At 41.4% G+C, this 72,089-nt stretch overlaps 3 protein-coding genes across 3 annotated transcripts; 1 reads left to right on the forward strand and 2 right to left on the reverse strand.

Annotated features, from left to right (window-relative positions):
• Positions 1 to 5,114: 5,114 nt before the first annotated feature.
• Positions 5,115 to 15,766, reverse strand: LOC142750773 (olfactory receptor 6B1-like). The gene is made up of 2 exons (XM_075859750.1): positions 15,623 to 15,766; positions 5,115 to 6,065 (listed from the first exon to the last, which is right to left on the reverse strand). Exons 1-2 carry the CDS (start codon positions 15,764 to 15,766, stop codon positions 5,115 to 5,117), a joined length of 1,095 nt encoding a protein of 364 aa, XP_075715865.1.
• Positions 15,767 to 21,194: 5,428 nt separating this feature from the next.
• On the forward strand, positions 21,195 to 22,130 carry LOC142750774 (olfactory receptor 11L1-like). Its single transcript, XM_075859752.1, has one exon. The coding sequence runs from the start codon at positions 21,195 to 21,197 to the stop codon at positions 22,128 to 22,130; it is 936 nt and encodes a 311-aa protein (XP_075715867.1).
• A 26,237-nt stretch (positions 22,131 to 48,367) lies between these two features.
• On the reverse strand, positions 48,368 to 57,883 carry LOC142750775 (olfactory receptor 11L1-like). Its single transcript, XM_075859753.1, has 2 exons — positions 57,115 to 57,883; positions 48,368 to 48,555 (listed from the first exon to the last, which is right to left on the reverse strand). Exons 1-2 carry the CDS (start codon positions 57,881 to 57,883, stop codon positions 48,368 to 48,370), a joined length of 957 nt encoding a protein of 318 aa, XP_075715868.1.
• Between the last annotated feature and the right edge of the window lie 14,206 nt (positions 57,884 to 72,089).

Genomic DNA, 72,089 nt, shown 5'->3' on the forward strand with positions numbered 1-72,089 from the left:
GCCGATGTGCTTTAAACCCCTTAAATGTGGTAAACGCAATGTGTCGCCGCATTTATGGGGTTAATTGCTGAAATCAGCGGCGATGGTCCGCTGACCAGCAAGACTGGAGTGTCAGCTGTCGGGGACAGCTGAGCTCCCGATTCCCGGACACTGTCCATTAGGACGGTGTGCGCCGGGAACTACTCCACAACTGTACGTACTGTTGCGGGAAGCAAGCCCTCTGCAGGACGTACAGTTGCGGAGCAGCGCGTGAAGAGGGTAATGAACTCCATGACAACTGGTGTCAGAAGTGGGATCAACAGAGCGAAGCCCTATGGAGAACCACCCAGCGAATGAGTTCCGAATCTGGACCGTACTTAGTCTCCAAGAACAAACCTGAGAAGTTGACCTGAACTACCAGGGACTGTTTAAAGAGCCATTAATTGATCTACTGGTGAGTGCTGGCCAGATCACCTCCTCCCAGGTGGCTAATGTACATGCTCCGGAGACAGGGGCTCTTACCACTAAAAGCCAATGGTTGGTGTGGTACGAGGAGGAAATGTAAGCTCTGGGACCAGTTGTTACTCTGGAGTATTAGTTGGAAGCTGCTAACATGGCAAAACAGAGACAAGCTGCAATGGAGGTTGAAAGAGGGCAGAATACAACTTTACAAAATTGCACTCTGGGTGCTATGTAAGCACTATGGCTTTACAGTGAGGAATGTATGGAGCCACACTGTACCTCTGTATGTCTCCAATTTTCTCTCAAGAAATTTTTTGAATTTACACAGAATACGGAAAAAAAACTGAGTCAGCTGACATTGGGTGCTATTTTATAAAGGTATTCTCCCCTAGGAACAATGCTTCGGGAATATGATGTCATACGCTGATGCCATACAATGGCAAATGAAGTGGCTAAGGCTCCCTTGTAGGTAACTGTAGAGAATCATATCTGCATGACATCATATAGGCTCTGTCATTAGAGATATGGTCTAACACCTTAAACATATACTGTACTTTTAACCTTTCCACTAACTTAAAGAGGACCTTATATTTATTACACATGTAGCCCTTGACACTCTGACCTATCCTAAAAAATTCAAGTTTCTGTGACGCGCACTTGGCCCACAGAAGCCTCATCAGCAACGCCTGTTTTTACGCAAGTTTAGACAGGTTTTTGGTGAAACACCACCGATGAATGTAAAATAAGTGCTGTATCGATTGCACAGTGTTTTTTTCACAGATCCATCTGAAAACAGATTTGACACCGTATTATCACATAAGAAGGCTATTTAAAGCCCCATGGCACATATAGCACCCAGAATGCATTTCTTGACATGTTGCGGTAGTGACCCCAAAATGTGAGTCAGTCCCCTCCTAGTCACCTGTGAGGGTTTGTAACATTTATTTGAGTGTATCCCATAATAGTGCTTAGGAAGGGGTGTTAGGCATGCATGCAAGAACTGTTTGGATGTGGATTTTTGAAATGACCGGTTTTTCGTGAAAATCCACTTATGAATATAAAAATAAGTGCAGTATCGATTTCACGGTGAAAACAGATTTGACATAGTATAATCACATGAGAAAGATATTTAAAGCCCCTGGGCACATATGGCACCCAGAATGCAAGTTTCCTGCGAGGGCTCAGAACACTGCTGTGAGTACCTCATCAGTAAGTACCTTTATGTGCTATTTTACTGTGAGCTCTATGTCAATCGCCTGAGATCCATGAGTGAACCAGGGAGTTAATAATAGGACTGCTGGTTTCAGTGCTTCAGAACTTTCATCCTGTAACCATCAAACATCAATGTACTTTCTATACCCCCTCACTGTAAAGCCATAGTGCTTACATCTCTGGTGATGCAAAAAGATGAAGCCAGCATCACTGTGGATGCAAAAAGATCAACATGTCATCTACAAAGATGACGTTAAAACCATGCCAGGCCTTTACTTTTGCACCATCTAAAGTTGACTCAAAAAAATAAAATAAAAATACAGAGATTTACAAAGGGGTGGGAAGCTCCATCGGTTGGCCCGTACTGACCAACCTCTCCTAGGCTGGTTGGGCCTATGGGGCATTCAGAGACCTGGGTGGAAGGGATCATCTCACCTGTATGGCCTGGCATAAAAACTACCGGGGTTGACAGCAATAAATTATTCAGCACAGAGATTTGTTTGTTCAACAATTTTACGTTTGTTTGGGTGCCCTGATTTTTTAGGGTGTAGGTAGGAGTGTCAAAGGCTACGAGTATATAAAATGTTATGGCTTTTGGACGATTAGTTTCTCAGATATTGTTTTTTTATTAGATATTGTTTCTTTATTGTAAACGGGCCTAAAATACAGCCATCATGACGAGGTTTTTCTGGGCGAACCGCACAACACAGGTTCATGAGTTGTGGTAGACATACTCAGGACATGGTGATGCATGAACGTTCCAGGGCTCGGAACTTCATAATAAACAGTTACGGAAATATTTAGCTAAAACCGCTCAAATTTAGCTATAAATGAAGGAACTGCGCCATGTTTCGGGGGCAAGAGAGGTTTCCCCATTTACAGCAAATGATCAAGTCAGGTATCTTATTATTTGTCTCTGTAAGTGGAACGAATGGACGCCTAGGTCGATACCATCAGACCAGCGGTTCGTTGCTTGTGGTGAAATGCTCTGGGACAGCATTGTGGAAAATTATTATTTATACCCATTTTAGTGAAAAAGGCATCATTTTTTGGATGTACTTTTTGATTTTATGTTTGTTATTTTTTTTAAATTGGCCATTTGTTGAGTAAAATGTAACAAAATAATTATATTTTTTATTCCAAGGTTCACATATTTTTGCTTTATCGCATATAAAATGAAAGAAATAGTCATAGTCCAATGATTATTTTGATGTGCCCTTGTTAGGATCACTGCATCTAGGGCAGGACTTCACACGATTGGCAGGTTTTATTTATTTATTTTTATACTTTATTTTTTAGCCCTTTTTCTTCATATATATGGTGGGCGTGCCCAGATAGCCAACAATTTGGATTTGGATTCTCTAAAAAGGAAAATCAATTGCACCGGACCAACTGATCTTGTCATGTGCGCCATCAATATTCTCTCGGCCTGCAGAAGGAATTCTGGTCATACTGATGTAGCCGTCTTTCTTTACCTTCACTTTTGACACATTAAATACACAGTGGCTAGATCTCTTATCTTGACTTTTTCAATGACTTTTCAATGGTTTTTGTTGTGTGATATCACGCTGCTCAAGTTATCAGAGTCAAGTTAAAGATGGCTACATCCTTACATATGATCATAAAAGCTAAAATACTAATCCTGTTGAAATGCAGATCACAGGAAGCCCCCTATGCACAGATGTGGTTTAACAAAATGGACCCACTGTTTAGAATAAGGGAGCTGGCCAGCTTAGAGGAAATAAACTATTCCAAATCTGAGAAGACTTGGGGTCACTGGCGATCATTTAGAGCTAGTTACCCACAGCAAACATAAGTACCCACCGGCATTCCCTCATATAGGCTCAACCACTGACTTTAAAGTTCATGTAATATATCTTTCTTGCCAATTGACAATAGTCATTATTCTCTTAAATAGTATGTTGTATATTAGCTTTTTCTTTTAGTTACATAGTTTGAGTTTTATTTCTCGTTTAACAAGTCTACATATGACTGTGTAACTTTAATCACGAGGGCCTGGGTACTCTTTTCCTAAATACTGACCTGGCTTAGTTGTGACTTTTTTCTTTGTACAGAAACCTGTGCACATCTGAGTATGAGTCGTGTTGACCTTTTGATCTTCAGTGGTGTCGGCTTAATTTTTTGCATCATCTGAGGTGCTAGATCCTGCTTTGTGGATCTCTACAGGTGTAAGGCACTTTACGCACACTGTGTGGTTAAAAATAAAAACACTGATGCATTACTGATGTGATACACTCACAGCAGTGTTCAGAGCCCTCACAGGGAATTTGGGGGGCATACTCACATTTTGGAGTGATCACCGCAAAATGTCAAAATTGCACTCTGGGTGCTATGTAAGCACTATGGCTTTACAGTGAGGGGGTAGTGAAAGTACATTGATGTTGATGGTTATATATTGATGTTGATGGTTGAGGGTAATACAATAATTGGCCAATAGAGAAAAATGCTTTATTTGGTATTAATTATTTCTAAGGATAATTAGGAGAAAATGTTAAAGATATTTATATATAAATACAATATGAAGATACACTATATGGAGAAAAGTATTGGGACACCTATACATTACACCTGCACGAGCTTTTATGACATCCCATTCTAAATCCATATACATTAATATGGAGTTGGTCTCCACTTTGCAGCTAAAACAGCTTCCACTCTTCTGGGGGCTTTAAATAAGATTTTGGTGTCTGTGGGAATTATTGCCTATTCAACCAGAAGAGCATGTGTGAGGTCAGATACTGATGTTGGGGGAGGGGGTCTAGCTCGTAATCCCTGTTCTAGTTCATAACAAAGGTGTTAGATGGGGTTGAGGCCAGAGCTCTGTGCGAGCCAGTCATCTACTTCCACACCAAACTCCCCCAACCATGTCTTTATGGGTACCTATAGTGGTTTAGGCAGTAGCAACAGTTAGGCACAGAAGGGACCTTGACAGCAGACACCAGACGTGGTGTAACACAGCAGGCGGAGCCGGTGGCACAACACATCTCCAACAGGTTTAAGGCACAGGAAAAAATAGCATGGGATTCAGGGCACGGGAAACAACGGGAACAGGATAACACTAAGGGACCATTTGCAAGACTAACATAGGAAAACACAACAACGCTCAGGCAATGTGCAAAGGGGCAGGACCCTTCGTATAGTCCAGGGTGATCATGAGCTAATTAATGATAATTCCCATGTGCACGTGCTGGCCCTTTATGGCCGGGCGCCAGCATGCGCGCGCACCCTACGAGACACAGCAGAGTGGAGCGGAAGTAAGCGCTGGCATCTCGTGAGGAGGAGATGCGGGCCAGCACTCACCAGACCATGGCTACGGCCGTCGAGGGGTGAGTAATCCCGATGGTCCACAGCCATGGACGTTACATACCCCCAGTTCCAAAATAGTTTAATAAAGAGAAATTACTATTTGACAGACCAGGTAGAAAGAATAATAAATCAAGTCATTTAAGGGAAGTGGATGAGAAACACCTCATTAGCTTTCTAAGAGCCTGCTTAATATCTCTATTACTCAGACTGTAGATCAAAGGGTTAAGAAGTGGAGTTATAACCGTGTAGAACAGGGAGAGGATTTTCTTTATATTGCCGGTATTTGGAAATAAATAGATACAAACAAGTGACCCATAAAACATGGACACCACAGCCAGGTGAGAGCTGCAGGTGGAGAAGGTCTTCTGCCTCCCGGTCACAGATGGGATCTTCAGTATTGTGACTATAATATAAACATATGAGACAATAATCACAGTAAATGGACAAAGTGCAAATGGTACGACCAGTATCATGTCTGCTATTTTCATTAAAAAAGTATCTGAGCAGGAAAGTTCAAGTAAAGGTTCTAAATCACAGAAGAAATGGTCAATGATGTTCGGTCCACAGAACTGAAAACAATTCATTATGACTGAGAAACTCAATATAACAGTAAACATCATCACCCAACACATGAGAACGGCCCTTCCACAAAATGTGCGGTCCATGACGGAGGTGTAATGTAGAGGGTTACAGATGGCCTGATACCTGTCATAGGACATGACGATCAAAAAAAGACATTCAAATGCCTCTGAGCCTGAAAAAAAATAAAATTGTGTCAAACATCCGATAAAAGGCATAGAACTTCCTTCATACAACACAATATGGAGCATGTTGGGTACTATGGTGGTGGAGAGTAAAAGATCTGAGATGGAGAGTTGTGTGAGGAAGAAGTACATGGGAGAGTGGAGCGACCGGCTGTAAGACACCACTAGAATGATGAGGAGGTTTCCACATACAGTAGCAAAGTAGATGATCAGAAGCAGAAGAAAGAAACAAATATTACAAATTTTTAAATTCTGAAATCCCAAGAGAACAATTTCAGTCACCGTGCTGGAATTACCGTGCTGCATATTCAGAAAGATGAACTTCTCAAAGGAAATGGAATAAAACGAAATATAATAGCAAAGTAACTAATTTAACCCACAAGTTATCATTTCTTGTACATCGTTCACTAGAGGGCAACAACTGTGATTAGTCCATGTGGATGAGTTTTAGTCACGCTGGATTTATATAGTATTTCCCTGTGAGATTTCTATTTAGTGAAAAGAAAAATAAGAGGAGCGAGATCTTGAATAATACATTTCTGAAATATTTTATACACTATAATTCTGCTGTCAAACAGTTCATAAAAGTCACATAAACATCCTATACATTAGATTTCTGACTTTAATAAGCAAATTTAGGAAGAATAAAAAATTTATAAAAAGTTGGATAATGGGGCAAGTAAGCCAGATAAGTAATGGGTCAGCTGTCTCTTGGGCACAGCGCCAAAACATATAAGATTAGGTTGGGTCAATTTTATGTAATGAGTCATGATTTCTACAATCTAAAAATCAATTTATAGTTTTGTTCCCGAAATAAAGAGAATACTAAAAAGAAGTGCACTCCTTTTACTATATATTTGAGTTTTTCTTAGGTAAATGTAGTATTTAGATCTGTTTCCTATTTTATGATGTACGATGGTATATCTTGACTGGACTGTAGACATTTATAGATTTCAGAGATATATCTCTTAGTTTATATCCTTTAGTTAGTCATATACATTTTGTGATCAGCTGTTTAAGTGTTTGGTAAATAAACATTGGGGTATTTCAATTGGAAGAACATGAAGTAAGAAAAAACACTCTAGGTAACACTATCATCTTGACAATGTTATTTCTCCCAAACAATGAGAGTTGTGTATGACAGGTGGCCCATTACGTATCTGTCTCACTTGACCCATTATCCTGCCTTTCTGGAACAACCTTCAAAAAATGTTTAACATTTGTCTTGGAATGAAAATTATACCTTTTTCTAAAACAAATTTTTCACAGCCTGGATACTTCCCGCCAGTTGTTAGATCGCACCTAATTGATATGTCATTGGGTAAATGCTCATAGCCAGACATTAAAAAGACATGGTAGCGCCAAAAATATTGCCATGGCTGTAAAAAATAAATATGATTACATCATATTATTATTATTTTTTTTACAGTAAATGAACATCAGAGGAAAATAATAAGTTTGATGTTGTCTGTTATTTGAGACAGGGACAAATGATCACACAATTTCAAGGTTCAAAAGCAATATACATTTTCCTCTGACAAGAGAATAGGCGACTATATACCACTACTCCAATATATATATAGCTACATGTATAAACTGTATATATATAATACCCATGGCACATATCTTTTGGATCTTATCAAATATAATTTTGTGATATACTGAGATTTCCTTATATTATTTGTATTTTTATTATTATTATTACTATTTTTAATACGTAGTATTATTATTATTATTATCTAATTATTATTATTATTATTATTATTATTATTATTCACAATCTCAATTTTCTAAATGACCATCACTTTAAGGGTATGTGCACACGCTAGCTGTCATTTACGTGTGAAAAGACAGACTGTTTTCAAGAGAAAACAGCTGCCTCGTTTCACACGTAAATGCTCCTCCTCGCATTTTGCGAGGCGTCTGAGACGCTCGTAAATCTTGAGCTGTGCTTCATTGAGTTCAATGAAGAACAGCTCAAATTACGTGGCAAAGAAGTGTCCTGCACTTCTTTGCTGAGGCAGTCCATTTACGCGTCTTCGTTTGACAGCTGTCAAAAGACGACGCGTAAATTACAGGTTGTCTGCACAGTACGTCGGCAAACCCATTCAAATGAATGGGCAGATGTTTGCCGACGTATTGTAGCCCTATTTTCAGACGTAAAACGAGGCATAATACGCCTCGTTTACGTCTGAAAATAGGTCGTGTGAACCCAGCCTTATTGTTAAAATGTCCCTACAACATTTGTTTAATTATAACAAATATAACAAATATTGTGGTATATAATTTTTGAAGTTCAGTGTTAATAAAAATCAAGATTAAGAGCAGAATTACATAAATCTCCTGTATACAATGTTGTAGGAAAGACATAATATACTGTACATTGCATAGTTGACAGAATCTGAGGATGAAGATCTTGATTCTTTTTTCTTGGTGTAACGGAGCAGAATCTTTTCTTCTTAGCTGTGGAATATATAAGGCATGAGGTTATTACTTGGTGTCATTTTTATAGAGGAAATATTACACAAGTGGCGTAACGAAGCCGAGGGGAGATTCCACTAATGATCTCTGGTGGGAACAGTCATATTCTTAGAACTGGCCTTTATAGATTTAATAATATGAAACTCAAAATCTAATTGGAAAATGTTACCCCTGTTTTTAAAACGAGTTACTATTAAAAGGTATATTTTACTCAGTTGTCACTTCAGTGAACCCTTTAATTTTTTCATATTGTGGGAGCACAATTATATTTATATCAATTTATACAGTGAATTTATATTTAGTCCATACAGTTAATAATTTCATTATATCTGGGTATGGCAGCCTTTGCACTCTCTGATTTAAACACAGAAGGGTGGATGAGTGAGGCTAAAAGTGTATTTTCTGAATGTGAATTGATGTATACAGCACAGGGTGCATCTCTCAAATCTACCTTTAAAAACCTTAATAGATTGCATAAGGATTACACTAGAAGTTGGTGGGAGATTCAGAGTCTGGAAAACTATTTAAAAAACAATATAGTTCCCAGAGGTCTCAGGGTCCCCATTGTTCCAGCATCAAGATTAAAAACCACTAATATAAAAGAAAGGTGGGAACAGGAGATCACAGGGAGTTCACTTAGGCTGATGCAGATTTTAGTGGAGGAAGAGAAAGTCCAGTTTGACTCTATTAGTGCTGAGCTTAAAAAAGAAATAGAGGCAGCTATGTCTTTGGTAGATACCCCTGGTTTTGATAAAAAAGACAAAATCCTTCAACAAACTCTAGAAAGGTTCACTAATCATTTAAAGGAACGTAAACATTTCCAATTCCAGAGAGATCTACAGGAATTTAGGGAGAAAAAAGCTTACGACTTTGTTAATACCCAACTACAGCAATATCAACAGACCAATAGGGGGCCGAGGGAATCTGACCCTTCCACATCAGAGAGTGAAACAACAGACTCTGAAAGAGTGGGCCCTTTCTTTGGTGGTAGTGGTGGGAAACAAAAATATAGGGGAGGAGCTAGAGGTAGAAATAGAGGCCGTGCTAGAGCCTCTTCTAATAGTGGCAATAATTTTTTAGCCAACAATCCCCCCATTTCCCGCTATATGCTGAGGGGACAAAAGGATTAGTGAAGGGAAGTAATATGGATAGGCTACAAATCATAAACCTATCTGAATACACATTGAGTGCATCAGAGAGTACATTATTAGAAAAGGGACTTTCCTTTGTCCCCACAGTTAAATTTGACTCATTTTCTTGGATAAAGGATCTCAATTTATTTGCTCGTAAGCTCAAATGGATCAAATTCTTCAAACACCATAATAGAAAAAAATGCATGGAATTGGGGCTAGAAGAATCTGATATGGAAGGCCTTGTGGCCTTAGAGGGGTTACTAGAGGAATCTGGTAGAACCCCAGGTTTAGGTCCTTTCACCAACCTAAAAATGAAGAGTAGAAAGTTGCCACCTATAGGAGATTTTACCAATGTGGATTTATTTGTGGAGATGGTGGGAGATGAGATCAAAAATCTTAGTCAGGACTTTAGGGGCATAGATAACAACTTGTCTTGGTCCGAACGAGTAGCTCTGACCACTCTAGAGAAAAAACAGAACATTGTTCTAAAGGCATCTGATAAAGGTGGGAACATCGTGGTCATGAGTAGGGATGATTATAAAAAAATGTGTGAGGACATTTTACTCAACCCTGACTGTTACACCATTTTAAAGGACAACCCCACAGCACTATTCAAGAAGGAATTGCTGGGCATTCTGAGTGATGCAAAGAGCAGATCTTTGATTAGTGCGAGTGAGTTTGGGTTCCTGTTCCCACAATTTCCTATCATGGCGTGTTTTTATAGCCTGCCCAAAATCCACAAAGGGTATCCCCCCTTACGTGGCAGACCCATTGTTTCAGGCATTGATAATTTAACTCAAAATGTGAGTACATATGTTGATCAGGTGTTGCGCCCTTTTGTCTTGAGTCTCACATCATATGTACGTGACACTATGGATGTCTTGAAACAGATTGACGGTATTTCTTTAGAGAAAGACACACTCCTGGCTAGTCTGGATGTTGAGGCGTTGTATTCATCCATACCTAAAAAGGCCATACTTACAAATGGACACAGCCAGGTCTGAAACGCTGATGAAGGCGAGTGAGCAGGTGCTTTAAATAATAATAGCCACTCCCACTAGTCTTGAGGGGAGTGGTATGTGGTGCATGGGATGTGTAGTAAGAAATAATAAATGAATAGTGTATGTGCAAGTGTAATAATGTGAGTGAAATATAGGGGGCAGTAATGAGTAAAGTGCCTAAAAAATAAATGAATAATGGGATGCAAGTGTGTGAAACATGGAGGAATAGTGTGTAAGTCATGAGGCGCAACGTAACTAGCCAGGTAGAAGCCTATTTGTGACGCCTTGATAATTCATAGAGCGGGCTACCCTGCTTGCTAGGCCAAACAACAACACACCATGCTCTCCCAGCATCAAAGACCTGGCTGTGTCCAAAAGAAGCGAATATAAGTAATAATGAAAAATACCTGGGGTATTAGTGATCATTTTGGCCAAAAGGACGCAAGCTCGCAATCCACGACAAGGATCCCCAGACTTGCGAGTCCCTAACTGGAGCGAAAAGCTCCTGATGTACAGACAAAACAGATAAAAACAAGGACATTTAAGCAAAAACAGTATGGCCTTTTTCGGTGTTTTTGCTTAAATGTCCTTGTTTTTATCTGTTTTGTTTATTCATCCATACCTCACAAATTGGGTTATAAGGCGATCGAGTACTTCCTTGGATCAAGAGGCACTCAGTTTGCAGCCCATAACCAGTTTGTTTTGCAGTTATTACAATTTGTTCTTGAAAAAAATATATTTATCTTTGAAGACAAGATCTTTCATCAGCAATGTGGTACTGCAATGGGGAGTCCTGCTGCTCCCACCTATGCAAATTTATTTCTTGGCTGGTGGGAGGAGACAATTGTCTTTGGGGACAACTTTGCCAAATGGACTTCATCCGTTGGATTATGGATTAGATATATTGATGACGTGCTGCTTCTCTGGAACTCTACAGCAGAGGAGTTCCATAGTTTTGTAGCAGCCCTCAATACAAATGATGTAGGGCTAAAGTTCACATGTGAGATCAGTGAAAAAGAATTGTCTTTTCTGGATTTGAAAATTATAAAAACAGAAGAAGGCACAATTCGTACCAAGGTACACCGGAAAGAAACAGCAACCAATAGTTTCTTGCAATGGAATAGCTGTCATCCTTATCCCCTCAAACGTGGCATTCCGAAAGGCCAATTTATGAGAGTACGTAGGAATTGTAGCTCTATGGGTGATTTTGAGTGCCAGGCCCAGGAACTCAAAACAAGATTGAAGGATAGAGGTTTCCCCAAGAGTGTAATTAGGAAGGCCTATGAGGGAGCTAGGGACGCAGACAGGCAATGTCTCCTGGTTCCTAAAAAACGTAAAGAAGAACAAGTTACGAGACTCATAGGCACCTATGATTCTAAACAAAATGATATTATGCAGATACTGAACAGGTATTGGCGTATTCTCAGTTCTGATATAGATTTGGTAGATCAGATCACACAGTGGCCTTCTGTCACGTATCGGAGAGGGAAAAACATTAGGGACAGAGTCATGCACAGTTGTTTTGACCCCATTACACCTAGGGGTACGTGGCTGGATAGACAAATTCCAGGCACTTTCAGATGTGGTAGCTGTAAAGCGTGTGATTTCATTCTCAAAGGGAATAGCTTCACCAGTGTTGCAACACAGGAAAAATACAACATTTGGGATTTTGTCAATTGCAAAACAGCGGGGGTGGTCTACCTAATTACATGCCCATGCCCCCTAAATTATGTGGGCAAAACAGCACGACAATTTCGACGCCGGATAAGGGAGCATGTTGGAGATATTATCCATGTTAGGGACACCCCAATATCTAAGCATGTGCATGCTAAACACCAAGGCCATGCAGCATGTTTAAAATTTCAAGCAATTGAACTCATTAGACCCCCAAAAAGAGGAGGTGACTGGGACAACCTAATTCTACGCAAAGAAGCCCAATGGATTCATACACTGGCATGCATACAACCAGCGGGTTTAAACGAGCAGACTAATTATACGTGTTTTATTTAATATGCAATACCATTCCCCTTAAGGTGGCCAATTTCACCTTGGGTTGCCTTTGTGGGTGGGTGGGTCCTATTTGCATAGTGCACTGTGTTCGATATGGCCATATTGGCCAGCCAACATATAAAGAGATCTTTTGTCGTTTTTTCAAATGGGAGGGACTCAGTAATCTTGTCCACCTAATATGTGTTTATTAACCTAAGAGTTGCTTTGTGAGGTAGTCCACTTGCGGTGGGTAACTGTCCCGCAAGACATACTTACAAAATTAATTATCGTTTTGCGCTTACCTTCCTCTTGCTTGGCAGTCCGGGCGACACGTCCTTGGCTTCTACTGCGCCTGCGCGTTCGGCATGATGCGGTCGATGATGACCCCTGGCTGTCAGCTGACGGCGGGGGGTCACATGGGCAGGTGTCACGAATCGAGAGGGTGTTGTGATTGGTCAGTTCAGGTATCGCCGCCAAATACGAGGGGTGGAGTTTAGGTGTTTATAGTAACCCAGCGCCTGCAATGAAGTATGCCGTTGACATCGATACAAGCATCTTCCCGTGACGCACAGCAGAATATCTGCTGTGGAATACTATTATCGCTGGTGATGAGGCCAGAGTTACCAAGATACGGACCCCTGAGGATGAGTATCTGAAACGCGTAGGGTCGTTTATTGTATATGGAATGTCTGCACAGGGGACAGGAACATTGTGTTACACCCAGCGCTAGTAGATCCAGTGATTTATTTCGGACACTGGTGCTTCTTTTGGGGATTGTACTATTGTTGTGCCCAGGATATATGCTGGTTCCAGAAAAATATTGTTACAAACACTGAGATATATTTATCATAATGACTCAGTGTTTTCTGTTTAATACATTTTTTAATTTTCACGGTGGGGCTCATTTCACAGTGGTGTGTTACCCCTGTTTTTAAAACGAGTTACTATTAAAAGGTATATTTTACTCAGTTGTCACTTCAGTGAACCCCCTAGATATTTTATAAGTTACTATAACTTACCATCCATTTTCTGCATGGAAACATTATAACTAATCCAAATACACTGTTCCAAAATACTCAACACTTCTTATAGTAAAAATCACTCTATTTTGTCTTTTAAATCTATTATGACAATACCAGAAATTTTTATAATTCTCTATCATTTCAGCTAAATCTGTTTCCGACTACGCGTTTCAAGCGTTTTTGTTGGGCGTAAACCGAGCATGCCACCGTCACGAAACTGTACATATTTCTTGGTTAGACATTTAGTGGTAAACTTCCGGAGTCAGAAACTACGCCGGTTGCTACCCTGAAGATTTCATTTTTTACTTTGCACCAGCGGACCGCGTCCGGACAGCGTCCGGACAGCGTCCGGACAGCGTCCGTCCATACAAAACTTTCGGTCCAAAAATGTAAAATAGACTCTAAAACAAACTCTAGCGCGCTCTGAATTTTTTCGCCACTTGAACCCTAGACCGCTCGTTAGAGGCTGGGATGCTTCTAACACTGCCCATAAGCAGTGACATAAGCAGTGAACAGAGAACAGTAAAATATGGAGACCACAGTGAGGTGGGAGCTGCAGGTGGAGAAGACTTTCTGCCTACCTGTACCGGATGGAATCCTTAAGATGACAGATGCAATTTTACCATAAGAGATAATGATTATGATGGTCAGCATAATGACTACAGGTATACATAGTAAGGAAGCTTCAAGTTGGACAATGTAGGTTTCTGTACTTGCAATTTCTAGCAAAGGGATGAGGTCACAGAAAAATGGTCAATAATATTTTGTCCACAAAAGGTTAACGACAATACCATTACAGTGTTAACGAATGCACAGGAAAAACCCAACAACCAGCAGATGACGACCAGTTTCATACAATATCCACCTGTCATGATAGAGGAACAAAAAAAAGAAAATTTTTTTGGAACATTTACCTTTTTATTTTTACACTTTTATAAAATATTTTTATTAACATTTTTAAACTTTTTTTTTGTCCCACTAGGGGACTTGAATACCTGCCGCTCTGATCGCTGATAGAATATATTACACCACTTAAGTAGTGTAATGTATTCTAATCGTCAGTTTGACACTGAGAGAGACGTAATAGGAAGCCTATGAGGACCAGGTTGAGGCTGTTCCACATAGGCTTCCGGACATGGCACATTGTCAATCGTCAGCCCCCGATATCGCATTGCAGGGGCTGCAAAGCCCTTAAATGCGGTGATCGCAATCGGTCGCCGCATCTAAGGGGTTATTTGCCTCAATCAATGACGATGGATCGCTGATCAGAAATAGGGAGAGCAGGGCAGACACCCTGCACAGGTAACCGCAGCAGCGGTGTAGCACCGCGCTGCGGTTAACGGTTGAACTCCAGACGTCACTGCACGTCAAGGTCCGCTAACTAACTGCTTGTCTTGACATACAGTTACGTCAAAGTGCAGGAAGGGGTTGAACCTGACTATAATCCTACAAAATCCATGACTTTGTGCAAGTTTAACTAGAATAAATGATGCTGTATTGAAGGCAAAGGGTGGTCACACCAAATATTGGTTTGATTTAGAGTTATCTTCTATTCATTCACTTTGTATTTTGTTAAATGTTAAAAAAACAACTTTTGACACTTTGTAGGATTTTTTCAGAACTGATTATACTCAATATACCAATGTTATAAATCTATTTATTCTGTATCCTCTATTCGTTATAGAAGGGAGAGGATAATTATTTTTCATGAAACTGTAAACACAAAATTTTATGGAAATTGATTTTAATGCATTGTGAAGGACCATGGAATCATTAAAAGCCTTCCTATCAAGATGAGCAAATATGTAAACATAGTCCATTACCATTGTGACTTCTCCATCCTCCACATCAAGGAACTCACTTCACTATGAATAAAGAGAATTACACAACAGTAACTGGTCCTACTTTTGGGATTCACAGAAATGAAAGGCTCCAAGGCTGTTGTTTTATTTCACGTGATCCTGATTGTCTACATCATGACTCTTCTGATAAATTCTGTGATGGTTGTGTTGGTGTCCATCAAGCCTCAGCTCCATTCTCCCATGTACTTCTTCCTCCAGCAGTTATCATTCATTGAGTCCGCATTCCTGATGGTTGTAGTTCCGAACATGCTACGTGTTATATGGCTGGAAGGAGCCACCATCTCCATTATTGGATGTATAACCCAGACTTACATGTATTGTGCCATAGGGTGCTCAGAATGTCACCTCCTCACAGTCATGGCTTATGACAGCTACTTAGCCATCTGTCACCCTCTTCGTTACAGCACCATCATGAACGTCAGGCTTCAGAATTCCTTGGTCATCTATTGTTGGGTTTTTGGCTTTCTGTTGACCTAGGTCACTCTTAACTTTCTTTGTCAACTCCATTGCTGTGGTCCCCATGTGATTGATCATTTCTTCTGTGATCTTGTTCCTTTTGTTGAGCTTTCATGTTCCCACAAGTTGGCCTTACAATTGGAGATCTTTATTGGGACTATTCCTATAATAATCATACCATTTGTCTTAGTCTTAATTAGTTATAGTTGTGTCTTTCTAACAATTCTCAGAATCCTTCTCCACCTGCAGCTCCCACCTCACCGTGGTCTACTTTGGAACATTAATCACAATTTACATGGTTCCTGCTAATGGACAAACTTTAACTGTCAACAAACTTATGTCCATTTTGTATATTGTGGTAACGCCCCTGTTTAACCCGGTCATCTACTGCTTAAGGAATCGAGAGATAAAAGTAATTTTGGTAAAAGTACTTACTGATAAGTGAGATGAACAAAGGTTTAAACAGAAAAGTGTGGCAATTTGTGAGCAAGTCCTAAAGTTACCTGACCTACCAGAACAGGTAGTAGAGCAATGGTGGCGTTGTTTGTTTGCTTTTTCACTTTTTTGTTTTGACCAATAAAATGACCAATTGCAAATTTAGAGTGGGATTTTACCTGAAGAAATTCTGAAATCACCTGTGTAGGTGTAAGGAGATGAAATAGTGGAGCTTACTAAAAAAGTAAACATGAAACAATGGGGTACATTTCTAAACAAAAAATGTTGGACAACAGCTTTACACCTGCGGAATTTACACCAAATTCACACATATTTTGCTCAGACATAGCGTACGTAAATTTTACCCTTTAAAAGCCAAGTATATGAGGACATCCTTCCTAATTATTGAGTTAAGGTATTTTAGCCACGATTGCAAAAAGGTGCGTAAAGTCAAGAGGACAAACATGCAATCTCTGTAGACTGTCAACTTACATGAAGCTCTATCATAGGATGTCACCTTGGCCACAAGTAAATTTATGAAGTGTATACTCTGCTAGATCTGCCCAGTAACTCGTAAGTGATATTATTATATTCTAAGTCTGCCCCGTTCATCATAGTGAGGGTATGTTCACACAGCTTATTTCCAGATGTTTTTCGGGCCCTAAATGCCCCGAAAAATGGCTGAAAATACAGGGGGCTAAACGCCTCCAAACATCTGCCCATTGAGTTCAATGGAAAAACTGTGTTTTGTACCCAGTAGGCTTTTTTTTTTTTTTTTTTTAAAACGTCCTGTAAAAAAGTAGTGCATGCCACTTCTTGAGCTTTTTTTGGAGCCGTTTTTCATTGTCTCAATAGAAAAACAGCTCCAAAAATGCATCAAATAAATGCTTGATTCAGGAAAAAAAACAGCTGAAAATCAGGGGCAGTTTTCCCTTGAAAACAGCTCCATATTTTACAGCCGTTTTTTTGTTTGCCGTGTGAACGTACTCTAAGTGCTATTATTGTGAAGAAACAACAGCTTAGCCATTAAGCAGTAGACCATGTCTCCACGAACAGAATAGTGAGTGCAGCTCTGGAGTATAATACAGGATGTAACTCAGAATCAGTACAGGATAAGTAATGTAATGTATGTACACAGTCACTCCACCAGCAGAATAGTGAGTGCAGCTCTGGAGTATAATACAGGATGTAACTCAGGATCAGTACAGAATAAGTACAAAGTGACTCCACCAGCAGAATAGTGAGTGCAGCTCTGGAGTATAATACAGGATGTAACGCAGGATCAGTACATTATAAGTAATGTAATGTATGTACACAGTAACTCCACCAGCAGAATAGTGAGTGCAGCTCTGGAGTATAATACAGTATATAACTCAGGACCAGAACAGGATAAGTAATGTAATGTATGTACACAGTGACTCCACCAGCAGAATATTTAGTGCAGCTCTGGAGTACAATACAATAACTCAGGATCAGTAGAGACTAAGTTGCCCTGTTTTTCTAATCCTAGACAACCCTTTTAATTTAAACTTTTTGCTTTATTTTTTACCTATCATTGTTACTATGTATTGATATATTAGTTCTACAGATTAGTTATTGCAATTCCCTAAGATATCTACCAAGGTTTTGGAGCTGTTTTTGTTTGACATGAATATTTAGAGCTCTATTCCCCCGACCGGCCGCAGCCATGGACGAGTGAGTGCCAGGTGGCATCTCCCTCCTGAGGGATGCCGGCACTCACTTCCCCATCGCTGCACTGGTTCCCGTAGGGTGCGCGTGCGCGCTCCTGTCTGGCCTTTAAGGGCCAGTGCACACTCATAAGTAACATCGGTAATTAGGTCATGATCACCCTGGACTATAAAAAGGGCTCTGCCCTTTCAGTCATTGCCTGAGCATTGTTGTGTTTACCCGTGTTAGTCTTAGCAAATGGTCCCTTAGTGTTATCCTGTTCTCATTGTTCCCGTACCCTGTTACCTGTATCACGTGCTATATCTGTTCCTGTGCCTTAGACTGTTGGAGTCGTGTTGTGCCACCTGTCACACCTGCTGATATACACCTCGTCTGGTCTCTGCAAGTTCATCTGTGCCGAGCCTCCATTACTGTCTGGACTATTGAAGGTACTATTGTACTAAGACTGTTGTTTGGCCAGCTGCTACTTGTTTTCAATTATTTTACATATTTTTTAATTATTTATTACGTTTTTTGTTGTTGTTTTTGTCTTTACACGTTATTACATTTGCTTTTTATAAACCAAACAATCATAACATTAGAACCACTGCCAGGTGAAGTAAATAAAAATAATGAAGGAGACAAAATAGGCAAGTGTAAGGATCTGAGCGACTCTGACAAGGGCCAAATTGTGATAAGAAGACGACGGAGTCAGAACATCTCCAAAACGGCCAGCCTTGTGGGGTGTTCCCGGTATACAGTGGTCAGTACCTACCAAAAGTGCTTCAAAAAAGGACAACCAGTGACCGGCGACAGGGAGCAAAGTCTAGTCCGTCTTCTGGTCTGATCCCACAAAAGAGCTACTGTAGCCCAAATTGCTGAAAAGTTACTGCTGGCTATGATAGAAAGGTGTCACAACATGCAGAGCAGCTTGCTGTGTATGGGGCTGTATAGCTGCATGTTACACAATATTAGGCAGGGGGCTTTATTTATATGGTTGATCGATATATCTTTTATTAGATTGGAATAGCAGAGGATCTGAACAAAGTAACAGGTGAAATGAAGTAACACTAAGACATAACAAAAATGGACAGAGGAGTTTTGGTGAGGGGACAGAGGACAGGCTACATTAATATCTTTGCTTTTTACCACAATTTTGTCTAGATGTTTGTTGCAATTATTTTTCCAAACTGAGAAGAAAATATTTTTCTGTCATTTAGAAAAAAAAAGTGGTGTCATTTACATAATATCTTCAATATTGGTGAATATATACAGCACAATGTGTCACTTACATTAATAGATTTTTCCTATTTTAGGTTCCCTTGAATGTTCTTTTAGTGTAGATTTTTTTATGTCATTGACAAGCCGCAAACTCATGATTACTCAGCAAATACATAATATACTTTACCTTCATATCATCAGCAATGAGCTTATATAGGGCCACCATTGATCACAGTGCTGGACAGGTATGGATAGTGATATGGGATAAAGGAATAATGTAAAGTTAATGTAATAAGTTAAAAGTAATGATATAAAGTTACAGTATATTGTGCTATTTGGCAATCGAAGAAAAAAATTTGTGGCTTTTAATATTTTACCTGAAAATCTTCTTTATTGAAGTAAAAGGTCACAGAATGTGTCGAAATATGCAGCCTATATTATGCTATATGTGTTATAACGTTTTCTATAGGTCATACACTACCGTTCAAAAGTTTAGGGTCACTTAGAAATGTCCTTATTTCTGAAAGAAAAGCACAGTTTTTTTCAATGAAGATAACATTAAATTAATCAGAAATACACTCTATACATTGTTAATGTGCTAAATGACTATTCTAGCTGCAAACGTCTGGTTTTTAATGCAATATCTACATAGGTGTATAGAGGCCCATTTCCAGCAACCATCACTCCAGTGTTCTAATGGTACATTGTGTTTACTAACTGTGTTAGACGGCTAATGGATGATTAGAAAACACTTGAAAACCCTTGTGCAATTATGTTAGCACCGCTGTAAACAGTTTTGCTGTTTAGAGGAGCTATAAAACTGACCTTCCTTTGAGCTAGTTGAGAATCTGGAGCATTACATTTGTGGGTTCGATTAAACTCTCAAAATGGCTAGAAAAAGAGAGCTTTCATGTGAAACTCGACAGTCTATTCTTGTTCTTAGAAATGAAGGCTATTACATGCGAGAAATTGCCAAGAAACTGAAGATTTGCTACAACGGTGTGTACTACTCCCTTCAGAGGACAGCACACACAGGCTCTAACCAGAGTAGAAAGAGAAGTGGGAGGCCCCGCTGCACAACTGAGCAACAAGACAAGTGCATTAGAGTCTCTAGTTTGAGAAATAGACGCCTCACAGGTCCTCAACTGGCAGCTTCATTAAATAGTACCCGCAAAACGCCAGTGTCAACGTCTACAGTGAAGAGGCAACTCCGGGATGCTGGCCTTCAGGGCAGAGTGGCAAAGAAAAAGCCATATCTGAGACTGGCTAATAAAAGGAAAAGATTAATGTGGGCGAAAGCACACAGACATTGGACAGAGGAAGATTGGAAAAAAGTGTTATGGACAGACGAATGGAAGTTTGAGGTGTTTGGATCACACAGAAGAACATTTGTGAGACGCAGGACAACTGAAAAGATGCTGTAAGAGTGCCTGACGCCATCTGTCAAGCATGGTGGAGGTCATGTGATGGTCTGGGGTTGCTTTGGTGCTGGTAAAGTGGGAGATTTGTACAAGGTAAAAGGGATTTTGAATAAGGAAGGCTATCTCTCCATTTTGCAACGCCATGCCATACCCTGTGGACAGCGCTTGATTGGAGCCAATTTCATCCTACATCAGGACAATGACCCAAAGCACACCTCCAAATTATGCAAGAACTATTTAGGGAAGAAGCAGGCAGCTGGTATTCTATCTGTAATCAAATGGCCAGCGCAGTCACCAGATCTCAACCCCATAGAGCTGTTGTGGGAGCAGCTTGACCGTATGGTACACAAGAAGTGCCCATCAAGCCAATCCAACTTGTGGGAGCGCCTTCTGGAAGCATGGGGTGAAATTTCTCCCGATTACCTGAGCAAATTAACAGCTAGAATGCCAAAGGTCTGCAATGCTGTAATTGCTGCAAATGGAGCATTCTTTGACGAAAGCAAAGTTTGAAGGAGAAAATTATTATTTCAAATAAAAATCATTATTTCTAACCTTGTCAATGTCTTGACTATATTTTGTAGTCATTTTGCAACTCATTTGATAAATATAAGTGTGAGTTTTCATGGAAAACACAAAATTGTCTGGGTGACCCCAAACTTTTGAACGGTAGTGTATATTGAGGCCACTCAAAGTTGTGTGACTTGTTATGATGTCATTTATTTTTAGACTTTAACGCAGATATAATGACTTTCTTGGTCTAGATGGCGGAGAACAACAAGACGGAGGTCACAATGTTTTTCCTCAGAGGATTTCAAGTTAGTCAAGGTTCAAGACTATTACTATTCTGTCTGTTCCTTGTGGTTTATTGCCTGATAATATGTGGGAACCTCCTGATCATCACCCTGGTGTCCATCAGTAAGAACCTCCACACTCCAATGTACTTCTTCATCTCACAACTGTCCATCAATGACATCTTGTTACCGGCAGACATTGTCCCCAACATGCTCCACCTTCTACTGAATAATGGGGGGGCCATTACATTTATTGGTTGTATGACTCAGTTGTATTTCTTCTGCGCTTCAGAAGCATTTGAATGTCTTCTCCTCACAGTGATGTCCTATGACAGATATGTGGCCATCTGTAACCCCCTCCGTTACACCACTATCATGACAAGTGGACATTGTGTGATATTGGCCGCCACCTGCTGGGTGTTTGGATTTTCCATTATTTTGATTGATGTCCTAAAAACATCAAAACTAAACTTTTGTGGACCAAATATCATTGATCATTTATTCTGTGACCTTGTCCCCTTACTAGAACTCGCCTGTTCTGATGCCTTCGTTGTTAATTTAGAGATTTATTTACTCAGCATTCCCATTGTAATAATTCCAACCACAATCATTGTAATATCTTATACTTATATTGTTTTAGCAATCTTAAGGATCCCGTCCAGCATCGGTAGACAGAAAGCCTTCTCCACCTGTAGCTCCCACCTCACTGTGGTCTCCATATTCTACTGGACTATGTTCAGCGTTTATGTTCTTCCAACAAAAGGTCTAACAGTCACCATGAGTAAGATTCTATCCCTGCTCTACACCGTGTTTACTTCTTTGGTCAACCCTATAATATACAGTCTGAGAAATGAAGACATCAGAAAGGCCATACAAGAAACTATTCATAAGCGTGTGATCTGGTAAATCATCTGTTATAATTTTTACATCACCGAGGTTGTACCTGAAGACAGGGTTGGACTGTCCCATCAGAGTATCAGAGGATCCTCTGGTGGGACCAGGCTTGGAAAAAGTAATAAGGCCCAAACGGTCCAGCCTGTAAGGTCTATTTCTTTTGTGTTTGTTCACAAATGCATTTCCAATTTCTTAGACAGCACAAACATTTTCCACAAAACTTCACGCAGAATGTCACTATTTACATTAGTCCCTGTCCCCAGTGGAGCTCAGAAGCTTATTTTACTATCTCATAGACACATGAGGGCCAGTTTCATAACAAGTCAATTAACCCTTCAGCTTCAGTATCCTAACCAAAAATACAGGATGAATCTAATAGCCGAAAGATATGATTCATTAATCAGTATGTGCAGACGATATGGGCTGATCCTAGGGTGTAGACCCAAAAAGCATCAAAGATAAATATAACCTATAGAAGACAGATGCTATGAAGACAAGAGAATATACAAAAAGTAGAAAAAATCTTTATTGATGGCACTCCTTTCTTTCTGAGCCCTGCCGTGTGCCCAAAAATTAGTTTATGACCACATATGGGGTATTGCCGTACTTGGGAGAAATTGAATTACAAATGTTAGGGTTCTTTATCTCCCTTATTTTTTGAGAAAATGAAAAATTTTGCGCTAAAGCTACGTGTTATTGGAAAATTTTTTTTTTTACAATTTTCACTGCCCAATTCAAATAAAATCTATAAAACACCTGTGGAGTTAAAATCCTCACTACACCACTAGATTAATTCCTCAAGGGGTGTAGTATCCCAAATGGAGTCCCCTTTGGGTAGTTTCCACTGTACTGGTACTTTAGGGGCTTTGCAAAAGTGACATGGTGTCAAGAAACCAATCCAGCAAAATCTGTGCTCCAAAAGCCATATGGCGCTCCTTCCCTTCTGATCCTTGCATGTACCCAAACAGCAGTATAACCACATATGGGGTATTGCCGTACTCGGGAGAAATTGCTTTACAAATGTTGGGTTCTTTTTTTCCTTTATTTGTTGTTAAAATGAAAAATTTTGAGCTTAAGCTACGTCTTATTGAAGAAAAAGGATTGTTTTTATTTTCACTGCCCAATTCTAATAAATTCTATGAAGCACTTGTGGGGTCGAAAGGCTCACTACACCACTAGATGAATTCCTCAAGGGGTGTAGTTTCCTAAATGGGTCACTTTTTGTGCATTTTCATTGTTTTGTCCCCTCAGTGGTTTTGTAAATGTGACATGGCCTCCGCAAACCATTCCTGCTAAATGTGATCTCCAAAAGTCAAATGGCGCTCTTTCCCTTGTAAGCCCTGCCATGTGTCCAAACAGCCATTTATGACCACATGTGGGGTATTGTTTTACTTGGGAGAATTTACTTTACATATTTTATGGTGCTTTTTCTCCTTTAGTCCTTGTGGAAATGAGAAAAAAATTAGCTAAACCTACATTTTCTTTGAAAGAATGTAGATTTTCATTTTCTTGGCCACTTAATAATAATTTCTGCAAAAAACCTGCGGTGTCAAAATGCTAACTATAGCCCTAGATAATTTCCTCAAGGGGTGTAGTTTCCAAAATGGGGCTACTTGTGGGGGCTCTCCACTGTTTTGGTCTCTCAGGGGCTTTGCAAATGTGACATGGCCTCCGCAAACCATTGCTGCTAAATGTGATCTCCAAAAGCTAAATAGCGCTCTTTCCCTTCTCAGCCCTGCCGTGTGTTCAAACAGCCGTTTATGACCACATGTGGGGTATTGTTTTAAAAAAATAAAAATAAAATGGATTAAAAATGAATTTCTGCAACAACAAAAAATGATTTTTTTTAAATTTCACCTCTACTTTGCTTTAATTCCTGTGAAACGTCTAAAAAGTTAAGAAACTTTATAAGTGCTGTTTTGAATACTTTGAGGGGTGACGTTTTTTAAATGGGGTGACTTTTTTGGAGTTTTTAGAATATAAGGCCCTAAAAGCCGCTTCACAACTGAACTGGCCCCTGTAAAAATAGTCTTTTGAAATTTTCTTGAAAATGTGAGAAATTGCTGCTAAAGTTCTAAGCCTTGTGATGTCATAGAAAAATAAAAGGATGTTCAAAAAACGATGCCAATCTAAAGTTTACATATGGGGGATGTTAATTAGTGACTATTTTGTGTGGTATAACTTCCTATCTAAGGGTATGTTCACACGGCCTATTTTCGGCCATTTTTCGGGCCGTAAACGGCCGAAAAATCGCAAGCAGGACGCCTCCAAACATCTGCCCATTGTTTTCAATGGGAAAAACGGCATTCTGTTCCGATGGGCCGTTTTTTTAAAAAACGCCCGCGAAAAAGAAGTGCAGGTCACTTCTTGATACGTTTTTGGAGCCGTTTTTTATTGACTCTATAGAAAACAGCTCCAAAAACGGCTGTATTAAACGCCGCGGAAAACGCTGTGAAAATCGCGAGTTGCACAAAAAACGTCTAAAAATCAGGAGCTGTTTTCCGTTGAAAATAGCTCCGTATATTGAGACGTTTTTGATTCTGACTGTGAACATACCCTTAGGGTATGTTCACACGCTTAGCAAAAAACTTCTGAAAATACGGAGCTATTTTCAGAGAAAACAGCCTCTGATTTTCAGGCGTTTTTGAAGCTGAAAATGAAGCTTCTTTTAATTCGGATCTTCTTTTGAGGCATTTTTTGAGGCGTTTTTTGAGCCGTCTTTCATAGTGTTCAATGGAAAATCAGCTCCAAAAAACGCCCTAAGGCTATGTTCACACACAGTTTTTTGACTAATTTTTTGACGAGGAAACCGCGCTGCAAAACTTGTCAAAAACGCCCCGAAAATGCCTCCCGTTGATTTCAATGGTAAAACCACCTCGCGAGAGAAAGAAGCGACATGCCCTATCTTCGGGCGTTTCCGCCTTTGACCTCCCATTGACTTCAGTGGGAGGCAGAGAATGCGTATTTCGCGGCGTTTTATGCCTGCGGCGCTCAATGGCCACGGGCGAAAAACGCAGCGAAAATCAGCGTGCAGGGAGAGGAAAATCTGCCTCAAACTTCCAAATGGAATTTTGAGATAGAAGTTCCACCTGCAAAAAACTCTGTGTGAACATAGCCTAAGAAGTAACATGCTACTTCTTTTTACGGAGCCTCTTTTTACGCTCCGTCTTTTAAAACAGAGGTGTAAAAAAGACGCCCCGTATGAACTAAATGCTGTTTTACCCATTGATTTCAATGGGCAGATGTTTGTAGGCGTTCAGCTTCAGTTTTTTCAGGCATTTTTCGAGGCGTAATACAGTTACATTCAAATTTAGAAAAATGCTAATTTTTGCAATTTTTCGCTACAGTTTGGTGTTTTTCACAGTTAAATACTGAACATATCGAGCAAATTTTGCCAGTAACAAAAATCCCAATGTATCACGAGAAAACAGTCTCAGAATCACTTGGATAGGTAAAAGTATTCCGGAGTTATTACCACATAAAGTAAAACATGTCAGATTTGAAAAATGAGGCTCTGTCAGGAAGGTCAAAAGTGGCCAAAGAGGGAAGGGGTAAAATGGTACTTGAAATACTACCAATAGAAACTACAACTCCTCCCGCAAAAAAAATCAAGCCCTCACAGCGCTCTATTGACGGAAAAATAAAAGAGTTATGGTTCTTGGAAGGCGGAGAGTGAAAAATTAAAAATAAAAAAATGGCTCCGTCCCGAAGGGGTTAACAGTGGAGAGAATGTGATCAACCCGGGTGATCCCTTCATATGTGGTGGTCATGTCCGACTATTGTAACCCTATGGAGTGAGGTATTTCCAATGATCTCAGACCTCACTAGTGCAGACATTGAGGGAATCGTATCCTAGCTGTATTACATATGAGGCTACAGGAGATTTCTCCGGCTTTTACAGTTCATCATATTCTTTTAGCACCTAGAATGGCCATCGCAAGGTCTTGGACGTCTCCCATCTCCACTTCTCTTCCGGAGGTTATCAGAAGAGTAAACAGTCATTGTTATCATTAAACCTCGTTAACCTGTAAGTTTAATGTACATCGGTGTAATGTAAAATGTTGGCATGCTGGGACCCAGTCTTAATATTTCTTGTCATGGACCTCCTATTACTGTTTCTTCTGTATGAGTAGGATCTCCTTGCTCTGATGATCGTATCATTTCTAGCTTTGCTTTTCTTTGATGTTCTGTTATGGTCTCCGGGTGTTTCCAGGACTTTGGACCGGGGCTCCGCTTTGTGTTTCCGTTTAAAATTTTAAAAAAGTTATGTAATTCTCCAATATACTTTCTGTATAATTTCTTCACCGTTTTCAAGATCTCTGCTTGTTGTTACTCAGTAGGAACATCAATTGTTTGCGTTCAGTGCTGGCATCGTTATAAGACACAGCTTGGAAACACGTAGGGTACCTGTAACGATCCCAGCACCTGTGTGTCCATCACATGACCATGGACAGAATTATATTCCCTGGAAGTAAACAATGAATGTTTCTAATATATATATAATATCATGGTGGAACTTTTGAGGGATGAGTATGACAATAATATAGCTGTAGACGAGGTGGCCGAGTGGGTAAGGCGATGGGCTGCTAATCCATTGTGCTCTTCACTTGTGGGTTCAAGTTCCTCATCGGTGCATTTTGACATTACTTTAAGGGAATGTGTTGCAAATTAAGTTTTTTTGTTTTTTTTTAATAAAATGGTTTCTGAGGATTGTGTGGGGGAGTTTTTATTTCAATAAAAAAAAATGTCTTAGGGTATATTTACATAGTGTGGTTGTCACGTTTTCACGAATACTGCATTGAAAACTGCGGTAAAAACGTAAGAGTTCTTCAATGTGGTTTTAGGCCGTGCGGGAAAAATGCAGCAAAACCGCAGTGTGTGTATACACACTTAGGCCCTGTTTTTTTGCACGCAGAAAAAAAATCTACCTCAGAATTCCTTCAGGAATTCAGGAACACACACCCCACCACTCCCAGACACCCCCCCACACACACACACAACCACCACAAACACACACAACCCCTCCCAAACATACATCCCCCCTCCACACGCACACAACCCCCTAAACATTCACCCGCACCACACACAAACCCCCCACGCAAAAAAAAAACCAAACATGCAAAACACACTCCCCCTTATGCACGCACACACACACTCACGCATGCACACACACCTTACCTGCTGCCGGTCTTCAACAAAATGGTGCTGTCTCTCCCCCTGCAAACCAGCATCTATGCTGGGTCGCTGTGAACTGCACATGCCACAGAGCATGCACTGTTCAGAGTTACAACGACAGGAGCATAGGAGATAGGATCATCTCCCGTCCCTACTCTCCTATGCCCTGTAGCAGCCATATAGCATCTGTGTATGTATCGTGAAGAGACACCGATGCAATAAAAAAAATGGCAGCACACATAAAAATAAAAAAATGGTAATAAAAAAAAAACATTTTATGGGAAAAAAAATAAAATTGAATGTATTAAAATAAATAAAACACAACCTAATAATAATTAAAAAAAAATCATGACACCTTTCCTTTAATGACAAAAAATGTTTTTGTTTGTGAGATTGTGCATTATGTGTGGTTTATTGTGAGCCCTCAGCAGAGAGGAATGATTCTGTAATCAGGTACCTCAGGTTGTGTCTCCAGCATATGGACAATCAGATGAGTCAGAGGTGCAGCCACAAGACATAAAGTGTCCTCATTGTCCAGTCTCCACAGGGGATCATCAGGAGGCACAACCATCACTCAGCTAGAGACCAGCAAACCAAGCAGATCCAATTATCTCCCCCCACTGTGTTCTCATCCTGGCTGTGGCAGACAATAGACGAGCAATACACATAATAGTACAAAAGACACAACTCACATACAGAGAGTAGACGAGCAATACACATAATAGTACAAAAGACACAACTCACATACAGACAGCAGAAATACAATCTAAAGTCATTACAACAAATCATGGTGACTAGAAACTGCCAAGATGTTCCTCCCCCCTGAGGGGTGTATAAGGGCTTGTCCTGGGGAGGATGGGAGATCTCCTGGATGTATGATATATTAGGAAAGACCCCGGTAGCTGGCAGGTCAGAAACTGCAATAGAAAAAACTAATGTGCCTGGGCCACAATGAAACCCATTTTCCCAGCTACCAACAGAATCGTAGTAAAAATTAACTTTTATTAGTTATATTTCTAAAAGGTCCAAGAGGGACAACGAGAGCACAAAAAGGTTAAAATTAGCTAAAGACCATTGGCAGTCGCTCTATGAGATTACATAGGCAGGATTCGGTGTGCAAATACTATCACAAACAGGATCACTAAGTCGGCAGCTGCAGACTGCCTGACAATTGCAAGTAGCACAATATAGCAATGTATAAGAGCTAGGAGCCAATAGATCATAGCAGTTAAAATTGTAAGTATAGCCCCCCCCCCCGACATGTTTCGTTGTCAACACAACGTCCTCAGGGGATAACAACGGGGCTCTTGTACGCGCGCTCTACTTCCTTGTACTTTAAAGACTCAGCTGAGCTTCACACAGGAATCACCTGTGTGAGAACCAATGGAAACGTGTAAATCGGCTAAGTCCACTCTGGATGACTATACCCATGCACCGTCACCACACATTGATTGGTGCATCTGCACCTCTATTCTGATTGGCGCTGTGAGTTATCAATCTTATTTCACAGGGGCTTGTCAATGTTTACACGTTTCCATTGGTCCTCACACAGGTGATTCCTGTGTGAAGCTCAGCTGAGTCTTTAACGTACAAGGAAGTAGAGCGCGCGTACAAGAGCCCCGTTGTTATCCCCTGAGGACGTTGTGTTGACAACGAAACATGTCGGGGGGGCTATACTTACAATTTTAACTGCTATGATCTATTGGCTCCTAGCTCTTATACATTGCTATATTGTGCTACTTGCAATTGTCAGGCAGTCTGCAGCTGCCGACTTAGTGATCCTGTTTGTGATAGGATTTGCACACCGAATCCTGCCTCGTACGGCAGTAATCTCATAGAGCGACTGCCAGGGGCGTAACTAGGAAAGACTGGGCCCCATAGCAAACCTCCCCTGGGTGTCACACAACCCCCCCCCCTTGTAGATAGTGCCTTTTTTACAAACCCCCCTTTTGAGAACGCCATACAGCCCCCCTGTAGATAACGCCATACAGCCCCCTTTGTAGATATCTACAGAGGGGGCTGTATGGCGCTATCTACAGAGGGGGCTGTATGGCGTTATCTACGGGGGGCTGTATGGCGTTCCCTACAGGGGGGGGTGTATGGCGGTCCCTACAGGGGGGGACTGTATTGCGGTCCCTACAGGGGGGGCTGTATGGCACTATCTACAGGGGCGGGCTGTATGGCGCTATCTACAGGGGCGGGCTGTATGGCGCTATCTACAGGGGGCTGTATGGTGCTATCTACAGGGTGGCTGTATGGCGTTATCTACAGGGGGGCTGTATGGCGCTATGTACATGGGGGACTGTATGGCGCTATCTACAGAGGGGGCTGTATGGAGTTATCTAGAGGGGGGACTGTATAGCGTTATCTACGGGGGGGCTGTATGGCGTTCCCTACAGAGGGGGCTGTCTGGCGATATCTACAGGGGGGACTGTATGGCGTTACCTACAGGGAGTCTGTATGGTGTTACCTACAGGGGGGGTCTGTAGGGAACGCCATACAGCCCCCCCTGTAGGGAACGCCATACAGCGTCCCCCCCTGTAGGGAACGCCATACAGCGTCCCCCCCTGTAGGGAACGCCATACAGCATCGTCCCCCCTGTAGGGAATGCCATACAGCGTCCCCCCCCCGTAGGGAACGCCATACAGCCCCCCTGTAGGGAACGCCATACAGCCCCCCCTGTAGGGAACGCCATACAGCGTCCCCCCCCCTGTAGGGAATGCCATACAGCGTCCCCCCCTGTAGGGAACGCCATACAGCATCCCCCCATGTAGGGAACAACATACAGCATCGTCCCCCTGTAGGGAACGCCATACAGCCCCCCCTGTAGGGAACGCCATACAGCGTCCCCCCTCCCAAAAAAATGTGACCTACAGTGTGTCCTAATAAAAGACATGTATCCCCTATCCACAGGATAGGGGATACATGTGTAATCACTGGCAGCGATAAAGAGAACAGGGGACTGAAAGTCCCCTGAAGTTCTCCATGACTAACCTCTGGCTTCCGGGGTCTGTGTCGGCAGCTCACTAAAAATGAAAGGAGCGCTGGTCACGCATGCGCACAAGCGGGACCGGCGCTCCATTCATTTCTCCGGAGCTGCCGACACAGACCACGGAAGTCCGAGGTTTGTAATGGAGAACGTCAGGGGACTTTCAGTCCCCTGTTCTCCTTATCGCTGCCAGCGATTACACATGTATCCCCTGTCCTGTGGATATCCTGTGGAGAGGGGGATACATGTACTGTGGAGAGGGGATACATGTCCTGTGGAGAGGGGATACATGTCCTGTGGAGAGGGGGATACATGTCTTTTGTTTAATGGCAGAGCGGGCAGATACCTCCCTGCTCTGCCGTACTGTTCAGTGGCGTCCCGCTGTAGCAGCCATAGCGGCTGCTAGCGGAGCCTGCGGCCATGGTGGGGGCCCGTGCCGGCGGGCGACACGGGCCCCCTCATGCCACGGGCCCCGTAGCAGCCGCTACTGCTGCTACGGCGGTAGTTACGCCACTGGCGACTGCCAATGGTCTTTAGCTAATTTTAACCTTTTTGTGCTCTCGTTGTCCCTCTTGGACCTTTTAGAAATATAACTAATAAAAGTTAATTTTTACTACAATTCTGTTGGTAGCTGAGAAAATGGGTTTCATTGTGCCCCAGGCACATTATTTTTTTCTATCTCCTGGATGTAGACCTTAACCCCTTCCCGCCGCAGCTATTTTTCAGGTTTTTATTTTCATTTTTTCTCCCCACATTCCAAAAGCTATAACTTTTTTATTTTTCCGTCGATATAGTCCTATGAGGGCTTGATTTTTGCGGGACGAGTTGTAGTTTTTCGTAGAACCATTTATTGTGCCATATAATGCACTAGAAAATTGGAAAAAAAATATTTGTGGGTTAGAAAATGAAAAAAACAGCGATTCCTCCATGATTTTTTTCCGCTTCGTTTTTTACGGAATTCACTATGCAATTAAAACAACATGTTAAGTTTATTCTGTGGGTCAATACGATTACAGTGATACCAAATATATATAGTTTTTTTCTATATTTTACTACTTTTACAAGTAAAAACCTAAGTGTAAAAAAAAAAAATTATTCTGAGAGCCATAACTTTTTATTTTTCCGGTGATTAAGTGGTATGGGCTTATTATTTGTGGAATAAGCTGTTGTTTTTAATGATACCATTTTGGTGTACATGCGATGGTTTGACCACTTTTTATTTCATTTTTTGTGGGAGGTGAGGTGACCAAAAAATAGCGATTCTGGTGTTTACATTTTTACCGCGTTCACCGTGCGGGTTAAATAATGATATATTGTAATAGTTCAGACTTTTATGGACACGGCGATACCAATTATGTTTATTATATTTTATTTTTTTTACTATGCTCTAGAGGAAAAATGGGAAAAACTTTTTTTCTTTAGCTTTAAATTATTTATTTTTTTTTTCATAAAAAAAATCTTTATTTTAGTTATTTTTATTAGTCCCCCTAGGGGACTTCAACCAGCGATTGTTAGATCGCTTGCACTGTATACTGTAATACTAATGTATTGCAGCATATCGTTATTCTGACAGGCAGGCCTTAATAGGATCACAAACATGGCGGACCTGGGGGCCTTCATTAGGCCCCAAGGCAGCCATAGCAACCATCACCCCCTCGCGATTGTGTTGCGGGGGGGAGCGATGAGCTGTTAAAAGGGATCGCCCCTCTTTCTAACGGTTTAAATGCCGCGGTCGTTATTGACCACGACATTTATCGAGTTAAACGAGCAGGATCATCTGCGCAGCACAGGTTGAGTAGACAGGGTCATGGGGGTCGAGTGAGGCCAATACTGCTGATAAAAGAGGAATTTACTGAGCAGTTTAGGGGAATAAAACTCTAAGAACTTATATAAAATATCAACTAATGCTAAACAAAAATTTTAAAATGTGTATATGGTTTGGTGTTTGACCCTTGTATACACTGGTGCAGTTTTTTCATGCTATTAATTTTATTTTATTACAAACAAATTGTATTTGATTTTCAAAAAGGGAGAAGTAAGACAGGAGATAAGTTACTGACACAACTTATATAATGGCAGAACAGGTTTGAGGGACCAGGTTATAAAACACTTAGAAATGAACGTCACTCAAGGCTATGAAGACGAGGCGGCCGAGTGGTTTAGGTGATGGACTATGAGTCTATTGTTCTCTGCGTCTGTGGGTTTCATACCTGCTCTTGACCGGACATTGTGACATAATGACAGAAACTGTGCACTTTTATTACATGGATAATGGATTTTTTACAGAAGAAATATAATTGGAATTAAAATAAAAAATGTAGAAAAAGGTGTCAGTAAATACGACAACAGGCCGGGCAAAATTTGGCACTTGGCTCGAGGGCAGACAAATATAAAATTTTATTTTATTTATAAAATCTTAAATAACTAAAATGTGACTGGATGGCATCATACATAGGTAATCCTGCATCACATCAAAAACATTGCATACCGGGCCGGAGTCAGCAGACATCAGTAGGTCGTATATAACATAGACACTGTCATCCGGGGATGATGGCACCGACTCATCTTCTGCGCCGGTGCCATGTATTTGTCGTATAGATATGGCAATATGCGGGAAGCACTAGCTTTCCATGACGTATCCATACGGAAAATGTCGGGAAGGGGTTAAGGCCAGAACAGTCCTTAAGAGACTCACTAGTGACATAGATGGATCAATTGTCACTGACATTTTCAGGAAAAGTACATCAGTCAATTATTTCCTTTATGCTAAATCATCTCATCCCCCACAGACATTGAGAGCAGTTCCAACGGGACAATTTTTGAGAGCACGCCGGATATGCTCCACAGAATCAGCCTTTGAGAATCAGGCCTCTGACCTCTCAAACAGGTTTCGTGCTAGAGGTTACAAATCTATGGATATTGAGCAAGGATATATGAGAGCCAAAAATATGCAACGAAGCGACCTACTCATACCCAAATCTAAGAAAAAGAACAGCAATGAAGAGGTAAGGTTCATCACTGGATATCATGCCCAATGGAGAGAAATGAAATAGATTTTTGAGAGGTTCTGGCCAATTCTCCATACTGATATGGACTTGAGTGTAGTGCTATCAGATTATCCCCTTATGACTTCACGTAGATCACGTAATCTAAGGGATATATTAGTCAAGAGCCATTATGTAGCTCATACCTCAGGATTTATATTTAATTCCAGAGGACCAAAGTTGGAATCATACCCCTGTGGTGACTGCGGGGCATGCTCTCTAATGACTAGATCTCTAAATTTCAGTGACTCTTCCGGGTCAAGAGAATACAAGATCTGTCATAATATCACGTGTCGTTCAACTGCTGTGGTTTACTATGCCATTTGTCCATGTCGACCAATATATGTGGGTCTCACTTCTAGAGAACTTTGCGTGAGAATCCTTGAACATATAAGGGACATAAAGGGAGCCATGAAAACTGATGATCCTGAAAAACTAAGCAAACTAAAACCGATACCTCGCCATTTTCGTGACCACCACCAAGGTAATTGGAGACTTCTCACCTTCAGGGGAATTGACAAGATCTCTTTAGGAAACAGAGGGGTTAATGTTCAAAGAATCCTTGCCCAACGTGAATGCAAATGGATTGTGAAATTACAAACCGTTCTTCCTAAGGGGCTAAATGAAATGATCAGTTTCGCTCCGTTTTTATAATGCAAATCTCTAGTAGGTGCCAATCTCTGTTATGTTTTATCCTTTTGTGTGTAGTGAGGATTTATGATTTAACTTCTGCTTGCTTGTATTTTCAGAGTGGACTTTACTGGTCATATCGGAGTTGCATGAGGCGCATGTTTATATTGAGGTGCATGGTTATATTGAGGCGCATGTTTATATTGAGGTACATGGTTGCATCGGAGGCACATGAGGATAGTTATCTCATATTCTCTGATGCAAACGAGGTTCCGGTGTCAATATCATCTTCTAATATTTGTTATGTAGTGATTGGTTTGTCTAACCTTTCTTTTCATGATTCTGTGGCTATGTGATGTTCGCATAAGGTAGTAATAGCGATATTTTTGCTCATGATCTGGTACAGTTATCTTTGCAGTGGATTGTCTCTATATCCTGGCATTTCATAGATGCATTATAACACTGATGGATGTTTCGTTCTAACACGTTTTTTATTATCATATGCTTTTTTCTATCCATATGTCTTTTCACATTTTCTATTATTTTTATTATTTTTGTTGTTTCGAAGCTTCACTATTGTGCTTTAATTGCACTCCTAACCTTAATTTTCGTATGTTTCCACATTTCTTGTGACCTATTTGGTCCGTTTACGCACATTTATTAAATATTACTTTATTCATTTTTTATGTGTACATGCATGTGGCCATATACACATATAAGTATTTATGCACGTTTATAATATATATGATTACTTATCTTTATATATATTTGCTTAAATATATTTTTTCATATATTTACCTGCTTTTCACGTACGTACTTTCAAACCACTTATGTCACATAACTTAACTTATATATTTCTATATATCCTTTTATTTTGATTTTTATTTTTCTTTATATATTTTGATCCATCTATTTAATTCGGTATGATGTTTGGTCATACAATCTTATATATATATGGTGATATTTCACCCCAAATATCTATGATTGGTGTGCACAGTGGGCTCCTAGGCATGCATTGGGTCCCCCTCTGTACACTCTGTTTATCTACATTATTGCTCGATGCTCTGTTGCCAGAATTCTATCGGTCGGAACCAATGTTTGATCCATGATATATTTATATTTTGAAATGTCCAAATATGCTCTCATCTATAATATTTTTGTCATTCTGTAAATGTATAAAATGTGTATTTTTTCTAACTGTCAATAGCGCTCCTGTATACATACCGCTTTTTATTCTTGGACATGGGAAACTGCGGATGCCTTGCCCTATTCCAAGATGGATGCGGTGGTCTGTGGTTGTTGTGCGCATTCTCGGGGCGGGGGGCCGTTCATCACGTAGTTCACGGCGCAACATGGACTTGGGCTCTGTGCAGTTGCGCACTGCTCACTTCCGGACGCCGTGGACTGCGTGATTGAGGTGCCGCCTCTCCTCGTGCAGGCGTCAGCTGAACATCCTATGGACAAGTAAGTGTGGTACACTGCTCAGCTGTGTACCCCCTATTTAAATCCTCTGGTCACACTCTTCCAGCACCCCCTGACGAAGCCAGGTGCGAAACGCGCGTTGGGGTATTCTGACAGTGTTGTGGCAGTGGAATGGCTCATGGTGGGTTTTTGGTATGCGTATCTTGAGGTCTTAGTGATTTTTCTTTTCCATGACTGTTACCTTACATTCTTTGTGGTCATACTATAGGCATTTGCTGTGGTGATTGATATCAGTATATTTATACTCATGATACATACTTTATAGTCTATGATATAGTATGCATTATACTACCATTGTTTGCCCTGCCCTATATTCAACACTGTCTATTCTCTTTGTACTGTTTGTACATTGTTTTTATGGGTGGTCATTTTTAAAGTGTCTTGATCAACTGTGTTGTTTGTCTTCAATAAAGTTATTTTGTATTTTTCTAAGATACGTTTGATTTGGTCTTATTATAGCATGTAGGGATAACTTTTTGGTGAGTCCTTAAGGGGTTAACTAGCTTGTCCTCTGATTCCACCTTTTCCCCCTATTGGGATGTAATAGAAGTCAATGAATGTGCTGGTGGTTTAAAATCAGGCTTTTCTCCCCCCTTGCAGGCCGGTGGTTCTATAGAAATATTTTCCACTCAGGTCCTTAGGGATGTTAAGGCCCCTGTTATATGAAACCCACCAGAGTAACATCACCTTAGGTGAAACTAAATCCCTGTAAAAAATTAATTCCTATAGTGATCTAGTAATAAAACCGGCCGACAAGGGTGGAAATATTGTTTTGATGACAAAAGATTATTTGGAGGAAGCCGAAAGGCAACTTAGTGATCCATTGGTGTCTCAAAAACTTATGAGGAATCCTACCCCTAAATACCAAAGTCAATTTGAAACACTGTTATGTACCAACGTGGAAAAAGGCCTCCTACCCACCAAATTAGCTGAGAAATTATACCTTGTATATCCGTGAAAACCGAATTGGTATTTTGTCCCTAAGATACACAAGAATAGGGAGCCCCCTCCCCGGGACGCCCTATAGTCACTGGAGTACAGTCAGTGACTGAAACCTTGTCCAAGTACATTGATTGGCTTCTTAGGACTATTTTGAGGTAACTTCCTACTTGAAGGATACCAATGACTTTCTTGTGGCCCTAGAGGATTTTGACTGGTGCAGGGGATATAAACCAGCTTAAGATTGATGTGGAAAGTTTATATACCCAAATTCAACACAATTTGGGTATTACATCAACTAGAAAAGTATTAGGAAATACAGAAAAAAGTGTTGAGTACATTCATTTCATTTGTGACTTTTTAGAATTTATTGTAGACCGCCATGCGGACCCCCATATATATGCAAATATTGTTCTTGCATTTTTTGAAGAAACATATCTTTAACGTATCTAACAAATTTTCCCGCTATGTTAAACTATATTTGAGATATGTGGACGACATTTTTATAATCTGGTTGGGCACAGACGCAGAGTTTTCTGGGTTTGTAGACCACCTTAACTCCAACAATATCATGAATATTAGATTCTCCTCAACAGCCTCTAACGAGCGGTCTAGGGTTTAAGTGGCAAAATAATTCCGAGCGCACTACAGGGTGTTTTAGAGTCTATTTGACCTTTTGGGACGAAAGATTTGTATGGACGGCCGTGCTCGCAATCGCGGGCTGTGATTACGGGCACATCCGTGTGCATGAGACCTTACATCAGGGTGTCAATCAAGCAATTAATAATATCCACTTGTAGTAGAAAAGTGTATAAAGAACTGTACAGTAGCACATTCAGACATTATAAGTAGAGATGAGCGAACCGGGACAACCGAACCCGGTTTCGGTCCGAACTTCCGGAAAAGTTCGGTTTGCAGCGAATCCGAACTTCATCGGATTCGGCCGAACCCGTTTTGACCGAACCCGGTGAAAAATATTATACAGATCGGCAGCCACTTATCTCTATCAATCACTGATAGAGAAAAGAGGCTGCTGATTAAAAATAAAATAAAAAGCATTTCATACGTACCTGGTCGTTGTCTTGGTGACGAGTCCCTCCTCTTCCTCCAGTCCGACCTTCTTTTCTTATGCGGCAGCCTGTGATTGGCTGCAGAGGCCTCTGCAGCCTGTGATTGGCTGCAGCGCTCACATGGGCTGCATCGTCATCAAGGAATGTCGGGCCGGATGTCGAGAGGGACGCGTCACCAAGGCAACGGCCAGGAGACCGGACTGGAGGAAGCAGGGAGTTCCCGGTAAGTATGAACGTCTTTTTTTTTTTACAGGTTACTCTATATTGTGATCGGTAGTCACTGTCCAGGGTGCTGAAACAGTTACTGCCGATCAGTTAACTCTTTCAGCACCCTGGACAGTGACTATTTACTGACGTCGCCTAGCAACGCTGCTGTAATGACGGGTGCACACACATAGTCACCCGTCATTACGGGGCCTCATGCACACGACCGTAAAAACACCCGTTATTACGGGTCGTAATTACAACCCGAAATAGCGGGCCCATAGACTTCTGTTAGCCACGGGTACCTTCCCGTTTTCTCACGGGAAGGTGCCCGTGCAATTAAAAAGATAGAACATGTTCTATTTTTTTATTTTACGGGCCGTGCTCGTAATTACGACTCGTAATTACGAGCACGGCCGGCCGGCCACGGGCAGCCGGCCGCTTTTGCGAGCCGTGCTGTCATTATAATTATAGCAGCACGGCCCGTAAAATAGAAAAATAGAACATGTTCTATTTTTTTAACGGCACGGGCACCTTCCCGTGAGAAAACGGGAAGGTACCCGTGGGTAACAGAAGTCTATGAGCCCGTTATTGCGGGTCGTAATTACGACCCGCAATAACGGGTGTTTTTACGGTCGTGTGCATAATGGGAGCACGGCTCGGAAAAACGACCGACTGCCTGTGGCCGGCCGTGCTCATCTCCTTAAATACTCTGTGCTGCCTTAAACTCTGTGGACAGGTCAGGATCCTGTTTCTTTTAAATGCTGCTAGGGAAAGCGCTCGATCCACTATATAAGGCTGCGCTACAGTGCAGCATTTAAAAGAAACAGGATCCTGACCTGTCCACAGAGTTTAAGGTAGCACAGAGTATTTCAGGAGATGAGCGTGCAGATTCAGTGCTGCTGTGAACTCTGCTCTTACCATTACGTAGCTCTCAGTCTGTTACCTCTCCTCCACTACTGTCCTCAATAACACCTTCATGATTGGCAAATCACCACGTAACGGTAAGAGCAGAGTTCATAGCAGCACAGAGTATTTCAGGAGAAGAGCGTGCGGATCTTGTGCGCGGTGGTGACTTGCCAATCATGTGAAGGTGTTATTGAGGACAGGAGTGGAGGAGAGGTAACAGACAGAGCTACGTAATGGTAAGAGCAGAGTTCACAGCAGCACAGAATATTTCAGGAGAGGATCGTGCAGATTCAGTGCTGCTGTGAACTCTGCTCTTACCATTACGTAGCTCAGTCTGTTACCTCTCCTCCACTCCTGTCCTCAATAACACCTTCACATGATTGGCAAGTCACCACCCCGCACAAGATCCGCATGCTCATCTCCTGAAATACTCTGTGCTACTGTGAACTCTGCTCTTACCATTACGTGGTGACTTGCCAATCATGTGAAGGTGTTCTTGAGGACAGGAGTGGAGGAGAGGTAACAGATTGAGAGCTACGTAATGGTAAGAGCAGAGTTCACAGCAGCACTGAATCTGCACGCTCATCTCCTGAAATACTTTGTGCTGCCTTAAACTCTATGGACAGGTCAGGATCCTGTTTCTTTTAAATGCTGCACTGTAGCGCAGCCTTATATAGTGGATCGAGCGGGTTCCCCAGCAGCATTTAAAAGAAACAGTGTGTGTGTTTGTGTATGTGTGTGTTTGTGTATATATGTGTGTTTGGGTACGTGTCTTTGTCTGTTTTTGTTTTTATATGTGTGTTTGTGTATATGTGTGTGTGTGTTTATGTATATATGGGTGTTTGTGTATATGTGTTTGTGTATATGTTTGTGTATATGTGTGTATATATATGGGTGTATTTGTGTATATGTTTGTGTGTAGATGTTTGTGTGTGTGTGTTTTTGTATATGTGTGTGTGTTTGTGTATATGTGTGTATATGGGTGTGTGTTTATGTGTGTGTTTTTGTGTATATATGGGTGTGTTTGTGTATATGTGTTTGTGTATATGTGTGTATTTGTGTATATGTGTGTGTTTGTGTGTATATGTGTGTGTTTGGGTATGTGTGTTTTTGTTTGTATATGTGTTTGTGTATATGTGTTAGTTCGTGTATATGTGTGTGTATATGTGTGTGTGTTTGTGTATATCTTGTTGTGTTTGTGTATAACTGTGTATATGTGTTTGTGTATATGTGTGTGTGTGTTTGTGTATATGTGTGTGTTCGTGTATACGTGTGTGTTTGAATATGTGTTTTTGTTTGTATATGTGTGAGTTCGTGTATACGTGTGTGTGTTTGTCTGTTTATGTGTGTGTGTGTGTGTGTGTGTGTGTGTGTGTGTGTGTGTGTGTTTGTGTGTATATCTTGTTGTGTTTGTGTATATATGTGTGGGTCTGTGTATGGTTGTTTGTTTGTGTGTGCGTGTATATATGTGTGTAGGTGAGTAGAAGTATTGTTATTGTTCACATTGATAACTGTTTTTTTATGTTGTTGCAGATTTTGATGTACCGATTGGACTACGTCTTCGATTCGTTGGACTACTGCGTAGATCTACGTTTTTTCAAATTTTAATAAAATGGTTAACGAGGGTTTTGTTGCGGATTTCTTATTTCAATAAAAAAGAATTGTCTTTGTGTTTTTTTTTTAAACTTTATTAGTGCCTAGATAATGGCAGTTGGCTGATTGACAGCGTCCATTATTAAGGCGGTACTTAGTGTTAGCCGGTGCAGAGGCTAGCACTAACCACCCATTATTACCCCGGTACCCACCACCACCAGGGGTGCCGGGAAGAGCTTGGTACGATCCAGTACCCGACCATCTGTTGTGATGGTCGGGTACTGGGGCGGCCGTAGGCTGGTATTATGAGGCTGGGAAGGGCCAAAATCAGTGGACCTTCCCACCCTTGTAATGCTAGGCTGCTGCTGCTGTGTTGTATCGGGCTGGTTATAAAAATGGGGGGGACCCCCACGTCGTTTTTTTTTTTGGAATTGAACAAATTTAACAATAGACGGATCCCCCACATTTTTAATAACCAGCCATATACAAGGCCGCAGCAGTCATTACATGGGTGGGAAGGGCCACTGGTTTTGTCCATTCCCTGGCTAATAACACTGTGTTGTATGTGGCTGGTTATGATAAATTGGGTGGAACCCTATGTCTTTTTTAAAAAAAAATAAAAAATTAAAAAATAATTTAAAAAAATGACGTGGGGTCCCCCCCACTTTTATAACCAGCCAGATACAACACAGCAGCAGCAGCAGCCTAGCATTACAAGGGTGGGAAGGTCCACTGTTTTTGGCCCTTCCCAGCCTCATAATACCAGCCTGCGGCCGCCCCAGAGCCCGACCATCACAACAGATAGTCGGGTACTGGATCGTACCTGGCACTTCCCGGCACCCCTGGTGGTGGTGGGTACCGGGGTAATAATGGTGGTTAGTGTTAGCCTCTGCACCGGCTAACACTAAGCCTCGCCTTAGTAATGGATGTTGTCACTCAGACAGCGGCCATTACTAAAGTGGTATTAATAAAATTTGAAAAGAAAAAGACAAAGATATAGATAAAATATTTTATTGAAATAAAGCACCCCCAACACAACCCTCATTAACCATTTTATTGATGAAAAAAAAGAAAAAGCGTCATCTAAGTAGTCCTCGAAACCGACGTAGTCCAAACACCAAACCTGTAAAAAAAAAAAAATGAAATAAAACATGTCGTAGGCTTAGATTCAGTTTAATGTGTGATACTGACTGTTATACCATGTATAGAAGCCTGCCGCGAAGTTGACTTAGATACAGGGCGCCAGCAGACAGTATCATACATGGCCATACAGACATATATACAAACAAACATACATGCAAACATACATACATACATATATACAAACATACATATATACATGCAAACATACACACATAAATACATACATACATGCAAACTATCATACATACACACACACATGAAAACATACATACAAACAAACAAACATGCAAAGATAGATAAATACAAATATACAAGCATGCACAAATATACATGCAAACATAAATACATGCAAACATAATTACATGCATGCACATATATATAAACAAACATACATGCAAACATACAAACATGCAAACATACATGCAAACATACATACATACATACATACATGCAAACATACATGCATGCAAACATATATACATACAAATATATACATGCAAATATACATACAAACATGCACATATATACATGCATGCCAACATACATGCACACATATACATACATACATACATACATAAATACATACATGACAACATACATACATACATACATACATTCATGCAAACATACATACATGCAAACATGCAAACATACATACAAACATCCATTCATGCAAACATACATACATGCAAACATACATACATGCAAATATATACATGTAAATATACATACACACATGCACATATATACATACATGCAAACATACATGCAAACATACATGCACATATATACATACATACATACATACATGCAAACATACAAACATGCAAACATATATGCAAACATACATGCAAACATACATACATACAAATATATACATACAAATATACATACAAACATGCACATATATACATGCATGCCAACATACATGCACATATATACATACATACATACATAAATACATACATGACAACATACATACATACATACATACATTCATGCAAACATACATACAAACATCCATTCATGCAAACATACATACATGCAAACATATATACATGCAAATATATACATGTAAATATACATACACACATGCACATATATACATACATGCAAACATACATGCAAACATACATGCACATATATACATACATACATACATACATACATGACAACATACAGTGAAGGAAATAAGTATTTGATCCCTTGCTGATTTTGTAAGTTTGCCCACTGTCAAAGACACGAACAGTCTAGAATTTTTAGGCTAGGTTGATTTTACCAGTGAGAGATAGATTATATTAAAAAAAAACTGAAAATCACATTGTCAAAATTATATATATTTATTTGCATTGTGCACAGAGAAATAAGTATTTGATCCCTTTGGCAAACAAGACTTAATACTTGGTGGCAAAACCCTTGTTGGCAAGCACAGCAGTCAGACATTTTTTATAGTTGATGATGAGGTTTGCACACATGTTAGATGGAATTTTGGCCCACTCCTCTTTGCAGATCATCTGTAAATCATTAAGATTTCGAGGCTGTCACTTGGCAACTCGGATCTTCAGCTCCCTCCATAAGTTTTCGATGGGATTAAGGTCTGGAGACTGGCTAGGCCACTCCATGACCTTAATGTGCTTCTTTTTGAGCCACTCCTTTGTTGCCTTGGCTGTATGTTTCGGGTCATTGTCGTGCTGGAAGACCCAGCCACGAGCCATTTTTAATGTCCTGGTGGAGGGAAGGAGGTTGTCACTCAGGATTTGACGGTACATGGCTCCATCCATTCTCCCATTGATGCGGTGAAGTACTCCTGTGCCATTAGCAGAGAAACACCCCCAAAACATAATGTTTCCACCTCCATGCTTGACAGTGGGGACGGTGTTCTTTGGGTCATAGGCAGCATTTCTCTTCCTCCAAACACGGCGAGTTGAGTTAATGCCAAAGAGCTCAATTTTAGTCTCATCTGACCACAGCACCTTCTCCCAATCACTCTCAGAATCATCCTGATGTTCATTTGCAAACTTCAGATGGGCCTGTACATGTGCCTTCTTGAGCAGGGGGACCTTGCGGGCACTGCAGGATTTTAATCCATTACGGCGTAATGTGTTCCAATGGTTTTCTTGGTGACTGTGGTCCCAGCTGCCTTGAGATCATTAACAAGTTCCCCCCGTGTAGTTTTCGGCTGAGCTCTCACCTTCCTCAGGATCAAGGATACCCCATGAGGTGAGATTTTGCATGGAGCCCCAGATCGATGTCGATTGACAGTCATTTTGTATGTCTTCCATTTTCTTACTATTGCACCAACAATTGTCTCCTTCTCACCCAGCGTCTTACTTATGGTTTTGTAGCCCATTCCAGCCTTGTGCAGGTCTATGATCTTGTCCCTGACATCCTTAGAAAGCTCTTTGGTCTTGCCCATGTTGTAGAGGTTAGAGTCAGACTGATTCATTGAGTCTGTGGACAGGAGTCTCTTATACAGGTGACCATGTAAGAGCTGTCTATAATGCAGGCGCCAAGGTGATTTGGAGCAGTAACTGGTCTGGAGGAGGCTGAACTCTTAATGGTTGGTCGGGGATCAAATACTTATTTCTCTGTGCACAATGCAAATAAATATATATCATTTTGACAATGTGATTTTCTTTTTTTTTATATATATAAACTATCTCTCACTGGTAAAATTAACCTAGCCTAAAAATTCTAGACTGTTCATGACTTTGACAGTGGGCAAACTTACAAAATCAGCAAGGGATCAAATACTTATTTCCTTCACTGTACATACATACATACATCCATACATACATCCATACATGCAAACATACATACATGCAAACATACATTCAAACATACATAAATACAAACATACATACATGCAAACATACACACATGCAAACATACACACATGCAAACATACATATATATACATGCAAATATACATACAAACATGCCCATATATACATACATGCAAACATACATGCAAACATACATGCACATATATACATACATACATGACAACATACATACATACATACATACATACATGCAAACATACATACATACATACATTCAAACATACATTCATGCAAACATACATACATGCAAAGATACATACATACAAACATACATTCATGCAAACATACATACATACATACATGAACATATATACATACATATATACATGACAACATACATACATACATACATGACAACATACATACATGCAAACATACATACATACATGTAAACATACATACATGCAAACATACACACATGCAAGCATACATGCAAATATATGCATACATACATACATACATACATGACAACATACATACATACATGACAACATACATACATGCCAACATACATACATACATACATACATACATGGCAAAAAATAATAATAATACGTTCATACTTACTTTCCTCCTGTCCGGCCTCCAGCGATGACGTTTCATCCATGTCGCCGCTGCAGCCTGTGATTGGCTGCAGAGGCGGTCACGTGGGATGAAGCGTCATCCTAACGTGTGTGACCGCAGCTACAGCCTATGATTGGCTGCAGCGGCGAAAAGGATGAAACGTCATCGCTGGAGGCCGGACAGGAGGAAAGTAAGTACGAACATATTATTTTTATTTTTTTATCACATTATTTTCCGCGCGCCGAGCATGTACTGTCAAGGTTGCTGAAAGAGTTAGTGCAGCCCATTAACTCTATCAGCACCCTGGACAGTACATGCTCGTCGCACGGAAGTGACAGGTTCGGTCCGAACTAGTTCGGTCCGAATCAAACTTTTTTGTGAAATTCAGCGAACTAGCCGAACCGAACTATTTATAAGTTCGCTCATCTCTAATCATAAGTATATGGAATAGCAGATACAGTGAAGAAGTTTATATACAGGACAAGGTGTTTATACTAAACTCTCATTAATATATAAAAGATTATTAAAAAGTCATAATAGGTCTTTACTGTGACGGTGGTATCATGTCTGTCACTTATATAGGGTGCAGGTGCATATACTAACTTTAAGATAGTCAGGATCACCACCAGGTATCATGGTGGAAGGAGTAGCACCAAAAGTGGCGTCCCCATCACTCAGTCGCGCATGCCTGAAGGCGGGTAGTGATGCTGGGTATCAGGGCTGTACGGCACATGTCAACGCATGCTCCCTAGGTCACTAGGGGATAATGGCGGCCATATTGAGAATGGGCAGGGGGCGGGTAGTGACGCTGGGTATCAGGGCTGTACGGCGCATTTCAACGCATGCTCCCTAGGTCACTAGGGGATAATGATGGCCATATTAATAATGGGCAGGGGGCGGGTAGTGACGCTGGGTATCAGGGCTGTACGGCGCATGTCAACGCATGCTCCCTAGGTCACTAGGGGATAATGGCGGCCATATTGAGAATGGGCAGGGGGCGGGTAGAGACACTGGGTATCAGGGCTGTACGGCGCATGTCAACGCATGCTTCCTAGGTCACTAGGGGATAATGGCGGCCATATTGAGAATGGGCAGGGGAGAATAAAGTAAAATATGTTGTGCATGCGCATTGAGTACATTCCGGACGTGTTGGTGCTGCTAGGATACAGGTTAAGGGTAAATGAATGCAGAGCTATATTGTTAAATCTGCTGTAAGGGAATGGGGAATAGGAATAAATGGACATTAGTTGTGGAGGTGTCAGTATATCACAGGGGGAACGCAAATACAACGGAAGAGTCAGACATGATTTCACAGAACATATAAGCCACTGGCTAGTGGTTAGTGGGATCACATAAGCGCAGGAGAGAGGAGGAGACAATTGACATGTCACTATCATGTAGACAGCTAGAGACACGTGGCAAATTATGAAGACGGGCACCATAGAATTGTATAATACATCCATGTGCCTTCTTGTCAACATAAAGCCCACAATATGTCACCGTTAGAGGGTGAAACCCACAGGAGGATGGTGACACGTAAGTCAAAACTGGACGGTGGCATAGTGAACATACGTGTAAGTTATATGACACCGATCCCTGGTCCATACCAACAGGCCATGCTAGACGGGATTGGTACAAAGTAGGTAAGAATTTGAAAGATACCAAGAGAAATAATTACAATGGTGTAAAAACAGATTCCTGGAAACCCCGAGGTGATCCTGATTAAAAGACAATCATTTCTGGAGACTAGGATTGAAATTCATCTCTGCAAAATAAAAAAAATAAAAAGCGAGGACTTGTTTTTTGCAGAATGAGTTGTATTTTTTAATTGCACCATTTTGGGGTGCATATAATTGTTTTATTAACTTTTATGAACTTCTTTGGGGGAAGAGAATAAAAAAAAACAGGCGTTCCTCCATCGTTCTATGCGTTTTAAATTTACACCGCTCAATGTGCGGCATAAATAACACGTTACCTTTAGTCTATGGGTCGGTACGATTACGGCGATACCACACATGTAGAGGTTTTTTATGTTTTACTACTTTTGCATAGTTAAAACACTTTTGAACTAAAATGATTTGTTTTTGCATCGTCGCTTTCCAAGAGCAGCAACTTTTTTGTTTTTCTGCCGATGTCGCCATATGAGGGCTTGTTTTTTGCGGGACAATGTGTCATTTTTATTGGTACCGTTTTGGGATACATGGGACTTATTGATTAACTTTTATTATTATTTTTTGGGGGCAATGGAATAAAAGCATGGCTATTTTTCCATTGCCCCCCCAAAAAATATGTATTTTTTTTTTTTACGCCATTCTTCTTGCAGTTTAAATAACGTTAACTTTATTGTTACCAAATATGTTTATTTTTATTTTACGCTTTTATGAAATAAATAAATTTTTTATGGATAAAAATGTTTTTCTTTTTTTTTTACTGTTCACCCTTTTTAATACTTTTTTTCACATTTATTTATTCTTTTTTTCAGTCCCACTAGGGGACTTCACTATGCGATCTTTTGATCGCTGATATAATGTTTTGTTATACTTACAGTTACTACAGTTACGTTTTCTGTCAACTAAAATTCCTAATTCCTTTTCTTGGTCAGTTTAAGGCCCCAAGCACTTGACCGTAAAAACGCCCGTGTAATTACGAGCCCATAGACTTCTATTGGCCACGGGTTCCTTCCCATTTGCTTACGGGACCATGTCCTATTTCAGGCCATGATTACGGCATGGGCAGGCCCATAGAAGTCTATGGGACTCCCATAATTACGGGTGGCTACGTGTGTGCACCTGTAATTACGGGAGTGTTGCTAGGCGACGTCAGGGGATTCCCCTGTCTGCAGGCCGCAGCCTGATTTCAATTTTTGAATAAAGAGAAGCAGAGAAAATGGCGTCTGAGCGATCATGTGACCCTTTTAAGGGGTTTGGACATGATGAAAGGCTGTGACGCATTGTATAGCCACTGTATAGGCATACACTGGGTGGCAATATGTCGCCCATAGGCTCCAATGTTAAAAAAAAATAGGTATAATATACTATTTCTCAAGATTCATCTGTTTAAAATTGTGCAGTCGACTACGCTTTTCTATGCAGTTAAAGTAAAGGTGCCGACAAATATTGGCTCGACAGATCCCAAAAGGACACTTTTTTGGCATCCTGTAGAAATAGGGATGGAAACAGCACCACCGTCACTTCATATGATGATGTAAGAATGCAACAAGTCGTCTTCGTGTGGCAGCTCAAGCCCACTCAAAAAAATCACAGTAAGAAGGAGCAATGACGTCAGTATTCAAAAAAAAAAGCTAATTTTTTTTATTGTCCCAAAGTACAGACACCAGCAACGTTTCAGGTCTAAGTGAAGCTTTTTCGAGCTTGATAAAAAAAACTCACTTAGAGCCAAAACGTTGTTAGTGTCTGTACCATGGGACAAAAATAAGATTTGCCTTTTTGGAATTCTGACGTCATTGCTTCTTCTTCCTTTGGTATCCGTCACAAAAATAAAGACCGATGGATAACTTTGGCATATGGGTCTACAGCTTTCCTGGCGCATATCCCGAGCGTAGGACTCAAACGTAATGGAAATAGTGCCTTAAAAGGTCGAATGTTTTTTTTTTTAAAGATATTTTAGTTTTTCGCCTATTTATTATGTACAGTATTTATTTTTATAATAGGGATTTTTTTTTCATCTTCTGCAAGAAATGACTCCTAAATGTCCCAAATGCTTTAGCAATTTCTGCATTCCTTAAACTGTATATGACAGGATTCATCAACGGAGTCCCAACGGTGTACATCAATGACAGTAATTTTGTTATATTCGATGATTGTCCTTTGGTTGGAAGAACATTAACCCCTTCAGGACTGAGCCTGTTTTGGCCTTCAGGACGAAGCCGATTTTTAAAATCTGACATGTGTCACTTTATGTGGTAATAACTCCGGAATGCTTTTACCTATCCAAGCGATTCTGAGACTGTTTTCTCGTGACACATTGGACTTTATGTTACTGGCAAAATTTGCCCGATAGATTCAGTATTTAATTGTGAAAAACACCAAAATTTAGCGAAAAATTGCAAAAATTTGCATTTTTCTAAATTTAAATGTATCTGCTTGTAAAACCGATAGTAATACCACACAAAATAGTTACTAGTTACCATCCCCCACATGTCTACTTTAGTTTGGCATCGTTTTTTGAACATTATTTTATTGTTCTAGGACGTTACAAGGCTTAGAACTTTAGCAGCGATTTCTCATATTTTCAAGAAAATTTCAAAAGGATTTTTACAAGGACAAGTTCAGTTCTGAAGTGGCTTTGAGAGTCTTATATATTAGAAAGTCCCCATAAATCACCCCATTTTGAAAACTGCACCCCTTAAAGTATTCAAAACAGCATTCAGAAAGTGTATTAACCCTTTAGGCGTTTCACAGGAATTAAAGCAAAGTAGAGGTGAAAGTTACAAATTTAATTTTTTTTATACAAAATTCATTTGTAATACATTTTTTTCTATACCACAGAAGGTTTTTCCCAAAAAATGTAACTTATTATTTATTGCCCAGATTCTGCAGTTTTTAGAAATATCCCACATGTGGCCCTAGTTCGGTCATGGACTGAAATACAGGCCTCAGAAGCAAAGGAGCACCTAGTGGATTTTGGGGCCTTCTTTTTTTAGCATATATTTTAGGTACCATGTCAGGTTTGAAGAGGTCTTGTGGGGCCAAAACAATAAAGACCCCCAAAAGTGAACTCATTTTGGAAACTACACCCCTCAGGGAATTTATCTAGGGGTATAGTTAGCATTTTGAACCCACAGTTTTTTTGCTAAATTTATTTGAATTAGTTTGTGAAGATGAAAATCTACTTTTTTCTGAAAAAACGTAGAAATTGTTAATTTTTTCAAGGTATAAAAGAGAAAAAACACCCCAACATATGTAAAGCAATTTCTCCTGATTATAGCAATACCCCATATGTGGTAATAAACTGCTGTTTGGACCCACAGCAGGACTCAGAAGGAAAGGAGCACCATTTGGATTTTGATTTTGCTGGAATGGTTTTCAGTGCCATGTCGCGTTTGAAATGCACTGGAGGGAACAAAATAGTGGAAACCCCCGGAAAGTGACCCCATTTTGGAAACTACACCCCTCAAGGAATTTTTCTAGGGGTAAAGTTAGCATTTTGACCCCACGGTTGTTTTGCTGAATTCATTGGAATAATTCTGTAAAGGTAAAAATCGACTTTTTTTCTGAAAAAAGGTAGCCATTTTTAATTTTTACAAGGAATAAAGGAGAAAAAGCACCCCAACATTTGTAAAACTATTTCTCCCGATTACGTAAATACCCCATATGTGGTAATAAACTGCTGTTTGGACCCACAGCAAGGCTAAGAAGGGAAGGAGTGCTATTTGGCTTTTGGAGCTCAAATTTAGCTGAAATGGTTTTTGGGTGCCATGTCGCATTTGCAAAGCCCCTGAGAGGCCAAAACAGGGGAAACCCCCCAAAAGTGGAAATTACACCACTTAAAGAATCTATCTAGGGATATAGTGGGCATTTAGACCCCACAAGTCTTTTGCAGGATTTATTAGAATTAGGCCGTGAAAATGAATATCGACATTTCTTCCACTAAAATGTTGCATTTTTTCAATTTCACCAAGGATAAAGGGGGTAAAAGCCGCCCAACATTTGTAAAGCAATTTCTCCCGAGTACGGCAATACCCCACATGTGGTCATAAATGGTTTTTCATTAGAAAGTAATTAACCCTTTCTGGACTGATCCATTTTTTTTCTTTTCCTTCTTAGTTTTTTCCTCCCCGCGTTCCAAGAGCCACAACTTTTTTATTTTTCAGTCAATAGAGCGGTGTGAGGGCTTATTTATTGAGGGACGAGCGGTCGTTTTTATTGGTGCAACTTTTTGGTACATACAACTTTTTGAGCACTTTTTATTAAATTTTTAGGTAGAGCCAAGGTGACCAAAAAAACAGCGATTTTGCCGTTCTAAATTCTTTATTTTTTACGTGAGACGCTCTAAAAAATCACCCCCCACACTACGACATGCTATGTCATGGTGCCCGCAGGGGTTAATGCGCAGCGCATGGTGCGGAGTGAAAATTACAATTTTCCACTCATATGCCATTTTAGTGCACTACATGTTACGCCCAGTTTGTGCCACTGAAGACAAATAACTCAAAATATTAACCGGGTTCTCCCGGGTATGGCAATGCCATATCTGTGGACATAAATTGGTGTTTAGGCACGCTGCAGGGCTCAGAAGGGAGGGACGCCATTTGGCTTTTGGGGCACAGAGTTTGCTTGGTAGTTGTTCTGTTTGGGGTTTTACTGGTGTTTCAGTTTATAATGTGGGGACATATGTAATATGTGCGGGTACATCAGGGTATATGTAATATGTGCGGGGTACATCAGGGTACATGTTATCTGTGCGGAGTACATCAGGGTATATGTAATATGTGAGGAGTATATCAGGATATATGTAATCTGTGAGTAGTACATCAGCGTATATGTAATATGTGAGGAGTACATCAGGATATATGTAATATGTGAGGAGTACATCAGGGTATATGTAATATGTGAGGAGTACATCAGGATATATGTAATCTGTGAGGAGTACATCAGGGTATATGTAATATGTGAGGAGTACATCAGGGTATATGTAATATGTGAGGAGTACATCAGGGTATATGTAATATGTGAGGAGTACATCAGGATATATGTAATATGTGAGGAGTATATCAGGGTATATGTAATATGTGCGGAGTATATCAGGGTATATGTAATATGTGAGGAGTATATCAGGATATATGTAATCTGTGAGGAGTACATCAGGGTATATGTAATATGTGAGGAGTACATCAGGGTATATGTAATATGTGAGGAGTACATCAGGATATATGTAATATGTGAGGAGTACATCAGGGTATATGTAATATGTGAGGAGTACATCAGGATATATGTAATATGTGAGGAGTATATCAGGGTATATGTAATATGTGCGGAGTATATCAGGGTATATGTAATATGTGAGGAGTATATCAGGATATATGTAATCTGTGAGGAGTACATCAGGGTATATGTAATATGTGAGGAGTACATCAGGGTATATGTAATATGTGAGGAGTACATCAGGGTATATGTAATATGTGAGGAGTACATCAGGGTATATGTAATATGTGAGGAGTACATCAGGGTATATGTAATATATGAGGAGTACATCAGGATATATGTAATATGTGAGGAGTACATCAGGGTATATGTAATATGTGAGGAGTACATCAGGATATATGTAATATGTGAGGAGTACATCAGGGTATATGTAATATGTGAGGAGTACATCAGGATATATGTAATATGTGAGGGGTACATCAGGATATATGTAATATGTGAGGAGTACATCAGAATATATGTAATATGTGAGGAGTACATCAGGGTATATGTAATATGTGAGGAGTACATCAGTGTATATGTAATATATGCGGAGTACATCAGGGTATATGTAATATGTGAGGAGTACATCAGGGTATATGTAAGCTGTGAGGAGTACATCAGGATATATGTAATATGTGAGGAGTGCATCAGGGTATATGTAATATGTGAGGAGTACATCAGGGTATATGTAATATGTGAGGAGTACATCAGGGTATATGTAATATGTGAGGAGTACATCAGGATATATGTAATCTGTGAGGAGTACATCAGGGTATATGTAATCTGTGAGGAGTACATCAGGGTATATGTAAGCTGTGCGGAGTACATCAGGGTATATGTAAGCTGTGAGGAGTACATCAGGGTATATGTAATATGTGAGGAGTACATCAGGATATATGTAATCTGTGAGGAGTACATCAGGGTATATGTAATATGTGAGGAGTACATCAGGATATATGTAATATGTGAGGAGTACATCAGGGTATATGTAATATGTGAGGAGTACATCAGGGTATATGTAATATGTGAGGAGTACATCAGGGTATATGTAATCTGTGAGGAGTACATCAGGATATATGTAATATGTGAGGAGTACATCAGGGTATATGTAATATGTGAGGAGTACATCAGGATATATGTAATCTGTGAGGAGTACATCAGGGTATATGTAATATGTGAGGAGTACATCAGGATATATGTAATATGTGAGGAGTACATCAGGGTATATGTAATATGTGAGGAGTACATCAGGATATATGTCATATGTGAGGAGTACATCAGGATATATGTAATATGTGAGGAGTACATCAGGGTATATGTAATATGTGAGGAGTACATCAGGGTATATGTAATCTGTGAGGAGTACATCAGGATATATGTAATATGTGAGGAGTACATCAGGGTATATGTAATATGTGAGGAGTACATCAGGATATATGTAAGCTGTGAGGAGTACATCAGGATATATGTAATATGTGAGGAGCACATCAGGTTATATGTAATATGTGAGGAGTACATCAGGGTATATGTAAGCTGTAAGGAGTATATCAGGGTATATGTAATATGTGAGGAGTACATCAGGGTATATGTAATATGTGAGGAGTACATCAGGGTATGTGTAATATGTGAGGAGTACATCAGGGTATATGTAATATGTGAGGAGTACATCAGGGTATATGTAATATGTGAGGAGTACACCAGGATATATGTAATATGTGAGGAGTACATCGGGGTATATGTAATATGTGAGGAGTACATCAGGGTATATGTAATCTGTGAGGAGTACATCAGGATATATGTAATATGTGAGGAGTACATCAGGGTATATGTAATATGTGAGGAGTACATCAGGGTATATGTAATCTGTGAGGAGTACATCAGGATATATGTAATATGTGAGGAGTACATCAGGGTATATGTAATATGTGAGGAGTACATCAGGGTACATGTTATCTGTGCGGAGTACATCAGGGTATATGTAATATGTGAGGAGTATATCAGGGTATATGTAATATGTGAGGAGTACATCAGGGTATATGTAATCTGTGAGGAGTACATCAGGATATATGTAATATGTGAGGAGTACATCAGGATATATGTAATATGTGAGGAGTACATCAGGGTATATGTAATATGTGAGGAGTACATCAGGATATATGTAATATGTGAGGAGTACATCAGGGTATATGTAATATGTGAGGAGTACATCAGGGTATATGTAATATGTGAGGAGTACATCAGGGTATATGTAATATGTGAGGAGTACATCAGGGTATATGTAAGCTGTGAGGAGTACATCAGGATATATGTAATATGTGAGGAGTACATCAGGGTATATGTAATATGTGAGGAGTACATCAGGGTATATGTAATCTGTGAGGAGTACATCAGGATATATGTAATATGTGAGGAGTACATCAGGGTATATGTAATATGTGAGGAGTACATCAGGGTACATGTTATCTGTGCGGAGTACATCAGGGTATATGTAATATGTGAGGAGTATATCAGGGTATATGTAATATGTGAGGAGTACATCAGGGTATATGTAATCTGTGAGGAGTACATCAGGATATATGTAATATGTGAGGAGTACATCAGGATATATGTAATATGTGAGGAGTACATCAGGGTATATGTAATATGTGAGGAGTACATCAGGATATATGTAATATGTGAGGAGTACATCAGGGTATATGCAATGTGTGATGAGTACATCAGGGTATATGTAATATGTGAGGAGTACATCAGGGTATATGTAATATGTGAGGAGTACATCAGGGTATATGTAAGCTGTGAGGAGTACATCAGGATATATGTAATATGTGAGGAGTACATCAGGATATATGTAATATGTGAGGAGTACATCAGGGTATATGTAAGCTGTAAGGAGTATATCAGGGTATATGTAATATGTGAGGAGTACATCAGGGTATATGTAATATGTGAGGAGCACATCAGGGTATATGTAATATGTGAGGAGTACATCAGGGTATATGTAATCTGTGAGGAGTACATCAGGATATATGTAATATGTGAGGAGTACATCAGGGTATATGTAATATGTGAGGAGTACATCAGGGTATGTGTAATATGTGAGGAGTACATCAGGGTATATGTAATATGTGAGGAGTACATCAGGGTATATGTAATATGTGAGGAGTACATCAGGGTATATGTAAGCTGTGAGGAGTACATCAGGGTATATGTAATATGTGAGGAGTACATCAGGGTATATGTAATATGTGCGGAGTACATCAGGGTATATGTAATATGTGAGGAGTACATCAGGATATATGTAATATGTGAGGAGTACATCAGGGTATATGTAATATGTGAGGAGTACATCAGGATATATGTAATATGTGAGGAGTACATCAGGATATATGTAATATGTGAGGAGTACATCAGGATATATGTAATATGTGAGGAGTACATCAGGATATATGTAATCTGTGCAGAGTACATCAGGGTATATGTAATATGTGAGGAGTACATCAGGATATATGTAATATGTGAGGAGTACATCAGGGTATATGTAGTCTGTGAGGAGTACATCAGGATATATGTAATATGTGAGGAGTACATCAGGGTATATGTAATATGTGCGGGGTACATCAGGGTACATGTTATCTGTGCGGAGTACATCAGGGTATATGTAATATGTGCGGAGTACATCAGGGTATATGTAATATGTGAGGAGTACATCAGGGTATATGTAATATGTGCGGGGTACATCAGGATATATGTAATATGTGCGGGGTACATCAGGGTATATGTAATATGTGCGGGGTACATCAGGGTACATGTTATCTGTGCGGAGTACATCAGGGTATATGTAATATGTGCGGAGTACATCAGGGTATATGTAATATGTGAGGAGTACATCAGGGTATATGTAATATGTGAGGAGTACATCAGGATATATGTAATATGTGCGGGGTACATCAGGGTATATGTAATATGTGAGGAGTACATCAGGGTATATGTAATATGTGCGGGGTACATCAGGGCATATGTTATCTGTGCGGTGTACATCAGGGTATATGTTATCTGTGCGGAGTACATCAGGGTATAATAAGAGGGTATAATAATGGAGTAAATAAGTAATAATCCGTAGATCTGTGGCCGGTGTCGCACTTATAAATGGCGCCCGATCTTATCCGCTTTTGGAACACTCTGCACATTTTGCATTGCCATATTCTGAGAGCCAGAACTGTATTATTTTTTCTCCACTGAAGCTGTGTGAGGTTTATTCTTTGCGGGACAATCTGTAGTTTTCATTGGTACCATTTTGGGGTACCAGAAATTTTTTTTATCACGTTTTATTCCATTTTTTGGCAAGCCAGGTGACCAAAAACCATCAAATCTGACAATGTTTTTTATTTGTTTTTTTTATGGCCTTCACACTGGGCTATAAATGGCCATTATACTTTATTCTGCAGGTCGATACGATTACGGCGATACCAGATGTATATAATTTTTTTATGTTTTGCAGCGTTTGTGCAATAAAATCACTTATTTATAAAATAAATTAATTTTTGTGTCACCGTATTCTGAGAGCCATAACGTTTTTATTTTTCAGTCAAAAAAGTGGTATAAGGGCTTGTTTTTTGCGGGACGGGATGTAGTTTGTATTGGTACCATTTTGGCGTACATGCGACTTTTTGATCACTTTTTATTGTATATTTTGGGAGGGTTGGTAACCAAAAAATTGTGATTCGGGCATAGTTTTTCATTTATATTTTTCGCGGTGTTCACCGTGCGGGAAAAATAACATTATAGTTTTATAGTTGGGTTCGTTACGAACGCGGCAATACCAAATATGTGTACTTTTTTTAACGTGTTAATTTTTTTTTCCTATAATAAAAGTCTTATTATAGGAAAAAAAGCATTCTTTGTTTATGTCACTTCTAACTTTTATTTTTACACTTTTTCAAAACATTTTTATTATCTTTTTAACTTTTTTTACTTGTCCCACTAGGGGACACTTAGACTGGCAGCTCTGATCGCTGCTGGAACACATTACACTACACACGTAGTGTAATGTGTTCTAACTGTCATTGTGACGTAACAGTCACACTGACAGGAAGCAGAGGAGGAACGGCCGGAGGCTGATCCTCCGAGGCTTCCGTACATGGCAACCCGGAGGTCATTGTCTGGCCTCTGGTTGCCATGATAAGGATCGCCAGCCCCCGCAAATACATGTGGGGGGCTGCCGATCCGCTGTAAACCTCTTCGATGTGGTGATCGCAATCGACCACCGCATCGAAGGGGGTAATTGCCGATTTCAGCGGCGAAAGGCCGCTGATCGGCAACGGGGAGAGCAGGGCTGACACCCTGCACAGTTAACCGCCGCTGCGGTGCAGCGCCGCGCGGCGGTTAACTTTTAACGCGCGGACGTAACTGTACGCCCAGGTGCGCGAAGTTACTGCTTATCTGGACGTGCATTTACGCCAAGGTGCGGGAAGGGGTTAAACACTAAATAAAGTTCCATAAAATATGGAGACCACAATGAGGTGGGAACTACAGGTGGAGAAGGCTTTATGTCTGCCGGTAGCTGAAGGAATCTTTACGATGACAAAGATGATATAACTATAGGACATTATGACTATTATAAAGGGGCAGAGAAGAACTGGTTGAGCAATTAGAACAATTTCCAACTGGACTCCACTGATATCTGAGCACGAAAGTTCAAGTATTGGTGGCAGGTCACAGAAGAAGTGGTCAATTGTATTTGGTCCACAAAATTCTAACGAGGATGTTGATGCTGTTTCAAATGTCAAAAATGAAAAACTCAGTAGCCAACTTACGATGACAAGCTTTAGGCATAAATTTCGATTCATGACCGTAGTATAACGTAAAGGGTCACAGATGGCCACGTATCTGTCATAGGACATCATTGTCAGAAGAAAGCATTCCGAACATTCAGAGAAAGCAAATATATAAAACTGGATAATGCATCCTACAAAAGAAATGGTCCCGACTTTATGAAGTAGAATATGAAGCACAATGGGGACAATATCTGTGGTCAGCAAGAGGTCAGCTATGGACAGTTGTGTAAGGAAGAAGTACATGGGTCGGTGAAGATCACTGTGATAGGCTACCAAAGATACCATGAAGAGGTTTCCACATAGTGTCATACAGTAGATCAGGAGGAGAATAGTAAAGAATAAGTAATTTATATTTTGAGGGCTATGAAATCCCAAGAGATGGATCTTAGTGATCATGGAATTATTTTGTTGAGACATGGCCTGAAATTAAAATGAAATAAAAAATATGAATTATAATAACAACAATAATAGTAAGTTATAACAATCAGAACCGATAAAAACACAGGGACATATACAAAAACACCGACAAAGGCCATACTTGCAAATGGACACAGCCAGGCCAGAAACGCTGATGAAAGGGCGAGCAGGTGCTTTAAATAATAATAGCCACTCCCACTAGTCTTGAGGGGAGTGGTGTGTGGTGCATGGGATGTGTAGTAAGAAATAATAAATGAATAGTGTGTGTGCAAGTGTAATACTATAAGTGAAATATAGGGGGCAGTAATAAATGAAGTGCCTCAATAGAAATAAATGGATAATGGGGTGCAAGTGAGTGAAACATGGAGGGATAGTGTGTACGTCATGAGGCACAACGTGTATAGCCAGGTAGAAGCCTATTTGTGACGCCTTGATAATTCATAGAGCGGGCTACCCTGCTTGCTATGCCAAACAACAACACACCATGCTCTCCCAGCATCAAAGACCCGGCTGTGTCCAAGAGAAGCATCAGGAACCAGTTTGTGCATCAGGAACGTTCTGTTCCAGTTTAGGAGTTAGGGACCCGCAAGTCTGGGGATCCTTGTCGTGGATTGCGAGCTTGCGTCCTTTTGGCCAAAATGATTACCAATACCCCAGGTATTTTTCATTATTATGTATATTCGCTTCTCTTGGACACAGCCGGGTCTTTGATGCTGGGAGAGCATGGTGTGTTGTTGTTTGGCATAGCAAGCAGGGTAGCCCGCTCTATGAATTATCAAGGCATCACAAATAGGCTTTTACCTGGCTATACACGTTGTGCCTCATGACGTACACACTATCCCTCCATGTTTCACTCACTTGCACCCCATTATCCATTTATTTCTATTGAGGCACTTCATTTATTACTGCCCCCTATGTTTCACTTATAGTATTACACTTGCACACACACTATTCATTTATTATTTCTTACTACACATCCCATGCACCACACACCACTCCCCTCAAGACTAGTGGGAGTGGCTATTATTATTTAAAGCACCTGCTCGCCCTTTCATCAGCATTTCTGGCCTGGCTGTGTCCATTTGTAAGTATGGCCTTTGTCGGTGTTTTTTAAGTTATAACAATGTAAACCCTTTAGAGACCAAGTCTATCTTGACCTTAAAGGGTTATTCCCATCTAAGGGATATGTCATAAATGTCTCATAGATGTAAATCCCAGCTCGGCTGTTTTTGTAACCCTATAGAACATAATGGACAGAGCCGCATCACCTGACCCCCTCACGCCTAGTGAGGCACCCACTGCCCGCCATATTTAGGTGAAGAATGAATAGAGTGGCATCAAGGCACATTTTGTTGTTTTCGCCTCCTTGCATCCCGTCAGTCATATTTTTTTTTTACTTTTAGGGCTCTGTAGCTATTTGAAGACGTGATTTTTTTTAAATAAATATTTTTAAGCATCATTTTCGGGTACATACACTATATGGAGAATAGTATTGGCCCCCTCTTAGTCATTGAATTCAGGTGTTTCCTTCAGTCTTATTCCCACAGGTGTAAAACATCCGGCACTCACCCTGCAGTCACTTTACAGACATTTGGGATATAATGGGTCGTTGTAAAGAGATGACTGAATTCCAGCGCGGTCCTGTAATAAGTCGCCACCGTTGTAACGAGTCATTTCTTTACTCCTAGATATTCCACCATCACTTGTGACTGATATTATAGTAACGTGGGAGGATCCGCTGCGACTCAGCCATGAAGAACAGACCACGTAAAGTTACAGAGCGGGGGGCCGAGTGCTGAGGAGCAAGTGCAGAAAAGTCGCCAACACTCTGCTGGCTCCATAGTACAAACCTCCTCTGTTATTATCATTAGCACAAAAACTGTGCCCGGGAGCTTCATGGCATGGGGGCCGAGCAGCTGCATGCCAGCCTTACATCACCAAGCACATTGCATGATGAATCACACTTCTCTATCTGGCAGTCTGATGGGCAAATCTGTTCTTGGCGAATGCCCAAATGATGTTACCTACCTGACTGCATTTTGCCAACTGTAAAGTTTGGTGGCGGAGGGGTAATGCTGAGTCGTTGGGCGAGGCCCCCTAATACCGGTGAAGGGCAATCTTAATGCTTCAGGATCAAAGTTTTCTCTGATCCCTACCATTACTGCAGGAGTGTGGCTATCACCTCCACACTTCCACTCTTGGTCATGCGGTCACAGTTGTTGCTCCTGTGCGATCAGCAACAATGTACATTACATTTGCGTCATTTTGCTCTAAGGCCTCATGCACACGAACGTGCTTTTGCGGCCGCAATTCCCCCGAAAATCCACGGGAGAATTGCAGCCCCATTCATTCCTATGGGGCCATGCACACAACCATGGTTTTCACGGTCCGTGCATGGCCCAGGAGCCCGCACTGCAGAAAGAACGGGCATGTCTTATTCTGCGGTCCGGGCTCATTGAAAATAATGGGCGGCTCGCGGCTGTCACTCCGTGGCCGACCGATCCGAAAATCACGGCCGTGCAAAAGGTTAAAAATGATAAGAGTAATAGTAATTTTCTGCATTAACAGATACCTCATACAATATCCAGCATTAAGATGCCTCTTTGTCTATTCCAGTGTCTTTTTTTTTTCCACATATAAGACTTTTCTTTAGTAAAAATTGTTAAACTCATTCCCCAGGAAAGATTGTAACAAACTCCACGTCGTTCACTAAGAAAGTCATTTCTCACAAGTAAAGGAGATAGTTGAAGGGATTTGTGCCACATTTACTGTAAGCTGCACTCCACCTTATAAAATTGGCACATTTTGAACTCTTTGACATTGAAAATTTAAATTTAAATCTACTCCTACTATTAATCGGCGTAGATTTGCGCCAAATTTGGTGGATTTTATTGTGACACATTTTATGTCCAAATCTGCTGTAAACTGCATTATAAATGTGGGCAAATATTCTAAATAGGAGAACAATATTCAGAGAAAAAAATAAAATGAAAATAAAATAAAATATTGAAACAGTTGTATAATAATAATAATAATAATAATAATAATAATATAATGATAACATTAATGAAAATAAGAATAACAGCAAGAATAATAATATCATTATTAGTAAAAAAACACATCATAATAATAATGATAATAATAATAAAATACAAAAATAAAAATATCAATAATAGAAAAAAATAAGAAAACCAATATTAGTAATAATATAATATTAATAATAATAATAATAATAATAATAATTTAAAATATGTATAAATTCAAAAAACCTCAACAATGTATTTTACCTTATTTTAAATTTGCAACTAAATAAGAACATATTTCTGATATGACTGTACATAGAAAAAGAACTGTCACAGATGCATGAGCTTTGCCACCATGTCCTCAGCCCTTTCACTTATTACCTCTATCATTTATAGCTGAATGCTGAACATTGTAAAACAATAGGCAATATTTAAAATGTGTTACCAATCTCATGTGCTTTATTAAGTTTTAAATAGAATGATATCTGGGGATATTCTTTGCTTCATTGTAAACTTTTTTTATTTCCCATATTCACCATAGAAAGATATATTAATAGAATGAGTATTATATATTGTCCCATCGAAGGGTTTTTCTGGAACTTTGATATTCATAACTTATCCTTAGGATAGCTAATCAGTATCACATCAGTGGGGGTCCGACTTCCGGCACCCCCACCGATCAGCTGATTGAAGGGGCAGCGGCGCTCCACTACTTCTGGTACTGCAGCTCTTTGCAGTTCAGCCCCATTCAAGTAAATGGTATGCAATAAAGAGGCTGCAGCGCTCACCGGTGCCTTAATCAGCTGATCGGTGGGGGGTGTCAGGAGTCTTACCCCCACTTCTCTTATATTGATGACCTATCCTAAGGATAGGTCATCAAAACCTCTTTAATATTGGAGCTATGTCCCAAAACTGTGTGTTACGTTTCTCACCCGAGTAGTGGATCCATTGAGCTGCAATCTGTTTAGCACTGGACAAACTGAGATGTGAATATGGACTTTCCCGATTGGATTCCCAGGTTATGGTCCTCTGAAGTAGTCGCCAATTGGCAGAGGACACACAGCTTTGGAGCAGGATTAGTAGCAAAATTAGGAACGGAGCCAGGGTTCATCCCCAGGAGAGCAGTTAGAAAGTGACAAGCCATAGGATGAGGCAAAGACAAAGTCAGAAGACAGGCCAGGAGTCAAAACTAGAAGATCGGACACAGGTACCAGCCGAAAAATCCAATATGTCAGACAAGAGCAGAACCCAGGAGCAAGGCAGAGTCAAGGTCAGGATTAGAGTCAGAAACAAAGTCAAAATGCTCTCAAAGGATGTACCTAATCTGCAGGCTATGCTGTAAGGCCGGATTCCCGTTAAATAGGGTGGTGGGACTGACGTCATCTGTCAGTGACGATATTAATGGAAATCCAATGCAGCCGTCAGCAGAGAATAGGAGAGCTGTGGCTGGAGGCAAGAAAGCCGTGGCTGCCATGGGGGGGGATTGTCACCAGCTTGGGGAGAGGTGAGAAATACTGTGAATCTCTGCACTTTGTTACTGTTTCTGTGGTTGTTATAGCAGAGATTACGCTTGCTCTGCTGTAAGTACCAGAGAAAGAGTAACGAAGTGCAGAGATTGTGAATAGACATCCCGTGTAATGTCTATTCACTGTCTAAACACTTCAGTATCATTAATGTGTTAGTATAAGACAGCACATAGCAATCTAAAAGGATCCCTATGCGCTGACTAAATGAATGGAGAGAAGTGTATGACGCTGATTGGCCACTGATTGGTCAGCGTCATACACTCCTCTGTACAACGCCCACTTGGTCTAAAGTAAAAACACGCCCACTTGGGCATTAAGAAACTCATTAGCATAAATCTAAAATCGCTAATAAAGTGGTGAAAATAGATCTTTTTTTTAATAAAAAGCACTGCTGTCACCTACATTATAGCGCCGATCTCCTTATGTAGGAGACAGGGCACTTATAATGTGGTGACAGAGCCTCTTTAATGTATAGTAATCTACAAAAAACTAAAAAAATTCTGTTTTTTGTAAATTGCTATACATTAAAATACTTGAATACTGTGGGCGTGGCATGTTTAGCACTGAGAGAGATCGCGTCTTCCATGTGCTCCTGCTCTCTCATCACAATTTCAGCACTTTAGGAGTGCCCTATTGGCCAGCACTGTTGTTAGGAGTATTATGAGGGGCGATTGGCACGAAAATAACCTACTCCGTGTTTCGGCCTACAGACACAGGGGAGGTGCAGACTAAATTTCCGGAGCTCCTACTCACCGGGCCGCGAACCCGGAATTGCCTTGCCCTCTCCCCACCCCAGGGTAAGCTCCCTCACTCGCCTCAACATCGGCGAAAGGAGAGGACTGTATGGCATTATCTACAGGGGGGCTGTATGGCGTTATCTACAGGGGGGCTGTATGGCGTTATCTACAGGTGGGATTTGGGGTTCTAAGACGTTATCTACACGGGGGCATTATCTACAGGGGGCTGTATGGCGTTATCTACAAGGGGGCTGTATGGCTTTATCTACAGGGGGCTGTATGGAGTTATCTTCTGGGGAGATTTGGGGCTGTAAGACGTTATCTACAGGGGGGCTGTAAGGTGTTATCTACAAGGGGCTGTGTATGGCGCTATCTACAAGGGGCTGTGCATGGCGCTATCTATAGGGGCGCTGTGTGGTGTAATCTATAGGGAGGCACTATCTACAAGGGGGGGGGGGTTGTGTGATATCCAGCGGAGGGGGGCCCCAGTCAAAAGTTTGCTATGGGGCCCAGTCTTTCCTAGTTATGCCCCTGGCCGGCTACCTCTACCGCTCTCCGCACAAAGTATGTCTGGAGCTATCTACAGGGGGGCTGTATCTGGCGCTATCTACAGGGGGGCTGTATCTGGCGCTATGTAACTTAATTTTAAACACTTTAATTATTAATAATGAAATCATTTAATCCTGGAGAATTGTGAGTGTAATCTCCAGCCCGGCAGATGTCACATCAGGATATTCAATCTAGTGGTGATATTTCTGATGGAAATAATAGATCTTATGTTGTAAATGTTGATGTTATAATTGTTTCCTGTGATGTTATAAGGTCTCGGATAACATAATCTTAATGATATTATAGGCGGCTTGTTCTAATTTCTTGACGTTACAGCAGAAGACGCTCTAAGGACCCGTGATGAGCAAAGGCTCTCTGCATCTCGGCTTTTGTTGCTTCTGATCTTTCTCCTTAGACATCTTGGAATCCAACATCTTCTACTTATGAATGACTCCATGCTTGGCCCGGCCTCCTTCCCATGACGTTCTAAAGTCAAGAGTGACTCCACGCTTGGCCAGGCCTCCTGATCCTGACAACCGAAGGGCCTGCTGATGTTCTCCTCCTCAATATATACAACCTCCTCCACTACATCCGCTTCCTCCTCATCCTCCTCTAGAATGGTCTCCAGAATTGGCCGAATAGAGACTTTGGCAAACTTTGACGCTGACTAACACTGACTAAATTGACGCTGACTAACACTGACTAAATTGACACTGACTAAATTGATGCTGGCTAACACTCACTAACCTTTTTTTAGAGTTTTATGATTTAAGAAAAAAAAAAAAAAGATCAGAAAAAGGCTCCCTTATAGACTGGGAGAGGAAGGGAGGGGTTATCACAGTTAAAGGCTGTGATGAAGGGGTTAATGGGTGTTTTTTTTAACTTTGTGGTCACTACTTCTTCTCTCGACGTCCACAGGCTCCGATCTCCTTAACTTCCTGACTCCAACAGGAAATCGAAGCCTGTGACGTCGTTCTTCTAAGATACTAAGCTCTGATTGGAAAGTCTGAACAAACTAACCGATCAGAGCGATCTCCAGCAAGGGACCGCTTTCATTGGTCCCTTGTAGTCTGCCCGGACATCAGGGCAGACAGACTATAAAGTTAACCGCCACTGCGGTGTTGCGCCGTGCGGCGGTTTACTTATAAAGTGCAGACGTAACTGCACGTCAAGGTGCGCGGACGAACTGCACACATTGACGTGCATTAACGTCAAGGTGCGGGAAGGGGTTAAACAGGCGAATAAATGTAAAGACAAAGTTTCTCTTTAAGTTACGTGGAATTTGTGCTTTGTTCCAAGGTTTTGAGTAATTTGCCAGTAATGAGTATGTTCACATGTGGCATTTATACTACATTTCCGCTGTCATTTTTACGTGTGACAGGAAAACATTTATAAGAATTCCTACAGACAAGCCATAAATCAGATAAATGTCTGTGATTCGAGTACCACTTTAAGTTGTCCTACCTGAAGATTCTAACTATCTACAGACTTATCTAGGGGACAATTAAAATGTCAAATGACGAACTTCATTTTCCTGCATTTAAAATCTCAGCACCTCCTACATGTGTGTAAATTTATAAATTATTTCCTGTACATGTAAAGGATCTGCCAGGCACAGCTTCGGGGTTAACTCCCAGAACTAATCAGTCAGCACCTGAGAATACATCCCTGAGACTGACTCCTGCTTCCACCATTCAGGCTGGCAGGCTTAGGAGTGGGAGAGCCTATCGTAGCCTGGCCAGACTCAGCTAGCTCCCGCCCTCGGTCTATTTAAGCCTGCACTTCCTGTCCCTCGGTGCTTGTTATTGCTTGTGTTTCCCTCCTTGTGGTTTCCTGGCCCAGCTACAGCTCCTGCTATTTTTGATCCTGCTCCATACAGACCCTGGCTTACCGACTACTCTTCTGCTTTTCGTTTTGTACCTCGCACACTCCTGGCTTGACTCGGCTCGTTCACCACTCTGGTTGCTCACGGTGTTGCCGTGGGCAACGGCCCCTTTTCCTTGCTTGTGTTCCTTTGTATGTTTGTCGTGTTTGTCGTGCACTTACTGTGCGCAGGGACCGCCGCCCAGTTGTACCCCGTCGCCTAGGGCGGGTCGTTGCAAGTAGGCAGGGTCAGAGTGGCGGGTAGATTAGGGCTCACTTGTCCGTCTCCCTACCCCCTGCCATTACATAATAACAAGCCCATACCTAGTCTACCCCTGGTCCCTGACACCACTATGGATCCCCGTGAGACCCAGGCTCAGCAAATGCAGGGTCTCTCCCTACAGGTCCAGGCCCTGGCTCTGAGGGTCAACCAGCCTGATGCTACCCTGGTAGTTCCCCTCACCGCACCTCTTGAACCCCACCTCAAGTTGCCCGACCGGTTCTCAGGGGACCGGAGGGCTTTTCTCTCCTTTCGGGAGAGTTGTAGGCTTTACTTTCGTTTAAAGCCTCATTCCTCAGGTTCTGAGAGCCAGCGGGTGGGTATAATTATGTCCCGGCTCCAGGAAGGGCCCCAAGAGTGGGCCTTCTCCTTGGCTCCTGACGCCCCTGAACTTTCCTCCGTTGATTGTTTCTTTTCTGCTCTCGGACTTATTTATGACGAGACAGACAGGACTGCCTTTGCCGAGAGTCAGCTGGTGACCTTAAGTCAGGGTAAGAGACCTGTTGAGGAGTATTGCTCTGACTTTCGGAAGTGGTGCGTAGTTTCTCGGTGGAATGACCCTGCCTTAAGGTGCCAGTTTAGGTTGGGTCTGTCGAATGCCCTGAAAGACCTGCTAGTTAGCTATCCCTCTTCTGACTCCCTAGACCAGGTTATGGCTTTAGCGATACGACTTGACCGACGTCTCAGGGAACAACAACGTGAACGTTTATGTGTTTTCTCCTCCGACTCCCCCATGATGCCTCCCGAAGCTCCGTTGCTTCGTTCCTCCCCGAAAGATTCAGAGATACCTATGCAACTCGGGGCCTCCGTGTCCCCCCAACAACGTAGAGAATTCCGCAGGAAGAATGGTCTCTGCTTCTACTGTGGGGACAACAAGCATCAAGTGAACAACTGTCCTAAGCGTAAGATTGCAGCCAGAGAACTTCCGCGTCTAAGTGATCATCGGGGAGGTCACTTGGGCGCACAGGTATTTCCCATAAATATGAAACGTACTAAGATCTTGCTTCCCTTTCAGGTCTCTTTTGGTGGTAGGTCTGCTAGCGGCAGTGCCTTCGTGGATTCAGGGTCCTCTACTAATATCATGTCTGTGGAATTTGCTATGTCCCTTGCTATGCCTCTGATTGATTTGCCTAAACCTGTCCCGGTAGTGGGTATCGACTCCACTCCTCTTGCTAATGGTTATTTTACACAGCATACCCCTGTTTTTGAACTCCTTGTTGGCTCCATGCATTTGGAGCAATGCTCTGTACCGTTGATGCAGGGATTATCGTACGATTTGGTTCTAGGTCTTCCCTGGTTGCAGTTGCATAATCCTACGTTTGACTGGAATACTGGGGAGCTAACCAAATGGGGTAATGAATGTTGTACGTCATGTTTTTCTTTTAATTCTATTTCTCCCCCTAAGGAGGCGAATACGCTACCAGAGTTTGTTCAGGACTTCGCTGATGTTTTCTCTAGGGAGGCCTCCGAAGTGTTACCTCCTCATAGAGAATACGATTGCGCTATCGAATTGGTACCAGGAGCTAAGCTTCCTAAGGGTAGGATATTTAATCTTTCTTGTCCCGAACGTGAAGCTATGAGAGTGTATATCCAGGAATCCCTGGCCAAGGGTTACATTCGTCCCTCTTCTTCTCCGGTAGGTGCTGGCTTCTTCTTCGTGGGGAAGAAGGATGGTGGTCTTAGGCCATGCATTGACTACCGTAGCCTGAATAAGGTCACGGTAAGGAACCAGTATCCCCTTCCTTTGATTCCTGATCTCTTTAATCAGGTTCAGGGGGCCCAATGGTTTTCTAAATTGGATCTACGGGGGGCGTATAACCTTATTCGCATCAAAGAGGGGGATGAGTGGAAGACTGCGTTTAACACGCCCGAAGGCCATTTCGAATACCTCGTCATGCCCTTTGGGTTGTGTAATGCCCCTGCGGTCTTCCAGAATTTCATAAATGAGATTTTGAGAAATTACCTGGGGATTTTTCTGGTAGTGTACCTTGATGACATACTTGTGTTTTCCAAGGACTGGTCCTCCCACATTGAGCATGTCAGGAAGGTGCTCCAGGTCCTTCGGGAAAATAAACTGTTTGCCAAAACCGAAAAATGTGTGTTTGGGGTACAGGAGATTCCATTTTTGGGTCAAATCCTCACTCCTCATGAATTTCGCATGGACCCCGCCAAGGTTCAGGCTGTGGCGGAATGGGTCCAACCTGCCTCCCTGAAGGCGTTACAGTGTTTTTTGGGGTTCGCTAATTATTACAGGAGATTTATTGCTAACTTCTCGGTCATCGCTAAGCCCCTTACGGACCTCACTCGCAAAGGTGCTGATCTCCTCCACTGGCCTCCTGAGGCTGTCCAGGCTTTTGAGGTCCTTAAGAAGTGCTTTGTCTCGGCCCCGGTGCTGGTTCAGCCCAACCAAATGGAGCCATTTATCGTGGAAGTTGACGCATCTGAGGTGGGAGTGGGGGCTGTCTTGTCCCAGGGTACCAGGTCCCTCACCCATCTCCGCCCCTGTGCCTGCTTCTCCAGGAAGTTTTCGCCAACTGAAAGTAACTATAATATTGGCAACCGCGAACTCTTAGCCATTAAATGGGCATTTGAAGAGTGGCGCCACTTCCTGGAGGGGGCTAGGCACCAGGTAACGGTCCTTACCGACCACAAGAATCTGGTTTTCCTAGAATCTGCCCGGAGGCTAAACCCGAGACAAGCTCGATGGGCGTTATTTTTTACCAGATTCAATTTTTTGGTTACCTATAGGGCTGGGTCTAAAAATATTAAGGCTGATGCACTGTCGCGTAGCTTCATGGCCAGCCCTCCTTCGGAGGAAGATCCTGCTTGTATTTTGCCTCCAGGTATAATCATTTCCTCGATCGATTCTGATTTAGTCTCTGATATTGCTGCTGATCAAGGTGCAGCTCCCGGGAACCTTCCTGAGAACAAGCTGTTTGTTCCCCTGCAATTCCGGCTAAGGGTACTTAGGGAAAATCATGACTCTGCACTATCTGGCCATCCAGGCACCCTGGGTACCAAACACCTCATTACCAGAAATTATTGGTGGCCTGGGTTGCCTAAAGACGTTAAGGCCTACGTTGCCGCTTGTGAGGTTTGTGCTAGGTCCAAGACTCCCAGGTCCCGACCAGCGGGCTTACTGCGTTCGTTGCCCATTCCCCAGAGACCTTGGACACATATCTCCATGGATTTTATCACCGATTTGCCTCCATCCCAAGGCAAGTCGGTGGTGTGGGTGGTGGTGGACCGCTTCAGTAAGATGTGCCACTTTGTGCCCCTCAAGAAACTACCCAACGCCAAAACGTTGGCTACCTTGTTTGTCAAACACATCCTGCGTCTCCATGGGGTCCCTGTCAATATTGTTTCGGACAGAGGCGTACAATTTGTTTCATTGTTTTGGAGAGCCTTCTGTATGAAGTTGGGGATTGATCTGTCCTTCTCCTCTGCCTTCCATCCTGAAACCAATGGCCAAACGGAGAGGACTAATCAATCTCTAGAACAATACTTAAGGTGTTTTGTCTCTGACTGTCAATTTGATTGGGTCTCATTCATTCCCCTCGCCGAATTTTCCCTTAATAACCGGGTCAGTAACTCGTCAGGGGTCTCTCCTTTTTTTGGAATTTTGGGTTTAATCCACGGTTCTCCTCCGTTTCACCTGGTAGTTCCAACAATCCCGAGGTAGAGGTCGTTCATCGGGAACTGTGCACAGTCTGGGCCCAGGTTCAGAAAAACCTAGAGGTGTCCCAGAGCGTACAAAAAACTCAGGCTGATAAAAAACGTTCTGCTAACCCCCTGTTTATGGTCGGGGATCTGGTGTGGTTGTCGTCTAGGAACTTGCGTCTCAAGGTTCCGTCCAAGAAATTTGCTCCCCGGTTTATTGGGCCATATAAGGTCATTGAGGTCCTCAATCCTGTCTCCTTCCGGCTGGAGTTACCCCCGTCTTTTCGGATACACGACGTGTTTCATGCCTCCCTCCTCAAACGCTGCTCCCCGTCCTTGGCTCCCTCGAGGAGACCTCCTGTTCCCATCCTCACCCCGGAGGGGGTGGAATTCGAGGTGGCCAGGATTGTGGACAGCAAGATGGTCCAAGGCTCCCTCCAGTACCTGGTCCATTGGAGAGGATACGGGCCCGAGGAGAGGACTTGGGTACCCGCCCGGGATGTTCACGCTGGGGTATTGGTCAGGAGGTTCCACCTGCGTTTCCCCAGTAAGCCAGGTCCACTTAGAAAGGGTCCGGTGGCCCCTCATAAAAGGGGGGGTACTGTAAAGGATCTGCCAGGCACAGCTTCGGGTTTAACTCCCAGAACTAATCAGTCAGCACCTGAGAATACATCCCTGAGACTGACTCCTGCTTCCACCATTCAGGCTGGCAGGCTTAGGAGTGGGAGAGCCTATCGTAGCCTGGCCAGACTCAGCTAGCTCCCGCCCTCGGTCTATTTAAGCCTGCACTTCCTTCCTGTCCCTCGGTGCTTGTTATTGCTTGTGTTTCCCTCCTTGTGGTTTCCTGGCCCAGCTACAGCTCCTGCTATTTTTGATCCTGCTCCATACAGACCCTGGCTTACCGACTACTCTTCTGCTTTTCGTTTTGTACCTCGCACACTCCTGGCTTGACTCGGCTCGTTCACCACTCTGGTTGCTCACGGTGTTGCCGTGGGCAACGGCCCCTTTTCCTTGCTTGTGTTCCTTTGTATGTTTGTCGTGTTTGTCGTGCACTTACTGAGCGCAGGGACCGCCGCCCAGTTGTACCCCGTCGCCTAGGGCGGGTTGTTGCAAGTAGGCAGGGTCAGAGTGGCGGGTAGATTAGGGCTCACTTGTCCGTCTCCCTACCCCCTGCCATTACAGTACAGCTTTCCTAATATCTTTATTTCTCAGACTGTATATAATGGGGTTCATCAATGGGTTAAATTCAGTGTAGAGCAGGGATAGGCTCTTACTGATGGTTAGAGATGAGCGAACTTATGAAAAGTTCGGTTCGGCAGGTTCGCCGAATTTCGTGAAAAAGTTAGATTCGGACCGAACTAGTTCTGACCGAACCTGTAATACAAGAAAGCCCCTAAAGATCGTGTATAACACTGTTTAAAAGCCCTAGAAGCCCTGTATAACACTCTTAGGTCACCCATGAGTGTATCCAAGTACTTTTGAGCTGTCTTTAAGGCAAAGTTAGTGTCAAAGTTACGCCAACATTTATGGCTATACGAAAACGGATGGGACACGGTGATAACTAACAGAAAACACTGCACTTGTGCATGTTGTATGCTTAATGCATTGTTAAAAAAGGTACAAAAATTAACCATTTTAGGCGGCTGATGCCTGCCAGGGTTCATACATATAAGGTGGTAAAAGAAGAAGCAATGGCTTTTGACAAGCCCTCAAAAAATGTACCATTTATGGTGGCAGATACCTGCCGGGGTTCATCCATACATGGATGTAAAAGCAACAAGCAATGGCTTTTCACAAGCCCTCCAAAAATTGACCCTTTTTTTTGGCAGATGCCTGCCGGGGTTCTTCCATACATGGATGTAAAAGCAACAAGCAATGGCTTTTGACAAGCCCTCCAAAAATGTACCCTTTTTTTTGGCAGATGCCTGCCAGGGTTCTTCCATACATGGATGTAAAAGAAACAAGCAATGGCTTTTCACAAGCCCTCCAAAAATTGACCCTTTTTTTTGGCAGATGCCTGCCGGGGTTCATCCATACATGGATGTAAAAGCAACAAGCAATGGCTTTTGACAAGCCCTCCAAAAATTGACCCTTTTTATAGGCAGATGCCTGCCGGGGTTCTTCCATACATGGATGTTAAAAGCAACAAGCAATGGCTATTCACAAGCCCTCCAAATATTTACCCTTTTTATTGGCAAGGGTGAGTAGTAGCAGCACATTAAAAGACACTGGACAGTCACAGGACAAATCCCTGTGGTGGGGCAAGCCTCAGGCCTGCTTGTAGCAGACGGGCGGCAGTGGAGGTGTATTGGTGGTAGTAGAGGTAGCCAACACAGACAGCAAGGGTGGTAGTAGTAGCAGCACATTAAAAGAGACTGGACAGTCACAGGACAAAGCCCTGTGGTGGGGCAGGCCTGCTTGTAGCAGACGGCAGTGGAGGTGTATTGGTGGTAGTAGAGGTAGCCAACACAGACAGCAAGGGTGGTAGTAGTAGTAGCAGCAGCACATTAAAAAAAGAGACTGGACGACAGTCACAGGACAAAGCCCTGTGGTGGGGCAGGCCTGCTT

Source organism: Rhinoderma darwinii, chromosome 3 (assembly GCF_050947455.1).
Source record: "Rhinoderma darwinii isolate aRhiDar2 chromosome 3, aRhiDar2.hap1, whole genome shotgun sequence".
Classification (NCBI taxonomy): Eukaryota; Metazoa; Chordata; class Amphibia; order Anura; family Rhinodermatidae; genus Rhinoderma; species Rhinoderma darwinii.

Bases quoted from the DNA above. Each gene is read 5' to 3' on its own strand.
- LOC142750773 (XM_075859750.1), bottom strand. From the start codon at position 15,766: ATGATCAATCACATGGGGACCACAGCAATGGAGTTGACAAAGAAAGTT. The intron at 6,066-15,622 runs GTGACAGATGGC...TCCTTTGAGAAG, and splicing joins ATGGTGCTGTAACGAAGAGG to TTCATCTTTCTGAATATGCA.
- LOC142750775 (XM_075859753.1), bottom strand. From the start codon at position 57,883: ATGTCTCAACAAAATAATTCCATGATCACTAAGATCCATCTCTTGGGA. The intron at 48,556-57,114 runs GTGTTTAACCCC...TCAGTCCTGAAG, and splicing joins ATTTTATGGAACTTTATTTA to GGGTTAATGTTCTTCCAACC.
- LOC142750774 (XM_075859752.1), top strand. From the start codon at position 21,195: ATGGCGGAGAACAACAAGACGGAGGTCACAATGTTTTTCCTCAGAGGA.